Raw genomic sequence first — 72089 nt, forward strand, 5'->3', positions numbered from 1 at the left:
GCTGGTTGCATCATAGAATGCCCGATATCCATATTTTGAGGAATAGGATGCCAATTGGGTGCCATCAGTCTTGCAAAATATCATTTTTGTAAAACCATTGCTTGTAAAAGAGTTCAAGCATTGAAATTGTGCTTAATGTTAGTGCTTTAAGGACGTGTTACCTAGTTTGTATATATATGTGCGTGTGTGTGTTTAAGTTTATTTTTATGTCTATATATTTGTATGAAATTTTATAAATCTATATAAAACCAATCGCTCTTCTCCCAAAATAGTGACAACTTATCTAAAATCTCTCTTTGAACAAACCACCTCAAGCCTTCTTCAATGGCATCTTCTTTTCAATGCTTCTCTAACTCCATGAGACGCTAGCTACAACATGAGCTTTAAGCCAATTGGATCTAACATCTTATTTAGCAATGAACAGTTAAATACAAAAACAATTTTTAGGTGGAAACACCCACCAAACCATCTATGCTAAAAAGGTTGTATTAATGTCTTCAAATCTTTTAAAAGTCATCCCTCCTTGAATCATTGGCTTCCATAAAGCAACCCATGCCTTTTTGAGAATAATAAATATAGTTTGCATGTATTTTTCACCCTGCCAATGTGTGTAAAAAAAAAATATAATAACTATTCTAACCCTCACTTCGAAGTTTACAAAAACTCTAAGGTGCTACAATCCCGAGGTGCATCTACTAGTTTTCCTCAAACATCAGGCTTGCATTATGGGCAGACTTAGTATGCAGGCACCTGAAATTTTATTGGGAGAGCGTTGATCAAAATAGGTATTGGACTTCCAGTCAAGACCTCCCAAAATTTGATGCTTTAATGAGAGAGTGGGAACTCTAATGTAATATGATTCAGTGCGGAAATGGAGGGAGGGAGGGAGAGAGAGATTTGTGAATAAAAATGATAAAAATAAATAAAAGATCATCTTACTACAATGTCTCACATAACGAGGGAGAGACACTCTATATTTCACAATCTTTACTAAAGCATATGAAGTTTGGTGCAAGGGTTTTGTGGTTGAATTTAGTAAAAAATTGATTGAAAATTTGAGATATCATGCCTAATGCTATTGCTCTAAGGGTGTTTATCTTTTTATTTTTTATTTTTATGGGAAGATGTTTACCTACTTTATACATACATACATACATGTGTGTGTTTTGTGATACATTATATATATGTTTATGTATGTATTTTTGTGTGGCATTTCATAAACCTATATTAAACCCATCTTTCTTCTCCCAAAATGGTGGCAGTTCACCCAAAGTCTCTCCCTGAACAAATTACTCACAACCTTATTACAGAGGGTAATACTTGTTGCATATAAGCTTTTACACATACTCCATTTTTTAACTAAAATCGTGACCTTTTTTATTTTTTGGAGAAGTGCTGAAATCATAACTTCCAAGTACAAATTTGTGACTTCCAAGTTACAGTTTTAGTTCAAAAATAGGGTATGTGTAAGACCGTATGTAATAAACACAGCCCTATTTTGATGCACAAAAAAAATTATGATTTGATGACATCCTTAGGCCGTTAGGTAGCTCCAATGCTTACACATATAAACATTTTTACATTCTCAAACACTAATGGTATCATATAATTTAGGTAAAATCAAAATTGTCCTTAAACTAATTTCTTTGAATTCTTTGTCCAAAATTGTTAGTGTAGTAGTTAATTCAATTAAAAAGGGGAGGGGGTGTCAATTTTAATTTTTAAGTGGTCTAGAAACAACAAATATCTTGCTAGTATCTTTTGCATGTAATGATGTAATAGTACTAAGAAATTTCATTTGGAGGACTTAGAAGTTAATATATCCTATATGAGTGCATGCAACTTCAATGTAACACCCTAGCTAGCAGTAAGATATATAGCCTGAAATTTTCTTTTCGCCGTTGATGAGATTAATAATTATCTCTACATGTTAAAAAAAAATCACTCATAAAATATATAAGAGAACAAATAATCAGAATGCATTGATCATAATCCTTATCCTTTTGCCAGAGTAATATTGTAATTTATTCAAGCAATCATGGACACTCTGTTTTCCACTTCTTTTCCTCCATGTTTCTCGAAAGTTTCCACATCTCTTACCGTGTGAAAGTTTCACCAAGAGAAAAAGTTTGGTTTGTAATTCTTATGAGAAATAAAAGTGTATTCATAGGTGCTATTATAATTAGTTTGTGACAGATTGAGGCTCACACAGTCACACAAGTAACCTTTTGTATTGGGTATTAGTGAAATTGTGTGGAAAAGGCAAAGCCATGAAAACGAAAGAAGTTTCTTTTAAAGGCATTTTCCATGGTTCATTCTTGTACTTTTTCCCTTTCCATCACAGCAAGGTAAATAAAGTTTGGTTGATTACAAGACAGTTTGAACTCCCATGGCAGCTCAAGTATGTTGTAAATTCCCATGTGCAATGACCCCATGCTATCCTTAATGTCCACATTCCAGCAATATTTTATGTTTTTTCAAGATAGGAGAACTAGAATTATGTGACTTGTCCAAGAGAAACACAGGCAGAGCCCAGGCCCATTCCTTCATTAACATCCCCGTAAACACATGCAAAGCCTAGGCCCATTTTATCCTATTTTAAGATAGGAGAAATAGAATTATGATATCAAAATAGAAGATGTGAGTGTAAAGCAGAAGTGAGAATTATAATTACCAGCTAGATTAGCCAACTACCTCTATTAGCATTTTTGTTGCATATCAAATTTAAAATTCTAAAGACATGCTCCTGTATCCATTTTCTTCTTTGCAAGAAAACAAAAATTTCTATAACAAAACATTTGTAAAGCTATCTTCTATATATAATACCAAGAGGAAAAATGCAGGAACCTTTTTTATTAACTTGGCCGGGATGTACTATCATCATCATCATCCAAAATAAGTTTGACTCCATTGTTCCTAAGAGAATTGACAATGGCCCAGATCTTAGTGCGGTTTTTAAAGCCCTTCTTCTCTATTTCCTTGTTTAAATCAACATGAATCCCTCTGCCCTGCCCCTGTTCAAGACCCTCCACCCTGAGTCGCATAGCCAACACCTCTCCAACAACAGCAGCTGCTTTTGCATTGCAAGACCGACCACACTCAAGTGAGTCCTTGATAGAATGTTCAACTGTTGATGCTGTTACAACAATTCGTCCATTATTTCTGTCCACCACATTTGCCGTGATGTACTTTATAGATATGAACAACCGGAGCACATACCGCTTTAAAACCGTCATCCTTTGACAGTCCTGATGTTATTGTTAACAATAAATCAATTTGATGTCAAATTACATCTCAGTCAAGATTTGTCCACAAAGAAATGAATTTTATAATTAAAAGGTTGGCATAGCAAGATAGAAGTTCTGTTTAGATCCACCAAAGTAACAGTTATGGTCTGATGAAGAACTACAAGAAAAAAAGAAACAAGGAAGAACAAAGTTTTCCCTTTCAAAACCAAAATAAAAATCATGGTGTTCCCCCCACCCCCTGCGGGGGCGGACGGGAGAGACAGAGAACAAATGATGGAATTTCCACTGAGAAATGAAGCAGAAATAATACAGATGGTTCACACAAGGTTTATATATTGCTGAATATGCCAAAGATTACATCTCTTCTCTAAAGAATCTCTGTATCTAACAAGGTACGAACAACTTACAAATTGTGTTGATGTAATCCTAGTACGATATTTTGAAGAAAAAAAAAAAAAACAAAACAAACAACAAACAAAATTACCCACAAAAAGGGTAGATGTTATTAGGGAAGACTACAGCACAATAATTTTGGTAACCAAGGCATTAATCGATTGGATGGTTGATATATGAATGGAATCACAAAAACATATCCTGAAATCACTCGCGCTCCAAAAACTCAGCCCTTGCCCCACCTCACGCTTAGGTTACAACTAACTTGCTCCCTCCACTCATTGGGGCAGGAAAACCTACTCCGTTTGGCACCAGGGGGTTGGTAAATTGCCACTACTACACAGGCATTGCGATTAAGCAGCTCATATTCACCAAGAACAAAGAGGCATTTTATATAAACCTGATTGCACTAAAATAATGAAAAATTTTCAGACTATGTTCCAATAATATAGGAGAAAGAGATCCTTAAATATTCCAGGCATACCAAGATCTAAAAGGAGGCAGTAAATCTAAAGGCATGAGATTAAATAACAAAACCATATTGTAGGTGGACCCATATAAGATCCTGAAGGCTCTAATAATGCTACCTCAAAAAATGAGTCAATATATCTATCAGGGTGGCATTTAGCTATATATTAAAGTTCGGTTTAGATCCTACAAAGGAATAATTGTGGCTGTATATACAAGACCTTTGAGGGAGAGGCCCAGCTTATCTTGCATTAGGCCTTAGGTTTGCTATACGTCTTCCTAAAGATAAACATTATGGAATCACCTCCCAACCAACTAGATCAAGCAAGATTAATTCAGATCAAATACCAAAACCATGTTATAGGTATACTGAAAATAGCACTTGAGACCACCATGTCAACAAATCAAATTTATAATGCAAGTAAAAAATATAGAATAAGGAAGCTCTACTTATCCTGCAAACATCTAAGGAAAAATAAAAGAAAGCAAAACAAACAGAATGATGCCTTCCTAATGAAGCCATCCCAAAACTTTGAAGAAATAACAAGAAACAAAATCTATGAAGAATGAGAAAATGTACCTTAAATGTAATCTAATTCCTACGTGGAGCTTAGCCTTTTCCTTTACTCACAAAGCAACTCAAGCTATCACAAACAGCAGGAAGTTCTTTCACCAGAACTCTGTAAGTAATACAAATTGAACCAAAATAACTGATCGTTCATATAAAAATTTAATTAATTAAGTAAATAAATAAAAAATTTAATTATGTAATTAAATAAATAAAATAAGAGAGGATAGCACTACCAAATATGAACAAAGGATGCAGATCAAGATGACACTGTAGATGCAAATTCCTAATGCTTTCAATTGAAAGAATAAGAGAACAGCAGGTATAAACATATATATACTTCTGTGTACAGAAAAAAATATAACCTTTCTTAGCATCAAAATTCCAATTTTGAGAAAATGGGCTAAAAAATGTTGTTATTATTATTATGAAAGCTTAACCACCCTTTTACACATTCTTGAAGTCATTGAAGGAGGCAACTAAAACTCTTAGATGCAAAATCAATGCTCACATAGTCAGAAATCAAATCAAAATCACGTCATTTGACACCCATGAAAGTGATGAAACCATAAAGAAGAACAGAAAATAGAAATGATACATCCAAATTCCAGGACTTAGATAATCCATATTAAATTTCTTTCCTCAAACTTTCCCAACGTGCAGAATCTTAATTCAAAATATAAAGGAAGGGAACATAGTACATTCCATTGTGTCATAGTACATATGAGTCTTATGATCAAAGAGAATGACACTTTTAGTACTTGCACTCATGAATCTAGGGGATAATAAATCTAAAAGAGAAATTAAAAACATAAGTAAAAGCCAAAACTCAACCACATAGACAATTTGCAAAGGAAGTTTCATGTCCAAAATATGGTGATACACCGGAGTTAAACTTATAATGATTCCCAAAATAAATTATCATCAATAATTCCAAGCTGCACATTTTTAATCACACCCAGATAACTTAAGTAACTGAACTGCAAAACTTAAGCATCTATCGCATAGACAGAAAAATCTAAGTCAAACCCAATCAACAATACCACATGCTTAGGAAAATAGATTGAGAACAAGAGAATCATAATAAAACTAGTGGTAACATATATATATATATATATATGTGTGTGTGTGTGTGCGCACGTGCGTGCGTATACACAAAGAAAAGAATGAATTTTTTATTGCTTTTTTATGGTTGTTGAACCTACAATATTATGTTTCAATATATAGAAAGGAACACAGTTTATAGCACACCAATAAGACTAAATCAAATGAGTCAATGAATGAAGAAGGAAGCATATAAATCTTAAACAAACTTTATAGTTTTGATTGCAACTATTGTCTATTTGCATCCATTCTAAGAATAAGGCTGCGTTTCAAAATCTAGTTCAATTCAAAATGATTAGCTTCCCTATGATAACTACTACAAACCAAAGTAATTGGCACCCACGTTCTTAAAGAATCACTTTCCCATATATATTGCATGAAAAAAGCTACCACAAACTAGGAAGCAAAAAACATAAACAGTTCCCAAAAATTTAGACCATCCTCCCCTCCCTACCAAAAAAAAAATCATATTAGCAGCTTTAAAGGAACAGAAGACCTAATTGGGGCTATTATACAATTGAGTTTTAACAACTTATCCAAAAAAAAAAAAAATCTGGGTTTTAACTTTTAAGGGATCTCCACACAAGTGTTGGTATTTTACTTTATATACATCAAAGTAAAGTGGGTGACATAATGGAAGCCACTATTACTTAAAGTAGCTTGCAAGAAGCACACCCCAAAACAAGATTTGGTTTTGTTTTTTGAGAAGTGAAGTAATAAAGACTAAAGAGAAAAAGGTTTGATAAAAAAAACAGAAAGACAGTAATGCAAGTGTTAAAGAAAGACAATACAGAGGAAGATATTGAAGTGAAAAGCAGTAGAGTTAAATTTTAATTGTAATGGTGAAAAATTAAAATAATGTGAAAACAATGCCAGGGAAGAACACTAGCTGCAGATACACTTAATGAGGAAATACACAAAGTCAATTGATGAAGAAGGCAGACCATGACGAGTCCAAAACTCCTAAAACATGTCTTTAAAGCATTAGATTGGAATTTTCCATTTTCAAAGTTGAAATAAAACCTGGGTTTCAAAAAGACAAGTTCACTAAATTCCTGGAAAACGTGAATCTGGGTCTTTGACACTGCCAAAAAATACTACCACCCAAGAATCTAGAGATTTCCAGCTTCACCCACTTAAAATTTTTAACCCTTTTCACTTTCTCTTCCCCATACCCAAAAATCAACTTCACCCAACATTCAAATCTCCCTCTGTATTAGCTAACCTATACATTGAAGAAACTCTCTTCATATATCAAGATAAATAACCAATATTTATAAATGAACCTGAGAGACCCATTTTCGAGAGAGAGAGAGAGAGGAGGAAAGAAAGGGCATTTTAGAATACTCTCTCCGTATCACGACACATCTGCAACAAGTTGAAGAAAATACCTAGTATTTCATTTGTTAATCAGATTCTCATCATCCAGACAAAAGAAATAAAGAAAGTGCCATTTTTCTGAGCAAACTACAGCAAGTTACAAAAAGAAAATTTTTCGTTACTTTGTCCATTATTTTCTCAGCACCCAAACAAAATATATTGCAGAGAGGGAGAGAGATCCAGTATCAAAAAAAAAAACTTACAATATCATTGAACCAAGCAGTGGATTTGGTTTGGGTTGCAAGCGGGTCCAACTCCGAGCATCATTTTATTGATTTCTGAAGATAGAGGGAGAAACCGATTATTGAGAGAGGAGAGAGAGAGTGAACAGTGAAACCAAAAATGAAAAGGCTGAAATGTAAACAGTGGCAGGATTGAAAATTTTTGAGATCTTTAGGGGTTTTAATAAGTGATATCAGGGGTTTTAGAAATGAATTGCTGATGATAAGTAACACGTCGTCGTATCAAAACCCCTAAACAAAAAAAAAATATCAGACCGACCTATACAGTAGACTACTACAATCACATCAAAATCACTGTAGTTGTTTGCCAGATATACCCTTTTCCAAAGGCTGCCTATAATTTAGGAAAGGGTATATCAGTCAGTCAAGTCTCATACGCAACCCACACAGGTGTTGTGTTTTTATAGAGAGAGTTGTTGTTGTGGTGTCGGACTTTTTTTTTTTTTTATACAAGTCTTTCAAAAAGAGACACTCCTCAGGTTTTGAGCCACGTGGAAGTATCGCACTCTTATATATATACATCATCATTCCCTAACCCCATACCCTTCTCTCTTCCTTATATAACCTAATAAACACCACCACCAACAAGTCTCTTTACCTCCACTTTTGGCTTCTATTTCATCCAAACCCTAGATCTCAATTCCGAGCCCACCTCTCTCTCTCGCTCTTCGCCTCCTCCGATCTCCGCCACAAAAGGTTCGTCTCTCTAATCCCTATGCTATATTGCTTTATTCATCGAAGTGATTTGATTTGATTTTTTTCGTTAGCGTTGTTGATGATTTGGTTTTTTTGTTGTTGTGTTTAGGTTGAAGATGGTGTCGGACGCGAGCAAGAAGAAGGCGGCGCAGAAGAAGGCGGCGGCGGCGGCCAAGAGAGGAGGAAAGGCAGCCGCGACTTCGTCGAAATCGGCTGCGGCGGCGTCGGATTCGCAGAACGGAGCGGAGAAGTTGGCGAACGGGGTTGAGGCGCTTCTGATTTCGGATCGGACTTGCACTGGTGTGCTCTGCTCGCATCCTCTCTCCCGAGATATCCGCGTAAGTCTCTCTCTCGCCGATTCCGATCGATGAGCTCTTACATGTTGATTGATGGAATTGCATCTGAAATACTTTGCTCGTGTGTGTTGAAATTCTAGGGCTTTGTTGATACTGTTTTCTGTGATTTAATGTGTGAACGAAATTTTGTGTGATGTTATGCTTGGAAAGTAGTAGTTATTGAAATGCATTCGTGGGAGGAAAAAAAAATCGGATTTTGGGAGGTGGGTTTTTGCATTGATAAGTAAAAAGATTGCATTAGTTGTTCATATCTGATTGATTATGGGAAAATTTTCTCTTCATCACTAAAGAGTGTTGTTTTAAGCTAGAAAAAATGGGTTGTCTTTAAACAAACTTTGGCCTTTTACTTTGGCGTCTGTTCTACACTGCTTGTATCCTTTGTATGAAGTTGAGTCTGGTAGGATTTAGGGAATTTAAGCTTTTCCATAGTTGGTGAAGGTTCAGCATGAAAGAGTTGTTCTCTTTTAGTTTTGATAGTTCTTTGCTTTTTGTTTGTTTGTTTGTTTTTATTTATTTATTTATTTATAGAAATTGTCATAAAGCCTATTCTTAGATTAATCTATAGAGCCTCCAACTTGTTTGGAAAATTCATTCTGTGCCTAATAAGCATTAGATACATGTGATTTGAGTTCATGATATGTATAAATTCAGAGTTCGTGTTTTTATTTTCTTCAAGTTTATTATTAGGTTTGAATGGTCTTATTTTTAGGGTTATATTTGATAATGGTTTTAGAAGGATATGATTAACCTGTGTTGGTGAATAGTTTTGTAATACATAGATTATGTCAGTGCAAAAGAATTCTGGTATTCCTATTAAAGAATGCTACTCTTTGGGAATATTACACTACATACGAACCAAAATGTTTGACATCAATCACCTATTATAATTTTTTAGTAAAAGACCAATATTTCCAAATGATGCAAAGCCTAAGATAATAAATTAGCTGTATATTTAATATCATTCTAAGTATTTAAAGTTGACATTAATAAAGTAATTTCAGTATCGCATGTTGTACTTTGTGAACTTTCTCAATTAACTTGGGAAACAATTAAAAAATATATATAAAAAAAAGAACTTGTTGAGCTCGCTGATTGTTGGAGGGAGAAATGTTTCCAAGGGATTTTTATGGTTCAAAAAGTTCCATTAAGGTTTTCTAGGCAGTATAAGTTATTGGGTCTGTAGATGACTATACAGAACTAAAAATATAATGGATGTCCTTGCTATAGCGAGTCTCACTTTTAGCTTATTGTTGCTAGCTTGGTGCACCTAGACAAACATCTAGTTGAGCAGCTGGGTCTGTCACCAGGACCTCTATGTTTCCAGGGTCAGTTGCTTGAAAATCCCATTGTGAATATAATCCACTATTCATCCTTGTTGGAACTCCTTGGAGGAGGTAATATTGTACGGGAAGAAAATTTCTGCATTCCTGTTATAGTCGTGTGTGTCATTAGAATAAGCAATGTTGATGACTAACTGACTTGTTTATTCATTGCAGATAGAGTCTTTATCTGTTACTTTTCATGGACATGATCTAATAGTTGATTCTGAGCTGGAGCTTAACTATGGCAGGTTCGTAATTTTTTGCTACTTTATTATTTGTCTTGTAAGGGGCCATTTATGGATGCATGTAGCTAATGTTCATAAAATTTTATGTCCTCAGACGTTATGGTTTGCTTGGGTTAAATGGGTGTGGAAAATCTACACTTCTTACTGCAATAGGACGTCGAGAGCTTCCAATTCCTGACCACATGGATATTTATCATCTCTCGAGGGAGATTGAAGCTTCTGACTTGTCTTCACTTGAGGCTGTCATGGAATGTGATGAGGAGAGGTTGAAATTGGAAAGAGAAGCTGAAGCTTTGGCTGCACAGGTGTGTAATGTGTTAAAGTTACATAGTTTTTTAGTGCCTGTTAATTGTTGAGAATTTCTTGTGACTTCAATATACTTCTGGCTCTAGGATGATGGGGGTGGTGAAGCTCTTGAACGCATTTATGAACGTCTAGAAGCCATGGATGCAGCAACCGCAGAGAAACGTGCAGCTGAAATCTTGTTTGGTCTTGGATTCAATAAGCAGATGCAGGCAAAGAAAACTCGGGATTTTTCAGGAGGATGGAGAATGAGGATTGCTTTAGCGCGGGCTCTCTTTATGAATCCAACCATCCTGTTGCTTGATGAACCTACCAATCATCTTGGTAAGTCTTTTTGATGCAAGTATTGGGTACAGTGTTAATTTTTTTTTCCCATAACTGCATGTTTTTCTTCTTTGTTCAATTGCTAGGCATGTTTGTAGGGGTAACTTTTTCTTCTTTGTTGCTGTTTTTTTTTTTTTTGCCTCTTCTTTGGTAAGTTTTGAAGAACCTCTGTTGGTTCTTTCATTGTAACTCTAGTTTAAACAAAATCCATAATTGTTTGAGCCTGGAGGTGGGCCTATTCATTGTGTTTGTAGGATTCTAGTATGATGAGCCAAATCATATGCTTCTAGAGTATTGTTATCTTCACTAACTAGCAATTAATGGACTGTTGCATCAGGAAAAATTAATAAATTATAGCTGGCATGATTTAAAAGTGAATATTGGAAGGTATCTAAGTGAATATTGAATGCCATTTTTAGTTGGTCCATACTGGCATTATGTCAAAAGCAATATTTGTTGTTTGCACATCTGTTGCTGGTCTGCAGCTTCCCCTATTCAGTCTGTTTGTTGCCTATTAGGCCCTTTGGTGCACAAAGGGAGTTATTTTCTTCTTTTCCTTTGGCAATCCTCGTGTATGAGAACACAGATGTCTCCAACTTGAATAGATTCACAGCTCTTTAATTTTTTTTATAGCTTTTCTCCTTTTGTTTTATTCTGTGGTTGGAAAAAATGGATAAGTTGGGTCATAATAATTAATTGTTTTTGTCTGGGATACAGATCTAGAGGCTTGTGTCTGGTTGGAGGAAACTTTGAAGAAGTTTGATCGCATCCTGGTTGTGGTATCACACTCCCAGGACTTCCTGAACGGTGTCTGCACAAACATTATCCACATGCAAAACAAGGCATTGAAGATTTACACTGGTAACTATGATCAATATGTTCAGACCCGTTCTGAACTGGAAGAGAACCAGATGAAACAGTACAAGTGGGAGCAGGAGCAGATCGCGTCAATGAAGGAATATATTGCTCGATTTGGGCATGGGTCAGCAAAACTAGCTCGACAAGCACAGAGCAAAGAGAAAACATTGGCAAAAATGGAGCGAGGTGGACTTACTGAGAAGGTTGCGAGAGACAAGGTATTGGTCTTCCGCTTCGTTGATGTTGGGAAGCTTCCTCCTCCTGTGCTTCAATTTGTGGAAGTAGCATTCGGTTATACACCTGATAATCTCATCTACAAGAACCTCGACTTTGGGGTAGATTTGGACTCAAGGGTTGCTCTGGTTGGTCCCAATGGAGCTGGTAAGAGTACACTGCTGAAGCTGATGACAGGTGACGTGGTTCCTACTGATGGCATGGTTCGGCGGCATAATCACCTTAGAATTGCACAGTTCCATCAACATTTGGCTGAGAAACTAGACTTGGAGGTGTCTGCCCTTCAGTACATGATTAGAGAGTACCCAGGAAATGAGGAAGAGAAAATGAGAGCAGCAATTGGGAAATTTGGACTGACTGGTAAAGCCCAGGTGATGCCTATGAAGAATTTATCAGATGGGCAAAGGAGCCGGGTGATCTTTGCATGGTTGGCGTACAGGCAACCTCAGTTGCTGCTGCTGGATGAGCCAACTAACCACTTGGATATTGAGACCATTGACTCCCTGGCTGAGGCATTGAATGAGTGGGATGGGGGTTTAGTTCTTGTTAGCCATGATTTTAGGCTTATTAACCAGGTTGCCCATGAGATATGGGTGTGTGAGAATCAAGCTGTTACCCGGTGGGAGGGTGATATTATGGACTTCAAGGCGCATCTCAAGCAAAGGGCTGGTTTATCTGATTGAAGCCTTTAGGGGGGTGGATCCATCACTTGAGAGAGTATTATTAGTAAACCCTAGCTTTTACATAATATTACGGTTTAAGACAGGGATTAGCGCATCTGATTGAGTTCTTCTCAGAGTGGCTTTTGCTGAAAGCCAACGAGCAGAATGGGTCATGAAGGCTTCGTTATTCTGATTATTGTTTCATGCTAACAGGTTCCATGACCCCCTGCTCGGCTAGGTGATATTTTTGTATTTCGTCATTTATCTTTGTGCTTCTATTTTTACTTGGTTGTTGACCCAAGTATTTTAACAATATTTATTTGTGATGGTCATAACGCATATTTGAACCATCTTGTACCTGTGGTTTCCTCGAGAATGATATGTACTGGAGAGCGTATTTGCTATATTATTTTAGCCCTATATTCCTACTGTCCTTGCACTAAAATTTTATGGGGAAATTTGATGTTGAAAAAGGTACTATAGTGGAACCAAGTGTTTTTCTTTTTTGAATACATGTCCTTCCCTCATTCTCCATCTGTTACTGGAAATAGAGTTTTTTTCATAATTAAGATTTTATGTTATGGACCTAATTGTGTAGTGTCATGTGAGGTTCTACGCCTTTTTTAGAACTGTAAAAATGGATAGCAATCAATGGAAGAGTAATAGTAGTCGTTCTATTACGCTATCAGATAAATTCGTTCATTTTATTAATGTGAGGAGCAAAACGAAATATAAACATAAGTTACATAATGTGGGAAAATATATATTAAGAGATTGTCTCATGAAATAACCTCTCATAATCTAGGGGTTGTTTGTAGCAGCGCAATACGTTCCTTTCTGTGCACTTATATTCCCCATCATTCACTTATAGATCAAGCACTTATCTCTCTTTTTGATATAATGTATTCATTTCATGTCTATTCGAACCAAGCCTTTCTCTCTTTACAAATCTTTGACGTGGTTGCACATTTTATACTCCAAAACCAGATAGGACAAGGTAGCATTCTATGACTCACACAAGTTCTTAAATCCAAAAAGAGAGAATATCTTAAGGTAACAACCAATCCAAAAGGCAAGAGTTGTAAATTGAGTCGAACTCTACAATAATGCTCCAATCTAGAAAACAAGAGTTATTATTTGAGCTAAACTCTACACCACAAGCAACATTTACAAACCTCAAAAGTACAATCAGATTGAAACGGTTCATAAACACAAATGGTCTTAAACATCTCACAAACATAAACTATCATAACTTGCCTAACACAAAAATAAATAAATAATAATAATAAAAAAAAAAAAAAAAAAAATCTCAATACCCAATAACAAACTAAAAAAATGAGACTTTACCATCCAGTCCATCCTTAAACCCCAATACACCCCATGATACTTTTATACTTTAGTGTCTGATTAATTTTGCCAATTACTATTCATGAATTTCATTATACTTTTTGATACTATTCATGGGTCTCATTATACTATTTTAGTTAACTTTTACTTTTATTTATAGTACTTTCAGTAAAAAAATTTTAATTTCAGCAAAATAAACGGATTCTAAATATACCCTTAAAAAAAAAAAGACTTTTACCATACACAAACCCCAATATACCCAATAGTGCTTTTGTACTCAAAAAATAAGCAAGCCATTAACTCGTACACAAACTAATATTCAAAAAAACCTCCACCATGTATTTTTTTTTTTTTTTTAATGAGTCTTTTTCTCATTATATGGGATTGGGACGACTCTAAAGTCACCAAACTCTTTACTAGGATTGCATATATATATATATATATATATATATAAAGACACCAACTCCTATTCCTTGTTAGATAAGAAATACTAATTTACTTCTTTGATAAGAAATCAACATTCTTTCCCCACCAATAATACTTAAATAAGTTATTAGGTCTATATTTGAGTAAGCTATAAGCTCACCAATCATCTATTCTTAGAAGAAAAAATGATAACGAAAGGAGTATCATTTGAGTTAGAGTTCATTGATAAGTTACATATATATATATATATATTTTTGTACCTAGATACACTTGCCCAAACATCATGTCAACCAATAAGGTATCAATGACTTTTATTCTTTTTAGTGATGCAAAGGTTTTTTTTTTTTTTTTTTTTTTTTTTTTTTTTTGAGAAGAATGCAAAGGGTACTCGGAGTGAATTTTTAATGTATTGCCGTATCCATACATTAGTCACGAAGACACATCTACAATATATCATAACTTAAAAGCTTTGGTTAAAAAGCCAATCCAAATGCTTTAAGTATTCATCCCGCAATCCTATGAGGAGTTCAACAAGAACAAATTAACATTTGGTGTACTGGATGATGATAACATGTCAATCCAAATGCTTCACAAATGCTGCTAAACTACTAAACACAAATGCGTAAGATATTTTCTCATTCATATTCGACATGTGAGCACATGACAAAAGAAAATTCTTATTCAGATGTTCCAGTATTACATTTACACCGACAACCACGTTTTTGGATTATACTCAATGTTATTGCAAAGAAGGCATGACTACTGTACAGATATTTTAATATATAAAAAGCACATGTCAATAGAAAATAAAAGGTGCAAAATAGAACAACACATGTTATCCTATTTAGTTTCACGCGGTGTCTGCATTTTGTCCTGAAATAGTGTGTTTCAGATAATCACATGTTCTTACTTCTTAGAGGCTCTCAATAGAAAAATGTAAAATCTAGACCCTCAGCTGCCGTAATTTCTGTCTACATATTTTGATCTGAAATATATAGTGCAACCCTTAAAACAACTATTCATAAAAAAATATCCTTGACACATAAATATCTGCATTCAGATAACTGTTAACTGTTAACTGTTAGATCCTTAAATACCAACTTAACTGGGTTAGCTTTAAAAATGGAGGAAAAAGTTGACTGGCTTGGTTAAAGTGGTACGAAGAAACAATACGGCTCACAATGGAGATGTCATCTCAGAAGAGAAATTGATAGGGTGTCAAGACTAGGCTTGGGAAGATTGCTATTTCGGGGAACTTTGTTTTGCTTCTGCTACCAAGTGTGAGTTTTTGGCATTGGTTTTTTGGTAGTTGCCAATTATAGATTAGTTCTTTCATTGTTGCAATTTGCTTTCTGCTGTAACTTTGGCTAATTGTGTAGTTCTTTTTTCAGAACTCGGTTTGAGGGGTTGTTTGAGTGATTGTTTTTAGAGTTAGTACATCAAAGCTGATTCTTTGCTGATTTGTACTTGATATCTTCTTGATGGAATTACCGACTTATCAATAAAATAATAATAATAATAAAACGTGGTACCAACCCGCCATTCATGAGTACTTGAACTATAGCTATCATAGTAAATGTTTTGACCAGGAGCCCCATTGCATGTTTTGCAATCAGGTTGACGAAAATAGAGAAACAAAAAGTACATTTTACTTTAATCAGCATTCTAGACTTTTGCTGTGAAATTCAAGGGATGGGACCAGAACTTCAAGTTTGGTCTTGTCTTTGAAGTTGACGGCCATTTAATTATTCAAGGCTTTCAAGCATCCGTGAACTTTTTCATTGCCTTCTAGTGTTGCACACACAGGATGAGAGATGTTTTGCTTTCAGGGAAAACCGAAGTCTTTAGAACATGCTTTTAAACTAGTGTTTTACAACAAATAAATCTCTTCTATTCATTATTTGGTGACTAGTCAAATTTAAATAGATTACACTTGATCAGTGCCGGAATCAGGAATTGATCGTTGGAGGGTCATATGGAATATGTTGTCCACATTGTGGTAACAAACATATTTGTATTCTACTTTTTTGTAAATTTTCATTGCATAGTAACACTATTGAGCTAACAAGTAACAACACGTGTATTATGTTATCTATTCATATAATTATAAAACTTTTCATTACACATAGGCATAGGATTCCTTAATCTAACCCTAAGGCAGTAAAAGTTACACTGGAAAAAATGATCAATATAATTTCACTGAAACTTGAGAAATATTCAATGTTAAAAAATAAATAAAAATCACCTTTTCAATTTTACTCCTCAACTTTCTCAACTCCCAGCCTTTGAACTCTATTCAATACTCTTTTGAAATGTTGCGGTATCTCATGCCTTTGATGGCATATGTAAATCGAGATGGTTAAAATCTCATCCTAACTCAATATAATTATCTAGAATAAGAAAATTTCAATATTTTATACCATAATATACACAAAAAGAAATTTTCAATACTTTTTCAAGCAAATTTGGATATGAAAAATCAAATAACAATTGAATTTTTTTCCCTTTCAACACTGACAAATTTTGTTTGGCTTAGCTCATTCATCTTGTCTCTCCCTATTATGCTGCAGTACTACTTCTTCTCTTTGGGTTCAAATTATGAGTTCAAATTTAGTAATGATGGGGTGTAAAACTCATGTTTTACACCGTCTAATAAAATATTACCACATCAGTTTTTTATTTAAAATTTAATGCAATCTATCACACATAATAACATTTCAATAAACTTATAGTTAAATTGGATTTTCAAATGAGTATTAGAATTGATTAAATATGATTGTACCTATTTTTTAATATGTAATATAATGATGTGATATATATTTTACGAGATGGTATCTCATATGAGGCCATATGTCAATATGACGCATGTCTAATGCAGACATGCACGCGGCGCATACGAAAGTTTTTCATATTTTGCCGACAATCAGGACCAACTTTAGCACAAGCAAACATTGAGAGAGAAAATTTTGTTTGGCAAGTAAAGTCAACCACTTTTCCTTCAAATAAAAAATTGGGAAAATATTATACCAAATGCTTTTTGTGTTGTGGTTGTGGTGGTAGTGAAAAGTACCAAATGCGCTTTTTGCGGGTGAAGCCCTTCAACAGAGGTTTTTTTTTTTTTGATAAAAAAAGTGGGGGCCATCTTGTTTTTGATGAAGCAATCTAATGTATGTTTATATGGAATATCCCACATAAGTGTATATATATATATATATATATACACACACACACACACACACAAAGGTTCTTGGACTCCATATGGCTCGGCAACTACACGTACTTGATCAATTAATTGTATTTAAGTTAATCCTACTTGATGGGAATAAATATAAATTAGTCAGCAACATGTGCAATGCACATGAAAGTTTAATAAGATATGATTTTATATTTTATTTTAAAAAAAAACTATCTTTTTTCTTTTATTTTGTATATAAATATGAAATTTAAAAATTATGATAGTTATTAATACACTTTTTTTTTATTATGTTTGTGTATGAAATATTAAATATAAATTTAATAATAATGGTAGTTACTAATAGATATTTATTATGATTATGTTTTTAAATGGAACTATTAAATATATATTTATGTTAATTATTAATATATATTTATTATGATTGCATTTGTATATAAAACTATTTATTCTATCATTTAAAGAAAATATGATGTGACAAGATTCTAATTGAGAGTTTAAATGTAGAATAGAGTTTAATCTCTCAATTATATACATCATACAAAATTGTTAAGTCTCAAAAAATTTTGTGACAAAACATTAATTATGAGCTCAATTAAAAGTTAAACATTTTCGATTATTTATTGTAGCTATTTATCTCAATTCCTATGCAAATAACTTAATAAAAATCACAATATTGCAAACTCTATGCTCTAATATAATCTAGAAGGGTAGAAAAAATGTTTATCTGAACTTGCACATATCATTCCTCCCCCCTAAAATCATCCCACGTTTTCAAAAGATTTTTCTTCATTTTCATTAGGTCAACATCCTTCAATGAGAAAAACTTTCTTGCACATATGAACCGACCCAAACATTTCATCACAATTAAATAATAAACTTATAAACACTTGTCTATTTAGTAAAATTTCTATTATCCCTAACATCTTTTTTATATATGAGATAGCAAAGTGTGTAATCATAGTAGAATGCAAGGACTCACGATATCCTCGCATCTTAATTCTTACCTAAGTGAGCATATATATCAATTTGAAATTCAGCTTAGAATAACCACAATTTTTTGTATTGTGTTTAAAAGTTGACATATTGGTTTGGAAAGTCTATAGATAATAAAATTTTATAGTACTTCTGATATCGCTCTTATATTTGAGTTAATAAATATCATATATTGCAGGAATCATGACTTCCTCATTTCAATTTCTACCCAAGTGAGTATATTAATTCAAATCCCAACTTAAAAATGATTGTATTGCTAGAAGTCTTATAGCCCAACTATTCCTGTATTTTTAACAGAGAAGTCTGGAATTCAAATCTCTCTACTCCTAATTATTAATTTTATAAGAAAAAATGACTGCAACATGGTAAAACAATGTATGATAGAGATTGAACTACAAATTTTATTGCATTGCAGTTTCTGCAATACACATGAAAATAAATAAATGCATACATAAACAAAGATTAAGCTATGAAAGTAGCTTGTTATGCTCTTTCTTCAATAGCTTTGCACCATGTTACTTTTACAAGAACCCCAATTAACCCCAGCATGATCTGAGTCTCCCTCCTGTTGCCATTGCTCAGCCAATATTCTCTCAAGCTCACTTGGGCGGCAAAGTATTTTTAGTGCACCCTCATGATCAAAACCATACTCCTCAGCTGCCTGCTCCAACAGCCTTAGAAACGTAGGGTGTGTCAAATAGCTTAAGGGAACCACAAATCTTTTAGGTTCGTCTCCATTCACAGCAATCACAGAAAAATGTCCTTCCTTTACGTCTTCTGGCACAGAAGATGTGTCACTAACATCTTCATACTCGTCACGATAGGAATTCGATTTCCTACCCAATAAAAGACTCTTTTGGAGTTTTTCAAGCACAATCTTGAGCTTGACAATGCCATTCTTTTTCTTATTGCTACTACTGGTTCTGAGCTTAGCCATGACTTTTTTATGCTTTTTTTGGTATCAATGTTTGTTGCTCTTTTTAGCACGTCAGGTTGTAGAATATATAGTGCTTAGTAGGGTCAGAGATAAGACTCAGAGATGCGGTTGCTATGCTTGCTAACATTTAAAACCAAGAAAGTTAGAAAACGATATGGTCGGACTGAACTTCAGGTTAAATTTGGCCGACCAGTGCACGTGAGTGAGTGTTACAACTTACCATGAAACGTCCCTTTTGGCTAGTCACGCCTGCCTCCAAATTATTAACACTGCCACATTCAGTAGCCAAACCATATGACACTGTTATCTATTTAACTTTACTTATTACTAGTAGAATATTCACTATTTATACTTTTGTTAATTAGTGCATTCACGCAACCGAGAAATTTTATAAATCTAACTGAATTGGAAAGCAATAAAGACAATTACTTTTTTAGCGTCATGTGCAACTACCCAAAAAAAATATTGATCGATTATAATAAAAAACTTAATTTCAACATTGTCTTCAAGTACTCTTAACCCTAACCATAAGCACAACATCTATTTCAAAAAAAAAAAGTTTGTAAAGTGTAACATATCTTTTGTACCCTTTAATTAAGTACTGTTACAAAATGAGTACATGAAAGCATTTGAATAATAGATCCTTAGTCACAAGGGGTGTGTTTATTATGCACGAAAACTTAAACACGTGTGTTATAAATTGAAATTGTGACTTTACGATTTTCAGTTTAAAAAACGCATATGTGTAAGTTTGTTTGTATTAGTATGTGTATAGGGGTCATTTTCCTAATCACAAACTCCAACTACCTATTTTAATTAAGGATCATTCTATATATATATATATATATATATATATATTAATTGTTCATCTATTATCATAAAATATATATTAAATAAGATAAAAATTAGTACAGCATGTTATATAAAAAATGTGTACTGTAGAATTCTTCCCTAATTAAATAATGCTTTCTCAAGTTCTATTTTTAATTTTTTTTTATTCGATAATTACAATAATGTAAGAGTGGGGATTTGAACTTAGCTCCACTCATAAATAAGCAATATCATTGAACTATAAAGTTATTGACAATTTCTAATACTCTTTTGCGCAAACGTGATGGATAGAAAATTGTAATTTACTTTTATCTTTTTGATTCACCTCTATCAATGATCATGGAAGATTTGGGATTAATTTAGAAATTTCGAGAGACACGAACGGGTGGCATCAATTTTTGTATTCTTTTGGTGCATTAATTCAAAGTATGCCCCAAAATTTTGTGATCTTAATTACATTCTTACCCCACTTGGAAGCATGAGGACTCCTTTGTATGGACGACCAAGCCAGTCCAAAGCATTGAGCTTTTGAAACGTGGTAGCATCGAGATGCCTCTACAATCTACTCCATAGGGCCAACGTATAATACTAGTGCATGTGGATCGATAAGTGCACCACTGTTAAGTAAACTTAACCTAGCTATTTAGAGTGTTACTAAAACTTACTGGTTTAAAAGTTGTTGCATATTGCGCAGAAAAACTAAGTCAATTGAGGTAGGTTGAAAGCAGGCCGACGACAGTGGTTGTGATCAGGGATGGACTCTGGATTTTAAGTTAAGGGGCGGAGTAATAAATATTTATATATTATTAATAAACTATTAACTAAGATAAAATAAAAAACACAAAATACTATTGTTTCTCAATACATTACAATACAATCATCTATGAAAAGATCAACAAAGACAAAAGACACAAAATATTATTGTTTCTTAATACATTATATTGCAATGCAATCATCTACTTTTTTTTCTTTTCTTTTTTAGTTTAGTTTGTAACTATTAGGCTGACAGGTTTTTTTTTTTTTTAATTCTTTTTAAAGTTTTGTTTTTGTTAAGTTTTTGGGTTGAGCAATTGCCAGTTGTGCTAGGCTGGTTGGTGGGGGTCTAAGGTTTTGAAAGAGGAGGGCTCAATAACAAAATTGGAAATATATATTCACTTGAAAAAAATTCTTAGGACGAGGGGGGCCTGGGGCCCCCTTGGGATCGTCCCTGGTTGTGACCAACGGGGTTGATGGTGCCAAGCCACCAATGGTGGTGGACCGGTGGTTGCGGGTTTTATTTATTTGTTTGTTTTATAAGATAATTGCATAAAATTAAAAATTAATTAGATAGTTGAATATGTGGTAAGTTTTTATTTGTGGAGTATAGAGCAGATATGGAAAAAAAATGGAAGAAAAAAAAATACATTTGGACTATCATTTCAAATGAGCGTAATAAATGCATCTTGATTATTTAATAAGATGCATCTATATAATTGTATCTTTTCTTTTATTATATTATTGAAATATATAATAAATGCATCATTAGGGTTTTGATGAATGATAAAAACCTATATACACTGAAGCCTCTGCCCTGGCCCAATATCCTGCAAAGATTACATTTTTTGGCTTAAATGTTTCAAAATATACCTTATATCACACCATCTCAAGCGGCCCAAATTGGAGACGATTACAAAACAACATATAGTTATGTTTTAACTTCTTTTTTTTTTAGAGAGTTTCAACCTATGGCGTTTGCTCCTGATGATAACTCTTTATCATTGGACCAAGACACCAATCAGTTTTTGGTGTAGGCGGGGATTGAATCTCAAATCTCTTATACAACTATCAGAGACTTTACCAGTTGAGCTAACTGGAATCCACAGTTATGTTTTAACTTAGAAGGTATAAATAATTGGGAAATACTATTTTCATAACATTTTTACAATAAATTTAAGGTAACAAATTATTACTAGTTATTATGAGTAAGCAAAAAAGTAATTTAAATAGTGAATTTAAATTAGAACTGGTAAGATCTTATCACCTAAGATATTTAAACGATATTAACTTCTTTAGTTCACTACTGTCTCTATGTTCTTTATACTTTGACATGAAGGTCGGTGATAGATATCCTAAAGCCTCAAGATGGAACATGGTTTAAATCACGCACCCCACCCAAGTTGTTATCAATGGTTTTTTTTTTTTTAATTATTATTTTATAATTGTAGCTTTATTACGTCATTCAAAGTAATAATTTCACATTTTTGAAAAATTTTCCATATTGCTATATATTTCTTGAAACTTTATGCTTCAATACCATAAAATAAAGTTGAAATTAAACAGAATTATGTTTAATACTAAACAGAAAGACATAGATGTTATATATTTCATAAGATGTACTTCCAATATTTTCTCTCTCCTCTGAATGACTTTTCTCATACAATAATATGTCTCGTTACCATCTTTCCGACCAAAGATGGTAACGTCCATGAGATCTTTTGAGTTTTAACGGCTTAAAATTTAGCAATAAATGTCTTCAGTAGACTTTCAAGCTTCAATCTCATCTCACATCTTATCCATGAGGCCTACACAGCATCATTTTTGGGTGCTCCTGCTTCGGCCCCTACCTATTTCAAGTTCAGTCTCATCTCACATCTCATCCATGAGGCCTACAGCATCAATTTTTTATATTTTTGGGTGCTCCTGCTCCGGCCCCTACCTATGTCTTTTCCAACAACCATGAAGGTAATAAAAAGGTTGGTATCTTGGGAAAACTTTAAAAGTGTACGTTCTGCCATGTCTTTCCAAGACACGGACCTTATTTTTATAAGAGTTGAAATGAAGAGGATCATGTTTCAAAGTGCATTGTTAGTGCGCATTTCACATGAATTTTTCTCATATATATATCTAGCCTTTGATGAAAGCTTTCAATTAAGCTCCAAGTGTACTGATGAGAAGGAAAGTGCACAAATCAATTGACTTGGAAAGGTATATTTTGTGGGCATCACATGCATCTAGCTGTGAAAAGATATTTGTTTTTGATGAACATGTTTTCGCCATCCATTTTTCTAAGAGCAATCAGAGTTGTGATATTGGACCACAAAGGGACATTATGTTCTACTAGAGAAGCACTTTTGGCAGGGTCTGCACAAGACCGATCGAGAAAATTAGGTTAGTTGAGGTTTCTTGTTCTTATTAGTATGAAATGTATGATTCAAACAATCATGTAAATTTCCACAATGTTATTGGAGAAAATAATGCATGGAAAACCAATTATTGCCCCCCAAACTATAGCTGTGTACAAGTCCTTCTGCAGATAAATGCAGGCAGATGACCTTCCAAATACTAACTATTCTTTCATAAGAAATGGCATAATGAAAATTGAAATTTGTTAAAAGTTCTCGTAGATTAGATTAAGATTAATGTTTTTGAAAACCCTCATGTTAAGGCCGATACGAAAAAAATGCGTCATTTTCTTTTTGGAATCAGCAATATATACAGATTTTGTTTGTGATTCCAATCTGCTAATTAAAGCTCATATTTCTAATATTGCAAATCAACATCTGCCACACACAATGTTACTCAGTCATGTGCGTACACTGAAAAGCAAGGACTATACATACAGAATTAGGGGTCCCACAATTGCATTGTATGAAGAGTTCGATTAGTCAAGCCTCAATGACCCATTATCTAATCGTATAAATCCGTAGTACTGACTCTTTTGTCATGCACAGCAATTCATGTCACCATTGTGGGACTTATCGATTGAGAAGAATTGTCCAGCCACTTTTATATTGATCAATTGTTAATACAATATATATGGACCAATATTACAAATGGTGATCGTTGCTTATTTTGAACCTCGTGAATTGCATGAAAGATAAGAATATAATCTGAAGTTTTCGCTTCAATCTATCAATTTATTTCTGTGATGCCATTTTCACTGGATCAGAAGCATATTCTTAACCTTTGATAGACACACATAAGTATGAATCCATGCATGGAACGTATTTACATGGCTTTATATATTGATTATTATTTCATGGGTTCATATATACAAGCATGATTTTATTTTCCTTCTTTTATGCATAACTACTGTCTTAATATCTTTTCACGTATAAAAGATACTAGCCTCTGAACACGTGCTCAGAGACTCTTTTATTTTTTAGGTAAAGATTAATAATTTGCATTTATTATAATTTGAGATTTTTAGCTTTTCCAATCAAAAAAAAAAAAAAAAAAAAAAAAAAAAAAAAAAAACCCTAAGGGTGTAATGAAATTTTTTTTTTTTAATTGAAAAAAAAAAGGAGGACAAAATAAAAAAATACATCGTGATGAAGTAAAAAAAAATAAAAAGAATACGTGGGGTGAGTTTTGTAGATTAGAGGAGTTTTAAAACTAATAAAAGAGTAATCCTATTTTGTAGGAAGTTAGTAAGTAGAAGTAGAAATTTAAATTAACGTAAAAGTAAGAATTTATTAGAAGCAGGAAGATATTTCAATGTAAAAGTAGGAATTTATTATTTTTGTCAATTTACTATTTTAACCTCATTTTTAAGTTGTTGATTAATTAATTTAGAGGTGTTTTTTATAGGGGGGAAAAAAAACAATAACTAACTTTCTGAATCCTCTTAATATATACAAATAATGTATATGTTGCCGTCAAGACTTTCCTATCTTAGTCTTTGAGTACGCATTGAGGTGCATTACTTGACTAGACAGAAGATTAAGTTTTTAGGACAATCTAATTGGCGTTGTAGGGCTTAGGGGACACAAAAAATTTTACTGTCCAATATATGTACACAAATGCAAATCATATTCAGAATCAGAACCCAGGAAACTTTCCGCGTGAGAAAAAATAGGAAAATAACGTGGATGCTGAAAATCGGTACAAGCACACATCACAAATGATGTTAACTTTTCCAACATGTGGAGTCATGGGGGCATTTCTTAACAATAAATGTATAGCTAGTACCTTACGTGCTATCATGTCACCAGGTCACAAAATTAGTCAAGCATATCCACCTTAACATGCACACAAATGCAAATTATATTTAAAATTAGAACCAAGGAATCTTTCCATGTATGGAAAAAGGGCAATACAACACGGACGCTAAGGGTTAGTACAAAGTACACATCACGGATGATGTTAACTTTTCCAACATGTGGGTTTATGTGTGTGTGTGTGTGTGTGTGTGTGTGTGTGTGTGTGTGTTGGGGGGGGGGGGGGGCGCATTTCTTAACTTAAAATTTATAAGCTAGTAGCTTGTGTGCTATCATGTCACTATGCCACAAAATTAGTCAAGCATATGCACCTTAACTATAAAACAATTATAGCATTAGCATTCAGATTTCTAAAAAAACTTTATTTTGCAACTCAAAAAATTACTTTATCTATTTTAATACCTCATTTAACAATACACCCTACATCTCATTTTCTATTTTAACATATAACCCATATTAAAATAATCAAAACTAGTGAAACAACCACCAACTACCACTACCACTAAAACACCAAAACCAACCACACCAAAAAATGAAACACTAAAACCAACTAACCACTGAAACACCAAACCAACTAACCACCACAACTAACACCCAACCAAAATTGAAACACCAAAAAACAACCCCCAACCACCACCAATAAAACATCAAAATCATCCACACCAAAAACTAAAACACCAAAACTCAAACACCACCACCAAAACCCAAATCGCAACCCCCACTGCCACCCAAATCATAACCCACCAATCTAATCATTGATTCACAGCCACCCGCGCGTGCACACGCGCACGAGAGAGAGAGAGAGAGAGAGGTGAATAAAATAAGGATTTTTAAGTTTAACACCTAGCTACAGTAAGTTCTAAAAGTAAAAAATTATTGTAGTGAAGTTCTAAAGTTTTTACTACCCAATATATATATATATATATATATATATATATATGTACGCAAATGCAAATCATACTCAGAATTAGAACCCATGAAAACACAGGAATCTTTCCACATGAGAAAAAAGGGCAATATAACGTGGATACTAAGGGTCGGTACAAGGTACACGTCACAGATGATGTTAACTTTTCCAACATGTGAAGTTGTGGGGGCATTTCTTTACTAAAAATATAGCTAGGAGCTTATGTGCTATCATGTCACCAAGTCACAAAATTAGTCGAGTATATCCAGCTTAATATGTACGTGAATGCAAATCATATTCAAATCCAGAACCAAGAATCCTTCCACATATGAAAAAAGAGCAATACAATGTGGACACTAAGGGTCTATACAAGATACACATCACTGATGATGTTAACTTTTCCAACATGACAAGTTATGGGGGGGAATTTCTTAACTTAAAATGTAGCTAGTAGCTTATGTGCTATCATGTTCACCTTAACTATAAAACAATTATAGCATTAACATTTAGATTTCTAAAAAAATTTCATTTTACAACTCAAAAAGTTACTTTACCTATTTTGACACCTCATTTAACAATACACCCTAGATTTCATTTCCTATTTTAACATATAACCCATTAAAATAATAAAAACTACTCAATCAAATAATATAAACAACCTCTCTCAATAATAAAAACTACTCAATCAAATAATATAAACAACCTCTCTCTCTCTCTCTCTCTCTCTCTCTCTCCAGCAAACCGCCAACAACCACCTACTAGCGAAACTTAGCTACAACCACCAACCGCCACCACCATTGAAACACCGAAACCAACCAAATAAAAAATAAAATGAAACACCAAAACCAACTAACCACTGAAACACCAAACCAACCAACCACCACCATTGAAACACCAAGTCAAGATTGAAACACCAAAAACCAACCACCACCACCACTAAAACAATGAAACCAACCACACCAAAAACTAAAGCACCAAAACTCAACCACTGCCACCGACACCCAAATCAACCCAAATTGAAACTCACTGCCACTCAAATCACAACCCACCAACCCAACCGCAGATCCACAGTCACCCAAAATCGAGAGAGAAAGAGAAATAAAATGAGGATTTTTAAGTTTAACACCTAACATAAAGTGATTTTGAGTGATTTTGTTGAAAAGACCAGAAAGTATCAATTAAATTATAAGTTTAGAGTAGATTTTTTTAGTGTAATAGTAATGTGTTATACTTAGGATTCAATACTTCCCCTCTCTTTTGGTTACACATGCAATCATATGAATTCATTTATAACATACATGTTCACGTAGGATATAAACACTTTTTGTGCAAGTTTAGAACATAGTGAAATGGTCATAATATGTTTAGTTATTTGTAGTACTTTAGATCATTTTATCTGCAATTATATGATTTGTTTGCATACCAAGAAGAAATTTCATTTTCAGTCTCGGATGATGGCGCTCTTGTCTGTCCAACTTTTTCTGCACTCCACTCCGTCGTTATCTCCAGAAGTCTACAAGGATAATTGGATAAAGCAGCAAATGATCAGAGCAACTGGCAATGAAAAAAAATAGAGAGGAAAAGATAAGGAAAAGGGGAGGATGAGGAAGCTTTTCAAACTGTGTTTTGTTTTATTTTATCAATGTATCAAAAGTATCTAGGGAGGGATCTCCCTTTTTGGCTTCATTTCAATAAATTATTAAAATTTCTCTCTAAAGCAAAATGTCCCAATCTAGCTTATCCATAACATCGTAGAAGAAAAGACGTAAAAAACAGCACCTGCATTTTCTCCTTGGTGAGTCCAAGTCCCATTCTTGCTTGTGGTGCCCAAGTTTGCATGATCCTTATAAGTTGGTTCGCACTCATGACACAATTGTTCAATGTAGGCTTTACTCATCTTCTTAATTAATTATTATCTCATTTATTGGATATATTTGTATATATCTTCCTTCTCACAATTAATTATTACCTCATTTATTAGATATTTGTGTATCTTCCTTCTCACAAGTACACGAGTCCTACGTTAAAGTCATCACCGACTGACATGTTGCATGTGTTTTTTCTTGTGTGTTTTGCGTGTCTTTTGGATGAGAAAGAAACATTTCTTCCTTCTTCTTTTTTTTTTTTTTTTTTTTTTTTTTTTTTTTTGAATGGAAGATATAGAATAAAGAAACATTTCTTTCTTTTGGAAGATAAGTTGTGCTATCTTTGACTATCAAGAGTAAAACGTTTATATTATAAAAGATTCATGCTTCATAACAACCTTCTTCAAGTAGGAATTCCTAAAAAACTTGGTAAAGTGTCAAGTGCATATCAATATATATCGGCGCATAAATTCTAAACCCTTTTAATAATAATGTGTTATTACTAAAAGTAAAAGTGCTTTAAGCCAGAGAAATACAATGTTCACAACATTTTCAAAACAATTTCATAACAAATCTTAAGTGCTAGATTGTTATTAGCTGTTACTAATGAGCAAAAAATTGATTTCAATTGTGAGTTCAAATTAAAACTAATAACAACTTACCACCTATAATTTGTTGTGAAAGTATTGTGAAAATATTAGTTACTATCTGTATTGTATCTTTCTTTCTTATTTGTCTTGTGGCCCTATTTCTCCAAATCTTTTGGCAATAAATTGGATTTTCAAAAAACATATCCTGAAAATAGTCAACATACCATATTTATACTTCAGTCTTTGATTTCATGTTAATCATGATTTAAGATCACGATTTTAAGCTGAGGTGCTAGCTTAATCCCTCTGATGCTGAGTTAAAAGCTCATTGTGCTGTCAGCAAAATAAAATTATGAGTTTAACACTTCAACTCAAGATTTCAAACCATAAAGTCACCAGACTTTCACCTCCAACTTCAATATATGCCAACAACAACAAAAAAAACCATTAGTTCAACTCTTAATTTCAACCCTCGATGTCACTGAGTTTCCACCTCCAACTATGTTAGCTTCATCTGCAAGAGCAAGAGTTTTCATACCAGCAATCGTTCATCATCACCCAACAGAGCCAACACACCTTACAAGTTACAGTCATTTACCAATATGTAATAATAATAATAATAATAATAATAAAATATAGTATTTTTAAAAGAATAAAGGTCTTCTCCACGTTCATCTCCATTAATTTCAATTGTTTCTAGCGTAGATTATAATAATGTTTGGTAGGAACTTCTTTTCATTACAATAAAGTCGGGTTGTCCTGTGCTGTACCAATAAAGCTTGGAGTGTCCTGTGCTGCAACACAATAATGAGAAAATGGTGGGGTGTATAATCCAAAATTTTTACAGAAGTTTTGCAGCCAATCCTTGAGGAGATCCAGACTGTTTCTTACTAGAGACCTAGGTTGTGTATTCATTTGTTACTATTTTAGATTTATTTCTTACAAAAGCAGCAAAATTATCTAAGATCTCAAACACGGTTGCCCCTTCGTGAATGTAAGAAATAAAACTTAACAGTCTGAATAATAATGTGCCAAAGATAATGAAAATATATAACATGAATTTTTTTTTATTATTATCATCAAAGAATTTCAATAATTCCAACATGTCTCTAAGATGTATTATTCTCTCCCTCAACAATGAAACGAAAAATAGGGGAAAAAATGTGACTTATTTTCAGTTGGGATAAACAATGGTGTCATTCTCGTATGCTCAGTAAATACATGGGGCCTCACCCAATAAATAAACGCTCACAAAACCTACCATTAAAGTAGTGAAACTTGATCAATCCTAAACCTACTCCGGAGACCAACCTATCTAAGAAGAGTATGCCACACAACAGGCTGTATGAAATCTACTGGTACTTGTGGATTTGTTATATCTACAAAAACGTGCTCAAAGGCAATTGATCCATAATCATGGAGAACTGAGGCAGTATTTGTCATAACCATTCATGTATATATATATATATACTTTTAGGAGGTTGGAGCTGCATTTACAGACAGAGAAGGCTATAGAAAACGAGTGGTATGAAAGCATTGTCAAGTTGTGCTGTGTATGCCTCCAACAAACCACAGACTGTCACGGCTAGGAGAAGAGACAACCAATGCTGCAAAAAGTTGACATGGACACATCGACAAATGCATCAATAACCCAAACAAAACAGATCCATCAAGTTATATTAACAAAATTAATCCAACTATTTTAATTTATGTTTCTGGCTTTGTTTCATCTTTTTTTTGGTTTGGGAGGGGGGAGAAAGGTGAAGGGGAAAGAAGAGGGCAAAGGGATTTTAAAAATGGTACAACAGGAGCATGAATAAGTCGACGAGTCTTAATTTTGAACCCAAAACCCTTAAGACATAAAAAAAAATCATCCAAGCATCTTGGCATGAAACCTCTTAAGTAACAGTATTCTTGTAATATGGGCACATAAAAAGGGTATGCAGCACATTCTCCAATTAGTAAAAACCAGACGAACCTGGATTGGATACATGAGAATGGTGCATCTTGGTCAAAGACTAACCTAGTTGCCTTGACTTTAAATTTATTAAGCCAATTTAAACATTTGATGCTTTTTATAGAAGAAAAAATCAATTGATTCAGGCAGTTCAGTTATTTAAGCAAATTAAGTCCAATAAAGCCACAAGCAAGAGAGTGTGAGGGAGAGAGGACCTGGGTAAAAATATATCCAGTAGATGCTAGAAGTGGAAGCAGAATTGAGCAAGCAGCCAGCATAGACGTTATACCAGCTGCAGTCCCTTCAATAGTTTTCTCTAGTGATCAGAAAGAGTGCCACATATGTCAGCAAATTAGCCCTATTAAGCAAAATAAGTAAATTAAAAGAAATTAAAGGATGGAATAGACAGGGTCAAAGGGTGAGGGGACTTACTGCCAGTTTTACTCCACCTGAGGACACCATACTTGTGGCCAACCATTGACGCCTGGAGCATAACCATAGTTATGTTTTCATAATGAGATACAACTAAAAGAATAGTATGATGGTAGTCATACAGAATGCATGGTAGATCTTATCATTAAATAGTTTTCTTATAGCATACTTCTGCCAAATACATGTTCACAATTCTTCTCATCAATGTTATTTCGCTTGTCATTTCTTGGATTAGCAAATCACTTAGCAATACCATAGTGTAATAATAAATTGGGTTTGCAATTGTCTTTTACAAAGAAGAATCATTCTGCTCTAGATCTATATGCCAAACCGCAAGATCAAAAGATCTACATGCCAAATTGACCACAGGCATTGCACCAGGAGTAAGATTGTTGTCATAAAAAGTCAACTGTTAGAAGTTTTATTTATAGCAATGACAACCAAAAATGAGGAATGCCTTGACTCCTTTCAAAGGGACTTTGGTTATAAGGAAGAAAGAAGATCTATGGCTTCTGGACAAGTACATAAAGGTGTACAGCAAGAAAACTGCTCTAGATCTTTTTGAGGTACCTTTTCTATAACGTCTCTTCAATAAAAAAATTCATTATACTTCTATTGGACGAAACAATTTTAACGACGACAGTGACAGTGAATGCTTTCAGGGAATGTACTGATAACATCATTTCCCTCATTACAACAACATCATCATTTAAAAACCTGTACTTCAACGTGTTCCACAAGTAAATTCCACTTCCCTACTAACAGAAGTAAACCTGAAGTCAAAGTTAAAAATGATAATAATAATACTACAAATAAACAATAAAAGTAACTGAAAAATGCAGTATAGCTTGCAAATCTCCCTCCAAAATTTAACCTTACACATGATGACTCATTTTTTAAAGTCATAAAAGGCCAACAACTTAAGAATCTAACTTATTTTGCATTGACTACCTTCTTCAGTCAAAAAAAAAAAAAAAAAAACTTATTTTGCATTGTTTAATTCTCACCATATATCATATATGCATAATAGATAATGCACCTTGAATCCTATTATGCATAAATCAAAGATGATGATGATAATACAAATAAACAATAAAAGTAATTGAAAAATGCAGTATAGCTTGCAAATCTCCCTCCAAAATTTAACCTTACACATGATGACTCATTTTTTAAATTTATGAAAGGCCAACAACTTAAGAATCTAACTTATTTTGCACTGTTTAATTCGCACCGTATTTCATATATTCATAATAGATAAGGCACCTTGAATCCTATTAAGCAAGCTTTCTAGTAAATATATTGGACCTTGACATGTTATTTGATAAATTTAATGGTCTGAAATATTAAAGCATTTATAGAAATCAACATAATAATACATGGCAACAAGCAGACTCACCATTGTATCTCCAATTCCAAGACTCAAAATTCCGGCAAAAGGGGCAAGTGGTCGATCATTGAATCCAGAAGACATCCAAATTGGAAGTGCGCAACCCAATAAGAGAGAGAAATGGCTAAAAAAGCAGATAACATAAAGAAAGAAGAATTAAAAACTGTATGTATCAAACATATGCTTCACAGGTTTCAGCTACATGGAAAATAACATGCCATACCTTACAATAAGAAGATCAGAATCACGATGGTCTGTGAAAGCATTCATAAATTGATGTACAAGTTGTCCCAAAGGCCAAATTCTCCACACCTGGCTAAAAAAATATAGTTATGGAAGATCAACCAAAGCTATAACAAAAAATTAAACCAGTTTCACTGTTTGCAAGAAACACTAATACCCATCTTATAAGTTGTCAAAAACATGGTCATAGCAAGTTTACATCACTTTGGAGAGATACAGGCCAGAAAGGACTAACTGGCCCAAATGAAACAATTAGTAAAGTCATTTTTGTTTATGGAATAAGAAAAATAACAAAATTTTCCACATCAATTACTGTGGCTGGATGGTGAACTTACTCGAATAATTTCTATCACCAAGAAAACTGCCAGAGCTGCACCAAATGCTAGATCAAGAAACTTTGGCTGAAAAGCAAATGCCAGTCAGCAGTATTATTAAACAAACCATTACTAGAATGGGCTAGCACAAAAGATGATCCTCCATAGTCCTAATCACCTGGAAGATAAGAGCAGGCAGAAACATTGAAACAGCCATCAGATGGTAGTATTTTCGGAGAAGAATCCTTTCAATCTTACTATTCTTCGAAATGTTGTAGAACCGCAAAACGGACACATATATCACACACACCCAGTACATACATAAAGATAGTCTTTTCAGTGGCTCTGAAAAAACAAACGAGATTACCCTGTCAAAAAAGATATGGTGCAAACATAAGAAGACAATCTGAGGAATGGCCAGATAATGGTGATGTAAACTGATTTACAGACATAGCATAGGATAAAAAATTAAAGACTTGGAGTCATTTCACCAAGCAAATCATCCAAATGTCTCAGGAAACTTAGCATGAGGAAAAGCATTCAAGTAATCATTGTGACATATACAGTCAATAGCATGGATTACTAGTAAAATTTCAATGTAAATTATGATTCTCACCCCCATAATAAGGAGTTTCCAATGAGGGATTAAAGACAAGAGGGGGACATAATGCCATCCAATGAGAATTTTACAACATAAAAAGAAAGCTAGATGCCATGGAGAATGTTCCACACAGCACATGAGCTTCTAAATAGAAAGCTGCTGGCAATTCTCCCTTGTCTAGGTCTGTTAACAGTAGGAGAACTACCCCATCAAAGTTAGTGGCCAAAGATGCTTCATTCTCCCTTTTCCAATGGTCTGAAGCTGGCTTTAGCCAACCCTAAGTGCCGACTCCTAGAAATTCTCTCTTGCCTCGTGTTGAATCCTAGGTTATCTCACCTTTAATTTTCTATTTTTTCAATTTATTGTAGCATTGTTTTGGTTTTGTCCTACATCACCTAGAGCTTCAATCAATCAAGTTGTACCAGAAAATCATGATAGGGTGAGTGACCACATAGTTCCAGTTGATGATAAAGAAATATGAGATGATGCTTCTCTTGATGCTGAATAGTTGAAACTGGAACATACCAAGATTCTAAGATCAAGTTGATTAGCTTGTTGATGCAAATAAAGCACTCAAAATTTATATGGATGGAACTAACAACCTTTTGTTTTTTTTATCAGCATAGAAAGAAATTATTTTATTGGGATAACGAGACAATCTCATTTGTAATGGCGAAGTTATTAATTGTGAAAACAATTTGCAAATTTAATAAGTGAACATTCAAGTTGAAAAACTTATGGAAAAGGAAAAAAAGTTTCCAAAAAACTGAGGGAAATGAATAGTTCTTTAATATCTTATATTAGCCAAGAGAAGCTTCAATCTTTACACACAACATTCTTTTGTTTTGGCAAGTTACACATGCACCTCTTAAACGCATGACCTCACCCTCATCCCACTACTCGGAAAGTGTCAATTAAGTTATAGGTCATTGGCTCTCCACACAACAATCATAGCACACACAACCTTATCATGATATGACTATTTATTCAATATCGTTGTGCAACAGTCCATGACAAGAAATTGACATTCAAGAAGACCAATCTATTCAATTAATTAAAATTTAAAACACTGCAGCACAAACTGACTTGAATCCCTAAGGCCTAGTGCTGTAAATATCTTTATAATTTAAGTACTAGCAGTCTAGCACCATAATGACACTAAGGGAGCAGCTTATATTTTCTGCTGGAATACAATAGCAAAGCATGCTAATCCATGCATCATCAAATACCAGCACATGATACTCTATCTCCTCATGGTTCATGAAAACAACGCTAACTACTCAATTACCCCATTACCACCAAATCAATTTGATGATATGTTGATAACACAACGTGTAGAAGAAAAACAAGCATCATATTCAGTTATGTGTTGATAGAAGTAATACCATAAAAATGGATGCACGCTAAAATCCTGAGCAAACTGCATCCATGATGGGATTATCACAATCAAGATAAATCCAAGGGATGCAAAGAATATAAGAGATTTCCCTATCTCATATGTTCTTGATTCAGAGTGAGCACTACTTGAAGAGCATTCCCATATTCGAAGAACAAATTTAAAGACCATTGGAAAAAGAAGAAGGCCTAGTAGCACCCCCTGCATCAAAAGAAGAACCTTAGCTATCGAATTACATCAATTATAATCATTTTCGTCGCTTTAAAAGAATCATACCTGAATAATTATGCCTATTTCACTTCTCTTGACTCCATACTGTACAGAAACCAACTCCAATGAAATCAAGTATCCCGTAACCTGCTAAGAAAATCACCAATAAAACGTGTGTACATCCAATTTGTCCAGGGAGAATAATTACTGAAGGTATAATTCCACTAACCTTTGCAATCGTACATGCCAACATGTCACCAAAATAAAGAACAATGCCTGCAGTCACCAAAAGTGCTTCCCCTAAAAAGAAGATGACCAGTGATAAATAATGAGTGACAAGAAATAGCCCAGTTAAACTGATCAGATAATAAGAATATTTCTCCAAAATAAGTGAAATTTGATCTATGCCAAAGCCACAGGGATTCAACTAATTGAATTTAGGCACTAAAAATTTACATAGTTTCTATGAATTGCAATTAAAATTTATTAAAAATTGATCCACTAAATAAATTTTACAAACTGATCTGCTAGTCGATACAAGTGTAGCTTGCATATTGTTAAATAAAAATTAACAATATGCAAGAAGCAATATACTACTAAATTGCAGGGAGCTGGTCAACACTTCTTAATGCTCCAAATTTAGAATAGGCAAAATCATTACATGCAATAAGAGAGGAAAACAAGGCCCCCAAAAAAAGGTAATAAGACACATACCAATAGAAGCACAAGAGGGAAAAGTACTAAGAACATGCTGAATTAATTTCACCGCTGCCAATCCATGCAAAAGCACCCACAATAACCTCAATACTGCATGAAAGCCTGTAAAAAAAAATTATATATATATATAACATTCATAATAGAAAAGGTGGTAATTGTTTATCTGAAAGAGTTCTCTTTTTCTTATTTTTTCCCCCCTGAACTAAATTAAAAGAAATGTTAAATGTAATTCATTTTCTCATATTTATCTTCCTATCTTAAACACTGCAAGACATCACAGAAAATTATTAGAGAGAGAAACAGTCAAAAAGGATGCAGAATTACAAACTCACGAGTATGGGATGTTGCAGCAATAGACACGCAGCACACCACTGCAAATAAGACAGTTCCACTTAAACTCAACTTTGCATCCATAATACTACGCGAATAAGGCGGGCGTGTATGGTCGGGTGAACGCCATATAACCATGCAGAGGAACACAAGTACACTCAAGCTGCTGGCAGATGTGGCCCAGTATTGCATTGTCAGATATTCAAGCTCTATACAGAGAAAATTGAACACATTGTCATATACTGGGTGGCATTGTAATAAAACACATTCAACAAAAGGAGGAAGAAAATTGGGAAGCGAAAATCAGAAAGCCAAGAATTTGTATTACAAGATAAAAGAAAAACAATTTAGATGACAGAGGATGGTCTGTTAAATGCAGAAAACCTAACAAGTTACAACCTTTTCTCCATTAAGAAAATGGAATAGGGGAAATTTTGGCGATGGAGACAGACGGTTAGAAAATGGACCCTGCAAGTTAGCATCACGCATACCATTCCCATCCAAAATAAAGACAATGGTTCCTATAACATCATAGGTGCTATTATAAGGAGTCAAAAACCCAAGCTGCAAATGATTACTGGCTCTTATATCAACAAGTCACGACTCCCTATCACAGAGTTAAATTTTAGAAAATATTATTACAACGTAGAAACATCATAGGTGCTATTCTATCGAATCTAGCTCTTTGGTTATTACATTACTGCCAAATGTGGATTACAAAGTAGAAACATCATAGGTGCTATTCTATCAAATCTAGCTCTTTAGTTATTACATTGCAACTGCCAAATGCGGATTACAAAGTAAAGACATCATAGGTGCTATTCTATCGAATCTAGCTCTTTAGTTATTACATTGCAACTGCCAAATGCGGATTACAAAGTAAAGACATCATAGGTGCTATTCTATCGAATCTAGCTCTTTAGTTATTACATTGCAACTGCCAAATGCGGATTACAAAGTAGAAACATCATAGGTGCTATTCTATCGAATCTAGCTCTTTAGTTACTACATAGCAACTGCCAAATGCGGATGATACATTCCTTTTACTATCCAACATTTCTCCAACAATAACAACAACCAAACCTTGGTCCCAAAACTTTGGAGACAACTACAGATCCTTTACAAACTAATCAGGGTCAGTCAAATTTATCTTTTTTTCGCCATTCTATCCTACCCAAAATCATTCTCTCTATCACCTCATTAAATGAAATTTCTTTTTTTACTACTTTTACTATGTTATTTTAGATCTTACTCTACCTTTTTTTTTTGTTCCCTTTTATTTAAATCAACTCACTATTCCGCCATGACCAAACCGTCTCAAGCAACTCTCCCTCATAGAAGCCAATTCCACAATTCCCTCCCATTATGCCATGTGGCATACCAAACGTCTCTGTTCAAGCCCAACTAACATAAGTATTTGTACACGCTTAAAACAAATACCACACGACACCACTTAACCCATTTGATCATATTTAAATCAAAAGAGAGGGTACCTGTACTTATAATAAAATCGTCTCATTTCAAAATCCTATCTTTCCAGGTATTTCCAGTTATCGATCTTAACATTCACATTTCAGCTGCACTCATTTTTATGAAATACATAAGTTCATGTTGTGATTAACTTAAAAAGGGATCAATGTGTGGTGGTAGAACCTTCAAGTGGAACTTGACGCAACGACAATGCTCGCGAAAGCTGTATCAACTTTGAAAGCATAACCACAGGAAGTGTTACTGCCCCAAGAAATATTCCAGATGAAGCACCAGGCCTACATGAAATCCAAAACACTCATAATTCAATTTCACAAAAACCCTAAAAAAAACTATATCCAAGGTCATTTACTTATAAAAGAAAACGACCAACACAAAATTCAAAATTTTTTTTATACAATTGAAAATTTGAAATACGTAAATGGAATTTTCCTACGGTTTCTCAGGAACCAAACAGGAGAGCAACAAAATTCGAAAATTGTGAAAGGTGTTAGTAGTATACCTGGTTTTGAAGAGAGAAAGGGAAGAGGAAGAGGAGGCATCATCCTCGGCGCGGATCTCGATGAAGAGGGCGGAGAGGGCGAGGAGAGAGAGAGCGACGCCCTGAAGGAGGAGAGAGAGAGGGAGAGAGAAGAGAACGAGACCGATGAACAGAACCACCACCACTCTCTCCCCGTTCAATATCGCCGCCGCCGCCATTGCTCGCCAAAAAAAAAAAAAAAAATTCAATCTCTAAATTTCAAAACTTTTTCAGTTTTTTTTGGTTAATTCAGAGATAGGAATTGGAGGGATAATATGGTTTTCATTGTTAATTGTTAGGGAAGAGAAGAAAGAGTGTTTTTGGGTTTGCTTAATTGAGGTTTGGTTGATACGGTTGTTTCCGTTAGGTTGATGATAAATAGAGTGGGCCCTACATGCAGACTTTACCCGCGGCTTTGATTTTATAACCCGTTGAGCGATTCTATGTGCCAGGAGTCCCGGACGCTTGCCTGGACCCTCTTTGATTAAAAAAAATACCATCAATATATAAAAATAGCCAAAATAAACTTAGAAGGAAAATTATAAGATTATATGTCATATGAGAGTAATAGATGGATAAAGTTTTACAATAAATTTAGTTGTAGTTAAAGATTATAATGATGGGGATCAATCTATGGTCAACTCGTCCATAGTGGTTGTCCATAATTAGATCATGTCCAAAAAGCTTTGTGGAGAAAATGGAACTCAGGATGAGCATTAGGTGGAAATACAAACCATTCATAGGTAATAAATTCAATTTCAAGAAGGTCATCCATGACCCAAGTGCATGGATGACCAAAGGACACTTAGTGAATTCTAGAAGAAAACTTCTCAAAATGCATCATATAACCAGACCAAGATGCACTACTCCTAAAACGCAAAGAGAATTCCCTGTAATCCGCTTCATGTATGATGGTGGTGGATCCTAACAAGTTGACCCGCTTCTAACTCTCTATAAAAGGAGCAAGTCTCATTTACTCGAGATAAGTCCCACCATTCACTATTTTCCCTTCCTTGTGTTCTAAAGAGAAAACTGATTTAACCGTCAGAGAGTCCTTAACCGAGTTATACCGATCACTCTTAATAGTTCTTTATTTTCTTTTCAGGACCAAAAAACCATCACAATAATCCGAAGTATTCCAGCCTACTGATTTTCATGCATCATCAATAACTTTATTTCAATTTTTTTTTATTAGATGTAAATTTTGAAAAATCTACCATTGAATTACATTTTCTTCTTATATTCTTTAAGTTTGTAAAATTTTCAAAAAATAAAGATCAATAACTGTGTCATTAATCAAATATTTATATTCTAAATTTTTGTAGTATAAAAGTATCCATCAAAAATAAGTTTATAGATGAAATAGTAAATAAAATTCAATTGATACAAAATTTTACATGTATTTTAAAAATAAATAAAAAAAATGCAATTTAACTATTAAAATTTTAAAATATTTTGTTATGTTCAATTATATAACTTGATGCTTACCTTGATTTTTTTTTCCTTTAAAGTTTAAACGATAGCTAATTAGCTTGATATTACTATACCTTGTAAAGGTTTTTTTTATATATATATAAGAAAAATTTTTTTTTTTTAACGAACTTTTTATAAGAAAACTATACATCATAAAGAGTAACTTTTATGAGATAAAATTTCATACTTGTTAGTGTGATTTATTATGATAAATAAATTATAAAAATAATATGATTAATTAATTTATGTGAAAGTAATGTTGTTCTAAAAAAATTACTATTTTAATAAATTGTAAAAAAAAAAATTGAAAAAAACCGTAATGCTTACTGTAAGGACGCGATTCGTGGCGGACCGTAACAGTGTCGGGTTCGCACGTGAAAAGGCCCCTAACAATATCATTTGTAGAGCGTGGGTTTGGAAGGCTAGGCCTTGATCGATAGGCGGTGGGTTTTTCGCGGTGTTCGTACAAGTTTGAGTTTTCCTACACCCCTGGAGTCTTTCTCATGGAGGTGGGCTGGGAGGCTCTGGTTTTTAGCCATTTTTCCCAACCCCCTCTTTTAGGTTACTTCTTTTTCCTTTTATATTCGCCTGCGTTCATTGTCCTTCGTCCACATATAGGGTTAACCTTTCCAAAATTGATACTTGTCACATCAGCCCATATTCAAAGTCGTTGGGGGTGGTTGTAAAAGCCAAAGACTGCGGCTTTGTCAGGTTCAGAGCATTGAATGGCAGTAAGAGCAGCTTTCCCTGGATATTTTAGATCTTTCGTCCTGGTTTCGGTCCTATACCGTTTTTACCCTTCCTTCAAGGGGGGGACTTTGGGTCTGCCGAGGACTGAGCCGTCCTCGGCGATATCCACAGGCTATTTTGTCGAGCTTGGGCCATAACCCTCCTCGGCTTGGGCCTTCGGATTTTCCCCAGGTAGATGGGCCTGGCCCGTAAATCATTTGGGCCCCACAATAGCCCCTCAAAACCCAGCTGTCCAACCTCTTGGTTGGAAAGGGGGGTTTTGGTGATGCCAAACCTCTTTTTACGGCCCAATCAATTTGGCCTTTTAATAATGCTGGCGGCTCCTCATCTGTCCAAGAAACGCGCCGGTCTATGAGGCAGCTTTTTGATTTCGCGCTTGATGCGCTCTTATCGTTTGGGTATCCCAAAACGTGCTTTTAATGACCACTATTTACGAGGCTGCTTTAATTCGGCGGTTTGTTTTGATGGGGTGGAGAAACGGAATCGGCATTTTTGTATTGGCAGATTCCTTTAGATATCCGAACCTATTAAATGTCTCCCGCTCCACCCTCAGTATAAGAAGGAAAAGTGGAGGTTATTGTTTTTGTAAAGAATTCCCTCTCATCTTTCTGAGATTTTGAAATATTTGGCCTCCCCTAGGGTTCATTTTACCCACTGGTTCACAAACTAAATCGTGATACACTTTATCATAACAACGAGTGATGCAGGAGCCAAACCCCTCCCACAAACGCCATGTTCCAATAAAGCTTATTATGGCTCGATCAGGACAGGGATGGCGAAGGCTCAAAATCAACCTCACCCTTCTTTCAGTCAAAATCCGAAGCAGGGACTCGTCACGTCAAACTTTCGGCGTGACTGAGTCGAGAACACCCATCATCAGTACCAACCGCTCTCCTATGAGCATACCTAGTATGGCTCCAGTGTGTTGGGAGTCAGGATCGAGGCAGGGACTAAGTGTCTCTACTTCTTCCTCTCTTCCTTCACTGGGGCTATTCTCCGTCTCCCTTTCTTAGTCTTCCCAGCACCAGTTCCATCCTGGTGCTTTCACTTCTCCCTCTGTTGCTCCTTTTTCTTTCTTTTCATCTCTTCTCTCTTCTTCTCCTCCTTCTTTACTCATGTCCTCCATCTTCTTCATTCATCTCCTCCATCTTCTTCATTGATTTCTTCCTTACTATTTCCTTCTCCGCCATATCTTCCTAAAGAAGGTTCTTATCATGATATGAGCAGTATTGAGGCAAAGATTGGAGAGACTTTGAAGACGAGTTTAAAAGACGCCTGGCAGTTTACTTATCTGTACTACGGATGTAATTGTCGCTTAGGCAGTTCACATTTTGTATAGGCTCGTTCGAGCCCCTCTTTGTACATTGTAATAATTTTTCGTATTAATAAAAATCGTTGTTATTTTATTTCGCATGTTTTGTCTCTATGCCCTCTCTTTTTTTTTTTTGAATCTACAAACGCTGCTCGGCACAATAATATAGCCTCTAAATCAATGACGACTAAGACCAAAAGACTTGATAATAAAAAGACAGCGCCATAACTTTAATAGAAATGCTTGGCACAATAAGGCCGATCAGTGAAGAGTAATACTTACCCTATGCTTAGCCGAGGAGAAAAATGAAGGCTTGATGTCATGTAAGGAATAACCATTTGAAGATATATCACCCACCAAATGAGCGGCCCTCTTATGTGACTAAGTGCTGGGGCGTTCCACCCCCTTCCTTGCACCTTTATTGGCCTTAACCTTTTATGGTGTTTAAGCCGTGAATGAAGTGACCTGACATTTTTATCAAGTAACCCATCTTACGAGATTCGAACCTTTTCTTATCCAAGTATTTGGTTTCCCCATTGGCTTGGGTCCGAGGACCATACAAGGCCTTGGTTCTGTCCAAAACTGGTAATTTTTATAATTTTTTGGTACTTGGTTTTCCCATAGGCTTGAGTCCGAGGACCATACAAGGCCTTGGTTCTGTCCAAAACTTGTAATTTCTATAATTTTTTGTACTTGGTTTCCCCATAGGCTTGAGTCCGAGGACCATACAAGGCCTTGGTTCTGTCCCTGGGCCTATATGCTGAACGGGCCTGGGCCGCGAATTTACTGGGCCCACAAATTAAGAAGTATTTCCATAACCTTTGATCACGCGGTACCTTTTGGCGTCCCAGTGTTCGAGGTGCACCTTCTCGAGACTCCTTTAACCTCAGGGTTGCAGACGACGTTGGAAATCGAGCCAGAGACGTTTTGTCTGTAGCGTTCCTTGGGACGCTGCGTGAATTAAATGCCACCGGTTTACTTCTGGGTATAAACGGGATAGGGGGTCACTTCACTTGCACATGAATTCTCCTGTTCCCTTCAGAACGATATTTCTTCCATACCCGCGATCTCTCTTTCTAGCGCCACTGCCTCAAAGTAAGGCGTTTGAGGCTTGGATGGGGATGAACTGTCTCCGCACGCTTCAGAGGCACCGAATCATCAAGGTGATATGGTATGGACAAAGATGGCATAGATTCAAGCCAGTCCTCCGTCTTGACAGGGAGAAGATGGTATTCCTCCCTCTTTTAGTTAAAATCCGAAGCAGGTTCTGGTCATGCCAGATTTTTGGTATGTCAGAAAATGGAATTTCCGCCATCAGCGCCGTCTGCCTTGTAGCAGGCGAATTTTTGCGGGGGCTCCCCAACTTCCGGCTCCCTGCACCTTTTCGGTAGATGGTGTTAGCCTGAGGTCAGGTTCCCTGCACCTTTTCTGTACCGGTGCAGGCCCCCAGTTGGGTTCTTTTGCTGCCTGAGTTATGGGCGTGCAAAAGCATGGAGGAGGAATAAGGTCTCGAGGCAGTAGCCAACCTCTCCTCTGAACTGCCTCCTCGGCCTTATCTTCACTCTCTTGTATTCTTCGTTACTTACGTAGTTGGCTTCGATGTAGGCTTTGTTTCAGCTTTCCATTGTACACTGTACCGTTTCTTTGTCTTAATAAAATATGTGTCTATTTCTCTATACATATCTTTCTTCTCCGTAACCACTACTTTATGCATGAATATTAAATATGAGCTTGCCCTTAATGATATTATAGGCAGAGAAACGCCTTAACACAGATTCCTACTAGTTTAGACTTACAAATATTATCAAGCATAACAAGATTAATCATCAATAAATTAAACTCCTGGAACTAACCGAGATAACGGCTGAGTGCTGCGCGATGCGTGCTAGAGCGATGTCCGAGTACGATAAACTCTAAGTAATTCGTCCGAGAGGGTAGCCGAGTAGCGAGGGGCTTTGGTTGTGCTTTTGGATAATGTGTTGCGCCGTATCGCATCAACCCCTTTGATATTGGGGGATCAGAGGGTAGACCGAGAAATCCGCGCAATCAAGGTATTAACCCATCTGTTAACGCGGAGCTCTCTTCGGATGGATTTTGAGGTTTATGTGCCATAGTTTTTTTTTAAAATAGTTGGTTCCCCATCCAGGTAGTTGGTTTCCCCAGAGGCTTGAGTCCGAGGACTATGCAATGCCTTGGTTCTGTCCAAAACCTAGTTTTCCTCATCCAGGTAGTCGGTTTCCCCAGAGGCTTGAGTCCGAGGACTATGCAATGCCTTGGTTCTGTCCAAAACCTAGTTTTCCACATCCAGGTAGTTGGTTTCCCCAGAGGCTTGAGTCCGAGGACAATGCCTTGGTTCTGTCCAAAAGGGTACTAGTTTGCTGCCAAAACCAGTTTTCCACATCCAGGTAGTTGGTTTCCCCAGAGGCTTGACATCCAGGTAGTTGGTTTCCCCAGAGGCTTGAGTCCGAGGACTATGCAATGCCTTGGTTCTGTCCAAAACCTAGTTTTCCACATCCAGGTAGTTGGTTTCCCCAGAGGCCTGAGTCCGTAGACCATGCAATGCCTTCGTTCTGTCCAAAACCTAGTTTTCCACATCTAGGTAATTGGTTTCCCCAGAGGCTTGAGTCCGAGGACTATGCAATGCCTTGGTTCTGTCTAAAACCTAGTTTTCCACATCCAGGTAGTTGGTTTCCCCAGAGGCTTGAGTCCGTAGACCATGAAATGCCTTGGTTCCTGTCCAAAACCTAGTTTTCCACATCCAGGTAGTTGGTTTTCCCAGAGGTTTGAGTCCGAGGACTATGCAATGCCTTGGTTCTGTCCAAAACCTAGTTTTCCACATCCAGGTAGTTGGTTTTCCCATAGGCTTGAGTCCGAGACTATGCATGCCTTGGTTCTGTCCAAAACCTAGTTTTCCACATCCAGGTAGTTGGTTTTCCCAGAGGCTTGAGTCCGTGGACCATGCAATGCCTTGGTTCTGTCCAAAACCTAGTTTTCCACATCCAGGTAGTTGGTTTTCCCAGAGGCTTGAGTCCGTGGACTATGCAATGCCTTGGTTCTGTCCAAAACCTAGTTTTCCACATCCAGATAGTTGGTTTCCCCAGAGGCTTGAGTCCGTAGGACCATGCAATGCCTTGGTTCTGTCCAAAACCTAGTTTTCCACATCCAGGTAGTTGGTTTCCCCAGAGGCTTGAGTCCGAGGACTATGCAATGCCTTGGTTCTGTCCAAAACCTAGTTTTCCACATCCAGGTAGTTGGTTTCCCCAGAGACTTGAGTCCGTGGACTATGCAAGGCCTTGGTTCTGTCCAAAACCTAGTTTTCTCTTTGTGCGGGGTCTTGGCTTTAGGTGAGTTAGCTCCTCAGCCAAGCCCCTAGAGTTTATCCATACGGTTAACGTTACCACGTGCCTAGTTTGCTCTTTACGGGGGACCTTGGCTTTAAGGGAGTTAGCTCCTCAACCAAGCCCCTAGTCAAGAAACGTAGTCCCTAACAGAACTTTGTACTAGAACTCTATAGCCAACGGTTAGATATAACGAAGAAACTCTATCGACCCACTTCCTATACCAACACACAAGCCTTTCCCACAGACGGCGCCAATTGTAAGGACGCGATTCGTGGCGGACCGTAGCAGTGTCGGGTTCGCACGTGAAAAGGCCCCTAACAATATCATTTGTAGAGCGTGGGTTTGGAAGGCTAGGCCTTGATCGATAGGCGGTGGGTTTTTCGCGGTGTTCGTACAAGTTTGAGTTTTCCTACACCCCTGGAGTCTTTCTCCTGGAGGTGGGCTGGGATGCTCTGATTTTTGGCCATTTTTCCCAACCCCCTCTTTTAGGTTACTTCTTTTTCCTTTTATATTCGCCTGCGTTCATTGTCCTTCGTCCACGTATAGGGTTAACCTTTCCAAAATTGATACTTGTCCCATCAGCCCATATTCAAAGTCGTTGGGGGTGGTTGTAAAAGCCAAAGACTGCGGCTCTGTCAGGTTCAGAACATTGAATGGCAGTAAGAGCAGCTTTCCCTGGATATTTTAGATCTTTCGTCCTGGTTTCGGTCCTATACCGTTTTTACCCTTCCTTCAAGGTGGGGGGACTTTGGGTCTGCCGAGGACTGAGCCGTCCTCGGCGATATCCACAGGCTATTTTGTCGAGCTTGGGCCATAGCCCTCCTCGGCTTGGGCTTTCGGATTTTCCCCAAGTAGATGGGCCTGACCCATAAATCATTTGGGCCCCACACTTACATTGCTCTAGTTAAATTTGGTAAACTAAAAAAAAAATTACACACGATGCCTCTCTACTCTCTATCCAGCTGTGTTGCAGTAACAACTATCAAGTATCAACAACACATCTGATTACCACCATAACGTGAACCTTTCAAACGTAGTGGGTGGTGATCTTCGCGTGGGTGCAAGTGCAACGGCAAAACGCGGAATATGCTTTTGTGTCGTGTAGTGTGTGTGAGACGACTTTTGGAACCAATGGGAGACTGGGCCAAAGTCCAAACACAATAACGCGCGCTAAGCTATGACTTGTACTGTGTTCCATTTTGGTAGGTTTTATTTTATTCTCTCTTTTTTTTCTTTTTTCTTTTTTCTTTTTTCTGAATTGATCCTTGTAGGTGTTACTTTACTCACTGTTCATGCTCATATTTGTAGAACCCAATTCATGGCAAGCCCAACACATGATTTTTTTTTTCCCCATAAGTTCCCTGCAACTGCAAGAGCTTATGGGCGAAGTCACAACTCTTTAATTCTTGATCTTGCTCAATGTCACACTACTCTTAATCTTAAACAAACAAAACTACTCTCACTTAGAACTGACATATTATCATTGTGATCTTATCACAATTTTAACTCTACTCATCAAATGTGTTTAATTTTTTAAATTCAATGTGATCTGACTAAGTCACGTCACAATAACGTAACGAACATTCGTGTAATCACAAAGAAGTTTAATCATGTAATCTGTGAAGTAAATACCCTCCACATGGAATGCAAGGCTCCGGGCCAAGACAAGGTATCTATTCACATTACAATAAACTTAACAAAAGGATCGTTTTGAATCCAACACTTTCACTTGTTATTTGGGTTTTTCTTTGGATTATTGTCAACAATAATCTTTAAAAAAAAAAACCCAAATAAAGTTAGTGGAGTTCAAAAGCACTCTTACAATCCACAAGGATCCTTATGAGTTATGATTTAAAAGACAAATTTCAGCTTCTGAGATTTTCATCACTATATTAGTTACAGATTTTGCCTTTACTTCAAGTAGACCCCCCCCCCTTTTTTTTTTTGGCTAAGTTATTTCCTACATACTCTCTATAGAAAATCTCTAGGGGTGTAATTAGAAAATTATTTCATCCAAAAACGTAAAATGCTCAACACACCCCTAGACGAAGTAGTAATATCAAATTATAATTTATTCAAGTTATTAACATTTACCAAAAAAAAAAAAGCGCCTCTGAACACGTGCGTGATGATTTTAGTTTTATAGTTAGCAGATGAGTTTGAGTTTGTTGAAAGATGGCTCTCCTAGCTTTCACCATCAAAAAGAATGAAAAACAAAGTGGAAAGATACTCAGCAATATCTGAAAATGAGAATTGAGAAATGTAGTAGCAGCATCTAAATGGGAAACAAGATTTGGATCATGGCGCATTGATAGTGTGAACTTTGTTTGTAAATGTAACTGATGGGAGTGACGAGAATGCATTACCTTGACGAAGCCAACACTAATGACAAGGTCATCCCTAGCGACGAGGAAATCAGCCATCACTGACGAGGTAAGGAAAGTCATTCAATGATGCCAGCCGGTAGCCTGGGCAGTTACGAAACCAGCAAAACAAACCGTTGGAAGCCTAATAAAAGCCCCATAATTGGGCTGGAGGCATTACTAAGAGAGGCATTAACACTCCAACGGCTAGCAACCAAAATCACATATATAAAGCCCTTGCATTGGCAGCACAAGGTACACATACTGATATTATAAGAAAATACCTATTACTTTTCTATATTGGCAAATTACTTTTCTGTTCTAACTTTGGCATCGGAGGCGTTGTGGCAGACACCACACCAGTGACCCTTTTTAAATGATACATTGGTGCTGACGGGGAGTTCCATCTGCCCATTTCGACTGACGAATTCACACCTCATCAGTAACTTTAGCAAATTTTACTACTTTTGAGTCTTAGGTCTTCTATTACAGAAAGTTTGGCTTCAAAACTCACCTCCTATAGTAGGAGATGGTGTATACATATGTATTGAAAGTTTAAAATATTATAACAAAATTTATGATATTCTACTTTGAAAAAAAAAAACATTTATTGTTTTTAAATTTCCCTCACAATCTTTTACCAATGTTCTGCAATAGTTCTTTTCAAGGGTTTGAAGATCCCAAAAATAATATACATATGCTAATAATATTATTAGTGTAAGGACACGATTCCTGCGCGGCCCAGTGACATTTTCGGGTTCACGCGGGAGAGATCCCTCACAATACGATTTGTAGAGAGTGGGCTTGAAAAGCTTGGGCTTGGTCACGGGGGGATGGTCCGGTCTGGATTTCAGAAAGGTCCCTGTGGAAAATGGACTGGGCCTAAACGTTTAAAGCCCCGCCATACTGCCACCTCTGAGAATGGGATCCTCGGACTTGATCCGAGGACCCTTGTGGTCCTTTCCGGCTGTCCAACGGAGGACTTTCTCTGTTCTGTGCATGGATCGTTCCGGCGATCTTCCTCATGAAGTCTCCTTTTTTCCCTTCTTTTTTTTCCAGCTAGATTCACTTACTTCTCTTTTTATACTAGCGTGCGTTCGATGTCCTTCGTCCACGTGTAGGGTCAGTCTTTACAAATACTGACATTGGTCCCATCAGTCTAATCCCGGAATTGTTGGGGATGACTTGATAAAGCTGTAGAGTACGGTTCTGCCAGGCATTGGGCCTTATCCAGAAGGGTATTTGGGGTAATCGCCCCAAGGTATTTTGGATTTCCTTACGAATTTATCCCTTTATTCTGGGCGGATTATGGGCCTGCCGAGGACTAGACTGTCCTCGGCTGCCTCCCAAAAATTGATCCGTGCTCGGCGTCATGGAGCTTGGGCCACAGTTCTCCTCGGATTGGGCCCTCGGACTTTCTAAGGGCAAATGGGCCTGGTCCACGAATTGCTGGGCCCCACAGTCTTCATACAGTTTTTTCCGTCCCCTTCTTTGGGGGACTGTATTACATTATATAGCTCTCCTTCTTTCATCTAAACCTTACACCTGTTGATCATCTAAGCATCCACTTGAGCGCCTGTCCCATCAGCCGCCCTCACCACTCCCTTTGTGAGTTGCAGAGGCCAAGGCGGTACTGTTCAGGGGTCTTTTCCTCATTAATGCGGCCAAGAGGTTGGTTGGGGCGCAATTAATGTGGTGGTAGCTTTTTGAGGGATATTTTGGATTTTATTCATTTTATATGTCTGGAGGGTGAACTGAATTGGTTGGGGATGGCTCTTGGTCTGGGCTTCGTGGTATCCGAGGAGGAGTTTCTCCTCGGATAGGCTTCTTGGGCGTTGTTGGGATTGAGTAACGCTTCATGTGTGGCCTCTCCTCGGAAAGGAAGCTCCTCGGAGGGGCCTGGATTTGGAGTGGCCCATTATTTTTGGGCCGGGCCCCACAATTAGCATATGCATATTATTTCTTAAGTTTTGATTTCATCAATTTTGTTAAAGAATTTTAAAAAAAGTTGGAACTATATCCTAAGTTTTGATTTCATTAATTCTGTTAAAGAATTTTTTAAAAGTTAGAACTACTCTCTAAATTAAAAGAGGCTATCATCTGAGCACACTCAGAAACTCTTTTATTTTTTATGTAAAATTTAATAATTTGCATCCATTATAATTTGAGATTATTACATTTTCTAATCACAAAAAAAAATAAAAAAATAAAAAAATAATCTAGGGGTGTGATGAAAAAAATATTTCACCCACAAAATTAATTATTAAATTTTATCCAAAAAATAAAAGAGCCTCTGAACACATGCATGAGCGCGTGCTCAAAGGCTAGTATGTATATATATATATATATATATATAAATACTAAATATTATTAGTCATAAATTTATTATTTTTTAAAATGTAAAATTATAAAATAAATATTTACGACGTCACCCGTCAAACAATTGGTTCGACCCCAGTCGGACCAAAAAACCAATAATCAGTCCATTTATTTATTCTTTAACCATACCAGTTTTTAAAACCATGGTGTAGAACCTAAGACCTCAAGCCTCATTTAAGAACCAAGGCAAGTATCATAACCAATGCACCATTTAGTTCTTTGAGAACAAGTATGAAGTATTAGAACAACTATGAAGTATTAATATATTTATTTTAGATTTATGTGATTTATAATTTTTCACCTCTATCTCAATTTATTAAATATTACTAATTTTTTTTCTTTGATAAATTTACTTGTGATTTAAGAATAATGCCTTCGCATGGGAATTTACTAAAATAATTAAAAGTAATTGTTTTATTTAATCAAAATGATTTAGACTTGAAGGATTATTACACAATATTTTTTCATGCCTATTTATATTGTACTATAAATGTCCTTTCTATTAACCTTATTTATTAAACATATAAAGGTCCTTTCTATTAACCTTATAATATCATGAAATTTTATTAGAAATTTTGTTTCAATTATTTTTAGGTATTTTTAGTCAGTTTTGGTAATATTTAGAAATTTATTATACTTTTATTTAAATTTTAATTACTTATTAAATTAATTATGACATCATTATGGTTCAACCTTAAAAACTTTAAACCTTTCATTTTTCTAGTTCTTTGAATAGTCTAGGTTTGAAAGCCATGATTTTGGCTATGTGGATTTGCCCTTTTTTGGAAAGAGTATGGAAATTAATCATCAATCAAAAGAAGTACAAGAGTTATATTAAAGCTATTTACTACTCATCTCCATCTATTTTCCAGACCATTTAGATTGGGTGAATCAAGAGAAAGCAATCAAGAAAGAATGGTGGATCATTCGGATGTGTTTAGGAGTGAATGGAACGATTTATATATTTCTTACCTCTTAATTTCGGTCTCATTTAAAAATAGATGGAGATTTTTTTTTTTTTTCTTTTTTTTCTTCTTGGGAGAAACAGGACACTGCCATTTATTCAAGTAACTAGAAAATCAAAAGAAACAAAAACAGAGATGTTTGGAGGAACATTCTCCATCCAAACCAATAAAGAATAGGAGCTTCTTTCTCTCCTAGCTAAAGTATAAGATAAAGAATTGCCCTGACGCCTAACATGAGAGAAAGAATGAGTCCTTAAAGAACCCGTTAACATAATGTCTTTTACAATATGAAGAGAAAGAATTGAAACGCCCCTGGAAGGAGCCTTCATCACCACTTCGGAATCCCCTTTAAAGATTGATTGATGCAGTCCCAGCTCAACAACAAATTGGCAAGCTCTTCTGGCAACCAAAGTCTCCAGTAGGTCCACCGTGGCTAGAAGAGCTATTTTTACTGATAAAGCCGCTAGCACCTCACCCTTGTCGTTACATACCACCACCTCAATTCCAGCTTCATTGGTCTCGACAAACACCGCCACCATCAAAGTTTGTTTTCAATTCATCAGCACCCGAATGTCTCCATTTCACCGTGGCTTTGCACTTCTTTCCCGATGGAACAGTAGGCCTTTGATGAAACTCTGAGAGATAACGGGTAGCAAACACTGGGCTAACACAGTGCACGAACATAGTGAGATCTTTGATGCCTTTTTTGGAGAAGACCATTAATGAGCATGTCCAATCCAAGGATGAAATAAGACCAAGGACTTTGTTGATGTCATGTTGGGCTTCATGGATTCGAAAAATCTGAGAGTATTGAACAGCCCAATATCAAAGCCATAATCTTTGTAATGATCATTATAAGTTTATAACAATCACTTTAATTATCCGAAAACATGACCATTATGATAAAGAATAGATGTCATAGACTGAAATACTAGTATCATGCTCGTGGTCATGGGATGCACGGCTTAATCAAAAATCATGCATAAACTAAAAAAATAAGAAAATATTTTTTTAATTTAATTAAAATTAAATAATAAAATATATTTAAGTGGTAATCTCAATTTAATAGTTAAGAATTATAAACAACCCAAATTACTAAACATTAAGAATTTACATAAGAATTGAATTTTTGTATTTGAAAGCAACGGAGGAGGCACCGAATTTCAACCTATCAAAACAAAATGTGTAAATATAAACTTCAAGAATTTTTTTTTTTTTTTTGGAGAAAAACTAATAGTTAAGACCCTGAAAATAAGTTTGCATCAATAATTGAAAATAGCTTCATTAGCGTTGAGATGTGATGAAAATTAAAAAGTAATACATTTTGCGAGGTCCTGCATATCCCTCCTAGGCTGGTTTTGTGAACAACAATCTATATTATGAGTAAATGACGCATTTGGAATATAGATTATAACTTCAAGGTGTCTAAAACTTCAATGGATCATGCCATATTTTGACCAATATCCTTTTTTTAACCCTACACCTTCAATAAATCTCATTTTAGCAATTATTTTCTTATTTTATTCCAGTGTGTATTTCAATTGACCCAAACTTCCTAAGCCAACTAGATATTTATTCCTCTTGAGAATCCTTTGTTGTGATCATATCCCAATAAATTATAGTGATGAAGATCTAATTAATTAAGTTCCGACAATTCAAGCTTATAGTAACTAAGCTTTTCAAAGTTTCCTTCAAACTCTATAGCTTCAAAGAGTTCGAATATAGTTACTTGTAGTATAAAAAATATGATGTATTTATGAACATAATGAAACAAAAAAGGAAAAAAAGAAAACAAAAAAAGAATAAAGGATAGAGTTAAGTAACCTTGGAGAGGGAAATAGAACTTGGAGCTTTCATTGTAGGCATCCTTAAAGTATCCACACAATCTAGCCTGGTACAGTACACTCTAGTGCTTCCATTATAGCTTCCATTGCTAACCCATTTCCTATCGGATTAGGACGTTAATACACCTAGAAACTTAAAAATCAATAAACCCATTATAGAACAAAGCCATCCAACTAAAAATATACACAAAAAAAAACTAAGAACACAAAAAATATAACCTTCATCACAGATTCACAGAGAAAGCATAGTCCGAATGAGAAGTTTGAGGGATGTGGAACAAAAATATTTATAATTTAATTATTATTTTTTTCCTGATTTTATTCCCTATGATCTAATTGCAAGTTTTAGATATACTTGAAGGTAAGCAAAAATTGCAACAATTTTTTTAGATAGACACAAAAATTGTTCTTATCAACTTTTCCTCTATTAATCCTTGGATAAATACAAAAATTTAATTTTTCTTGTCAATTTTTCTCTATTTATCTTTGGATAGACACAAAAGCTTAATGTTGATATTAACACTTTTTTTCCTTCACTTTATGAATAATTGTAACTGTTGGAAAAACTGGTTTTGCGTCTCATACAAAACCCACAGCGAAAGCAACACAAGAATCTACTTTATTCATAAGAGATAACATGTAATCTTGAATTCTAGAACAAAGAAGAGAAAACATACCTTGGTGCAATGAAATTCAAAAACAAGACTTGAGAATACCTTCCATCTTCATCCCAATTCCACATGGTGTCCAAGATGAGTGGTCTCTCAATCAGTTCTTGTGTACGTTGATTTTCCTTTGGAAAAGTGAATTCCAAAAAACTTGTAGAGAAAAACTTTTTTCTCTTCTTTTAATCATACGTACGTTTAACTGCCTTGGCAGTTACTTTTGATGAAGTGCAAATTCGTCAGTCGAAGTGAATGTGTCCAGATGGAGCCAAGCCCTCATCTATGTAATTGTAGAAATGGTATGGTGGCTCCCTCAATGTGGTCACCGTTGTGGTGCCTGCCACAATGCCTCCAATGCCAATGTTAGTAAAAGGGAGCTCTAGAAAATAAAGTAATGTAGTGGAACAACAATAAGTATTTCTGAGTGTATCTATGTATCTTATGTTGGTGTTGAGAGGATTGTATATATACATCCCCGTAGCTCCTAGCCGTTGTGGCTGTTATGGTGGCTTTAATGCCTCTTTTGGTAACACCTCATGGTCAATTATTTGAGCTTTGATGGCTTCTAATGGTCTGTACAGTTGTCCTTGTAACCATCCGAGACATTTATTCAACTGCATTGAACGGCTTCTCTATCTTCGTCAGTAATGTGGTCACTTCGTCGGAGGGACCTAGTTGATTTGTCTGTCAATGCTGCCTCTTTGGTTCAGATGAGACCGTCCAGGTAAGTTGTGTTTGTCAATCCCATCAACTTTATTTAATAAATCTTATTAAATAAAAACTGATTATCTAATTGGGCTTAAGTGTGTGGCTTAGGATGGGACCAAAGGGACTAATAAGGCTTTAACTCCAATGGGCCTCAGACTTATCTATCACAAGCCCAAATTTACCATTAATTATATAACAAGTATCACTATGGAAATATAATTGCACTCTAGGCCTTATTAATAAATTATATCCCAAGACTCTAATATGGTATCATTTGACTCCTCCATGAAATATTTATAGTGAACAAAATCATAATGAACTGTCACTTTGTAAACAATTATTTTATTCCTTGAGTACCCGGTTTAATCTTTTAGTTATTCATATTTATGAAACCTAATTTCATAAAATATAAACTTTAGTAACTCTTACTAAATGGCCAACCCTGAATAACTAGTTGCCATTAAACTTATTTCAATGGGATATTTCGTGTCTCTATAGAAAGAAATTATGGATTCCATCTTGAGAATATGTGTTCTCTCAACACTACGTGTGGTTACCCAATATACTGAGGTTTTAACCGTTAAACTAGATCTCACTCCTGATATATCAAAATAACCTACATTTCATAATCTAATTCACTATCTTCTCAGGATTGAGAGTCTATGAAATTATAAGTCGTAAGATTAATTATTTATGTGACAATTGTTAATTGAATAATTAATCTCACAATGATCCAATTCAATATGTCTTACACAATTAAGACACATCAACAAATCAACTAGAAGTCTCCACTTCCATGATCAAGACAAACCATCTTAGTTGATGTGTTATAGTCTTCACAGATGAAACGCCCAATTTCACCACCGACTACGAACTATATTTTGAGTTTACAAGGAACTTGTGATTTATATCTTCTATGACTAAATTACATAAATCACATACAATGCATCTCAATGACTATAATGTCCTATTAGTTCATTTATAAATAGTCTCATATAATTAAATGGTTTAATTATTTATAACATGCCAATAAATTGAATTTTAGGACATAAACCCTAACAATCTCCCACTTGCCTTCAAAGACATATATCTAACACTTATTTCCCTTTAAAGTAACTCATTGTCACTCTAAGGCAAGGTTTGGAAAAAAGTTTCAACCAGATTTATTGCATAAATTATCTTTTCTACTACTACATCCCAAGCTCTAATAGCTATTGAGATGATACTTATGCTTAATGTGTATCTTCACCACCTAGGGTGAACATATATCTTGAAGTCAAACTTCATGAATCACTTTCGAACTACAAGTCAGTATTTGTACAACCAGTAACCATCAAATTCTCACTTTGGTGGATCAGCATATAATCTCTCATTCTCTTAAGATATTTGAGTATATGCTTTACTCCCACTAAATTAAGTGATTCTAGATTTAATTGATATTTGCTTACCATGTCCACTGCAAAATAGATATTTGGCCTAGTATATAGCATAGCATAACTGAGACTTCCTATTAACAGAGTATAAGGAACCGTCTTTATATGCTCTTTCTTTTATAAGTCTTAGGACTATAGTCCTTTACAAAAGAACTTCAAACTTAAAAGGAAGGAATCCTTTCTTGAATTATCACATGTTATACTTGGCTAGAATCTAATCTATTTAAGCAGTTTGAGATAGACCCAACATCCAAATTTCTGAGTCTTACCAAAGTTTAACTCTTAGGATGTTACCAATCTCACCCAAGTACTTTATATCAAACTGGTCTTGACAACAAAAATTCTATTGATGACAATATCTATATATCATTCTAAATGATTAGAATGTCATCAATATACATTAAGAGATTTATTACTCTATATAGCTTTTACACATATAATGTAACACCCCGACCCAATTTTATAATTAAACTATGTGTTTGAGTGGTTAATTATTATTTTTAAACCACTTACTTTCTAAAATTAATATAAGAGTATTTAATAAACATATTATTTTAAAATGCCATTAAATAAGAATTGTAAAGATTATAAATAATTGAATGGCTATTTGTATTATGTATATATACTAAATATGTACAAAACTATATTAAGTGGGTTAAGTTATTACATACATAGTTGGTGTTTTAATTAAGCATGATGCATGAGATAGTATAGTAGAAATTTCCCCCACATGCAACCAATGGGAATTCAACACATAATGCCAAAGTTTCATGCATGTTGACAAACCCAAAGACCAAGATTTGGCTGGCCATGCAATCACTAAGCTCCACTTCACTTCTTCCTTGACTTTTCTCAAGACAAACATCCAAGAAGCCTCTCCATTTCCCACGGGTCCATGCAAAATCAAAATTCTCACCTCTAATTTTACTCTCTTTTCTCTTAAGGAAAGAGCTAGGATGCTCTCTTAAGTCCCCTTTGTCAAACCCAACGGTCCACACATTAAAAGAAAGACAAGGCTCATCTCATTTCTTATTCACACTTTCTCAAAGAAACTAGAACAATCAAGAAACTCCCTCCCTCTCATGGCTATGGGTCCAACACCAAAAAGAAAGAAAACTCTCTCAAGCTCTCTACCTCTCATACTTTTGGGTCCAGCCACTAGGGAAGGTAAATCCTTTCATGCAAGAGTGATTTATTTCTATTTTCCCCTCAAGAACCATAAATTTGGTAAGGATTCTAACTACTCTCACCTTAGAATTCATGATTTCTTCAAGGGATTTTGAGTAATGGTTTTTGTGGTTTGTGAAATTAGGAAATTATGAACTTGCAAATCTATATATTTATAGTGTTTTAAGAAGCTTTGAAGCTGTGTTAGTTATTTTTTGAAGATAAATTAGGTTTTTTACTAATTAATGATTGTATATGATTAAGGAAGTAAGAAAAAGTTAGGGTGAGTACTTCTGATGTTACTACTGGGATTTTTGTTGTATTTAATTTTGTTATAAATGGTTAAATGACTGTATATAAGTGTTTTATAACATGTCTAATGAGTGTATAAAAATCCCCATATGAAAATACCATCATTTGATAATTGTTTGTGAATTTACAAGAAAACGTTGCAAAGCTGTCATTGTGACAGATTTTGTGTTCATGCATGGTAAATTATGTATTAAATTGTATACAATGAATTTGGCTGCTAAGAATATTTCCTATGGAATCTAAGACACATGTGGTTGTTATGGAAGTGGTCTTACAGCATTTGAATCAATATAAAAATAATGGTTTAATTTCTAAGTTGCATGAAACTCTATCAGAACAGATTTGAGCACGTTGTCTTGTATGATTTTTAATAAATTATGGTTTTATACTTTGACTCCAAAAATTCATGATATATACTGGACATACAGAGAAGTGGTTTTGTAAAATTTCATGACATTTGGATGTGTATGGACAGCCCATTTGTATTTTACAAATGAGACATATGCTGCTGAAATGAGCATTAAACAGTAAAGGATAACTCTAACTTTGAGGATTTAATTCTAAAGTTAGGGTGAATGTTTTGAGCTATAAATTAATATTCTTATCTTTTGGTATGTCTAGATCATAGATTAATTTTTTGTAACTTAGTTTGAGGTTTAGTACTCAAAAGGGGGGTTCTAAACCATGCGACGGTTGTATTTATGAAGCTGTTTTTTCCGACGTGTTGTGTGTTACCATATGAATGTATATAGTTACATGACCATGCTTAAAGGATTTTATATTTATGCATGCATTATTGCCCTAACCTCAAAGCACCTTCTGAAATAAAGTTGGCTCTTCTAGATATGAGATTAGTGTGAGAATGTTAGTTTCTCTATGATTTAGTACATCATGTTGTCTGATGAATGTATTTTGTGTTTATGGGAACCTCATTGAGGTGGGATTAAGACTTCCTTGATTTTAAGAGAAAGGCTTTGAGATGAATGTGTAAGTTTATGATAAAGAATAATTGATAGTAAGTAATAAGTTTTGATATTTGGTTTAGGTGTTACCAGTTCCCTAGGTCTAAGCTCCTTCGACTCTAGGCTCTCGGTTCCTCTGTTTTTAGGTAAGTAGGTAAGGGATAAGTTATATGAGCATTTGGTAAGTCATGAGGTTATTTTAAAGTAAATTATGCATTAAAAGGTTTTTTATTAGAGATATGGCATATAAGCATGTTTCAAACAAAGATATGTTCGTGAGCTTTCGAAACTTTATGTATATGATTTAAGCATATTGTTGTCATTACTAATTTCCACGAACATGATGTTTAAAGAAAAGAATGGAAATGCTTTTATTATGAAATGTTATGCAAAATAAAAAATTTCAGTATGATGTAAAAGTATGAAATGTTTTAGGGTTATGTCCTCTGGTGATATAAACTCTGCCATTAGGGGTTAATTAATTTCAGTATGATGTAAAAGTATGAAATGTTTTAGGGTTATATCCTCTGGTGATCTAAACTCGGCCAATAGGGGTTAATTACTGGATTTCCATGAAAAATGTTATCTGTTTGGCCATTTAAAGTAAAGAAAATGGGGCTGCCCATAACTCTAGGCTATTTGAAGTAGAGGAAATAGGGCTGCCCGTAACTCTAATCTGAACAAGGTCTTCTCCCCAATGTGTATGGACAGTAAGGAGGAATAAAATCTTGAGAAGATGTGCCATCAGGCCTCCCAAAGAGGACAATATCATGCACACTAGGGCACCCAAATTTGATGAGGCCTTCTCTGTACAGACTTATCAGATATGGACTAACCAATATGTTATGAACAGCTATATTATTTTATTGATCATGAGAGAATGATTATGTTTAAATGCATGACGAAAAGTTAAAAGCTCTCATGAAAAGAAGAAGTTTCTAAGGAAAAGGAAAGCTGTTCTTTAAAGATAAGAGTTCCTGAAGTTCTTTTGTGCTATAAAGATAAAACTTCTGATGAAAGTACAAGTTTATGTTTAAAAGTTATCAGATATCTGTTCTTATGAAACATTAAGTTTTATGACTATGAAAGTTATAATATTTTATGAGAAGAAGTTTATAAAGAAAAGTTTTCTTATTCGGCAAGATGTTTCTAGTTTAAGACAAAGTTACCAATTATCTGATTTAAGCTAAAATGATTACTGAGCTGTGTAGCTCACCCCTTCCACTCTTTCAGTTAACAGGTTTTATTTTGGAGCAGAGGAAGCCTTAGTCGAGTTTTGGAAGGAGCTAGTTTTAGTTTAAATGTATAGATCCCAAATTTGTATCTGATGTTTAGTTTTGTGGTATTGTGTATTTTAGGATCTAATGAAAGTTATGTATCTTAAAGTATTAAGAGATGTATTATGTGAAATTCTAAATTTGAATAACTAGTGAATTATGTCAATCTTTGAGTACAATGTAGATGCTTTGAATGTCAAGTGATAGGTTATATCAGAAAGAGGGAAGCTCTTGTAAAAGTTAAGTTAGTTCTTGTTAATATCCGGTTTAAGCTTGATATTAGCATGCCGGTCATAGTCACAAATCCGGATATTGAGTTTAGGGCATGACACATAAGGCTTATCACTACTTGATCAAATCAAACAATTTGATTGCTTGATTAAAAATGATATTGTATGATCTAGATGCTTGCTTTAGTCCATAAATAGATTTTAAGCAACTTGCATACTAAATATATAACTAGTTCTTTGCTATGAACTAGTCTAGCTACATCATATAGACGTCTTCATCAAGATTGTTACTAAGAGAAGCTTTCTTGATATCCATTACCATATTTCATCTAAATGAAATATAATGGATAAGAGAATCTAGATAGAGTCAAGCATGACTATTAGTGAAAAAATCTTTTTATAATCGATCCATTTCTTTTTGAATAAATCTTTTCACCACTAGTCTTGACTCTGAAGATTTACACATTCCAATCTATCAATCTCAATTTCTTGTAGACCTATTTGAAAACAATAAACTTAATGCCATTAGGCGCCTCTACAAGTTCTAGACTTTAAATAGAATCTAATTCTATTTACATAACCTTGATCCAATAATCTATATTAATATCATCTATTGCCTCTACATAGGACCAAGGATCAAATTCATATCCTTATGGGATGACTTTACAAGTTTATCCCAAAAGTATGAATTTATCAAGTAATCTGATAATCTTCCCACTATGATATTGTACTAGTGTACTAGCTATATATAGAATAATGTATTGTGGTGTATTTAATACAACCAACTCATTTCTAAATGTATTTTATAGTTATACTACAACAAATTCTGACATTTTTCTTCTAGAACAATTCTACATTTACCTTGAAGATTATTCACATAGTCATTATCTAGAAACTTTGTATTTATACTTTACAAACACCTTTTTTTCTTTATGACTACTAAAATAATCTTCCGCAATTCCTTTTGGATATCCAACATAAACATACATTTTTCTACCTTTTGACTCCAATTTGTCAGACTTCCTTTCTATCACAAGTGTTGTACATCTCCAAAAGTAGAAGTATCATATATACTAGGTTTTCACCCAATCCACAATTTGTCAAATGTCTAAGGAGCAATCTTTTGGAATCAATTTTAGAAAATGTATAGTAATAATAAGAGTATATCTCCAAAAGAAATAAATAAACAGAAATACTTATCATGTACTTTAACATATCTAAAAGAGTCATATTCCTCCTTCATGTATGCATTGACTTAAAGAAGTCATTGGAACTATATTCCTTTACAATAAAGGAACTCTAGGTCATATTATCCTCTAAATAGAATTCATAGACTAGGAACATAACAAAAATAATGGTTCTAAAAGCTCATCTTTCACCAATCTAGAATAACATATAGATTAATAAGACTTAGACATAAGTGCCAAAACATATAATACTAAAGGATGGAAACTTTCTCTTTAAAAGTAAAACATATAAATTTTCATCTAGATTACAATTGTGGACAATGCTTAGCTTTATCACAATGGAGACACTTTCCTTTTGCTCATGCTTTTGAGTCTAATTTCCTTTTTGGCAACTCCTAGGACAACTAGCTTGCCCAATTTTTTGGTATTATTATTTTTCTTCTTACCCTTACCTTTCGGTTAAGGCTTAGAATTTGAATTAAGTCATATTGATCCTAGCCTTGGCTTTAGGATGTCTTCTGTTGTGTAGAACTCACTTATCAACTCAGATAATAATAAAAAATTATTTATTTTCAAAATAATCTGAATTGATCAAATAATTTTAACAAGGATTTGTGGATCATATCCATATGAGATTAACAATTAATCTCTACATCCAAGAATTCTAATCCATTTAAAAATGAAAATATTTTCATAAAATGATATAGAATTTGAACTCTTTAAGCCTTTCTTAACACTCAATATGATTCATACCAAACATCTCACTTAGACTTAATATAAAGTCTAAACCTAGTGCTAACTTTTACATCTCATGTTGTAGCACAATTGAGATAGAAGCCAATGTAACATTTTAGCATCTCAATAAGTCTATGATCACATCATAAGCTACCTTCCAAAAATGCATCATGTATAGGAAATTATGATAATGCTAAATCAAAATATTATGTATTTCAACTCTTTTAAGCACAATGTCCAAAATTGTTTCTTAGTCAATGTGATTCTATTAAAATAGTAGTTAAAGAACAAAATTTATGACAACTTTAATTTGAGACTATGAACATAATTACAAGGACATTATAATTTTGCATCCACAACCATATAATATGGAACCCATAAAAACATATTATATTAGGTGCAACGACAACCCAATCCCACAATTAATATTCCTCGGTAGCGAGGTCATACCAATCACTATGATCAAGCGAGAACTATTCTCATTATTAATGCTATCATGGTAACTCTTAACAAACAAAAATAATTTGTCGCTTTTCCTTTAACCTCTAAGTAATAATAACATAGTTCCCTTGGGAGGTTAACATTACCCTTAGTCTAAGGTATACCATTGCCTAGACTCTATGTGAATCACAAGTAACTTCACAGTAGCGTGGTCGTTCTCAATGTAAAAACACACTTCATCCATCATTAAGAAGTTTAACCTGTAGTACCATGAATTAAACACCCTCCGTAGGGAGCAAGGCATATACGCGAAGGTGAGGTGTCTAATCACACTACTATAAACCGACAATGGAGGCCGTGAGAATCAACCCTTGAATCTCTCTCCCACTAGAAATTTTAAAACAAGTGGATTGTCTTGAAATCATTGTGATCTTATCACAATTTTAACTCTACACATCAAATGTGTTTAATTGTTTAAATTCAATGTGATCTAACTAAGTTGCGTCACAATAGTGTAACGAACATTCATGTAATCACAAAGAAGTTTAACCATGTAATCCGTGAAGTAAATACCCTCCACATGGAATGCAATGCTCCAGGCCAAGACAAGGTATCTATTCACATTACAATAAACTTAACAAAAGGGTCGTTATGAATCCAAAACTTTCACTTGTTATTTGGGTTTTTCTTTAGATTATTGTGATCTCATCACAATTTATAACCTTGCACTTGTTAAAGACTCTACTCTCCTTAGAATCACTAACTAAAATGGAAATCCTAAACTATTTAGGATTCCATGTACTCTAATGGATCAAAAATTAGCAATATAGAACTCTATCCTTAACTTACTTGATAAAGAATTCTAATCTTATTAGAAACTATATAACTTTTAATTAGAGCTTTAATCTCATTAAAACTTTTAATTAAAATAAATTAAGGACTTTGCATCTCATACAAAACCTACAGCGGAAGCAACACAAGGATCTACTTCATTCATGAGAGATAACATGTAACCTTAAATTCTAGAACAAAGAAGAGAAAGCGTATCTTCGTGCAGTGAAATTCAAAAACAAGACTTGAGAATACCTTCCATCTTCATTCCAATTCTACATGGTACCCAAGATGAGTAGTCTCTCAATCAGTTCTTGTATACGTTGATTTTCCTCTGGAAAAGAGAATTCCAAAAAACTTGTAGAGAAAATTTTTTTTTCTCTTCTTTTAATCAAACGTACGTTTAACTACTTTGGCAGTTACTTTATATAATAACTCTTATTAAATAAAAACCGATTATCTAATTGGATTAGCCTTTTGGGCTAGCCAAATTAGGCTTAAGTGTGTGGCTTGGGATGGGACTAAAGGGACTAATAAGGCTCTAGCTCCAATGAGCCTCGGACTTATCTGTCAACTCTTTACAAGCCCAAATTTACCATTAATTATATAACAAGTACCACTATGGAAATATAATTGCACTCTAGGCCTTATTAATAAATTATATCCCAAAACTCTAATATGATATCATTTGACCCCTCCATGAAATATTCATAGTGAACAAAATCATAATAAACTGTTACTTTGTAATAAATTATTTTATTCATTGAGTACTCAGTTTAATCTTTTAGTTATTCATATTTATGAAATCTAATTTCATAAAATATAAATTTTAGTAACTCTTACTAAAGTGGTCAGCCCTGAATAACCAGTTCCTATTAAACTTATCTCAAGGAGATTTTTCATGTCTCTATAGAAAAAGATTATAGATTTCATCTTAAGAATATGTGTTCCCTCGACACTACGTGTGGTTACCCAACATACTGAGATTTTGACCAGTAAACTAGATCTCACTCTTGATATATCAAAGTAACCTACATTCCATGATCGGGTTCACTATCCTCTTAAGATTGAGAGTCTATGAAATTAGAAGTCGTGAAATTAATTATTTATGTAACAGTTGTTAATTGAATAATTAATTTCATAGCGGTTTAGTTCAGTATGTCTTACACACTTAAGACACATCAACACATCAACTAGAAATCTCCACTTTCATGATTAAGACAAACCATCTTAATTGATGTGTTATAGTCCTCGCAAATGAAATGCCCAATTTCATCACCAACTACGAACTATATTTTGAGTTTACAAGGAACTTGTAATTTATATTTTCTGTGACTAAATTACATAAATCACATACAATGCATCTTAAGAACTATGATAATGTCTCATTAGTTCATTTATAAATAGTCTCATATAATTAAATAGTTTAATTATTTATAACATGCCAATAAATTGAATTTTAGGGCATAAATCCTAACAGTAACATGGTGGGAAAGTTTAATTAATAAGAGTTGGAGTTTGAGACAAAGAGTTTAATTAGAATTTATTTTACTTTTTTTGGATAGACCCAAGAGAACAATTTTTTTTTAATATAAAAAAGAATGGTTGTACATTTAAATAAAGAAATTTTATTCAAAATTACACTCTTAAATTATATTAAAGATAATTTGCTTGAAAAATAAACTTTATTAGCCATACGTTGGTTGGTTTTTTTTTTTTTTTTTGGTCATGTAGTAATTAAAAAATAAGGATTAGATGGACCTAAACCTCTACTTTTAAGATAAGGATTAGATGAAATTAAGTTAGATGGTAATCAAATTAAGATTTTTATTAACTTAAAAATTATAGGAGAAGAAGAAGATAAGAACAAAAAAAATTATATATATTTTTTATAGATCTAAAAAAATTGCAATTTTTTACGTGTAGTAATATAATTTTTTTAAAAAAAATATATGGATTACATGGACATTTTTTACGTAGGATTAGATGAAGAGTTTGTATTGTAATCAAATTAATATTTTTATCAACTTAAAAATTATAGGAGAAGAAAAATTATATATATATATATATATATTTAAATCTAGAAAAAAATTACGTAATTTGGTGAAGCCACTTGACACAATCACGATTTCTAAATCTAACTTTTATTATATAGTTTATGATATAAATATATATATATATATATATATATATATATCTTATATATAAAAGCGGCTATGCTGCTATAGTGCTTCGACACTATTCATTCAGTGTGTTTCCACTGTTCATCTACAATGGAAATTTTGTGAGGCACTTTGCCCCTTTTTTTTTTTTTTTTAAGTTGCAAATAGTAGCTACAGTACCAGGAGGCACTGTAGCTACAGTAGTTACAGTTTTTTTTTTCTTCCGTTTGTACTTTTTTTTTCTTTTATATATATTGTTTGACTTACACAAAAACTTTCACAGTATTTTTATAATTATTGAGGTGTTAATTTCTTATAAGTCAAAATAAAATAATAAAATATGAAACTGTGACTAACTACAACTGAAAATAAATGTTTTGTGAAAATGTCGTGACATTTGTTAGATGAATGTGTAAAAACTACAGTACTTTTAGTTTGTTCAAGTGGCACTATAGCTATAGTAGCTACAGTGTTTTTTTTTTTTTTTTCTTTAGTCTTCCGTTTGTACTTTTTTTTTTCTTTTAAATATTTATAAGAACTTGCATATATATTGTTATACTGACATAATAAATTTCACAATTGAGGTGTTAATTTCTTATAAGTCAAAATAAAATAATAAAATATGAAACTCTGACCAACTACAACTGAAAAATAAATGTTTTGTGAATATGTTGTGACACTTGTTGGGTGAATGTGTAAAAGTTACAGTACTTTTGGTTTGTTCAATATGAACTGTTCATCGCTTTTTTTTTTTCCCGGTCATCGATTTGTGCTCTTTTTCTATAGTATTTTTGCATTGTTCATACAGTGTTTTTCACTATTCATCTACAATTCCATTTTGGTTAACCACTTTGTCTTTTTTTTTTTTTTTTTTAAGTTTTGAACAGTAGTTACAGTACCATGCAGCATTGTAGCTACAATAGCTACATTTTTTTTTTAGTCTTCCGTTTGTACTTTTTTTCCCTTTTATATATATCACTGTACATCCAGTGTATTTGCCCTGTACATCTACAGTGTCATTTTGTTAAGCCACTTTGTCTTTTTTTTTTCTTTTCTTTTTTTAAGTTTTTAACAGTAGCTACAGTACCAAGTTGGTTTACTCAACTTTGTTGAGCCAAAATTCACTATTCCACATACAATTTTTTTGGGTTGCCTTTTTGTATATTTTTTTTCTTTACAGACTATTTTAAGTAAAAACACATAGTTTTACACACAAAAACTTAGGAAAAAAACATTTTTCATCCTTTATGTTTGGGATAGTATACAATTCTTCCTTAAACTTTAAAATCATCCAAGCCCTAATGAAAGCTTATGATTCTTAAAATATTTTTTTGTGTAATGTCTAAATTACTCCTGCTAAATTTTAACATCCTAAAAATTTTCTTTACGTATTTTGAGTTTTAAATGATAAAAATTCTTAAAAATATAGAATGATGATATTCAATGACACAAGCCTTTTGTTATCTTTTTTATTTTTTTATTTTTTTTATTTTAAATTCATTAGCACAACTCAGTTGTTTATTGTTGGAAGATGATGATATTCGTTATCATTCTTAGAAATTTTTAAAGAATAGATATATTGTCTTTAGCAAGTAGGTACTAAAAAACTATTATAGTTAAATAAATATTTATATGTTAAATAACTACCCTAACTTTATGGTTGATTAAAATTCTTAAACGAATGAGATTAACTTTTTTCGACATAATTATCAAAATTCTTAAAATTAATGTCTCTTTTGATTAATGTAAATCTTTATATACTTTAAAAATTAAATGATTCATATCTTTGTTTTATAATACAAATAAAATCTAGAATTAACCTTAATTACTACAGTACTTTTTTTCCACGGCAAGCACGTGCCTTGCAGTGCTGCCTTAACTAGTATATATATATATATATATATATATATATATGAGCATAAGCTCTCATTGTAATGCACTAAGACATCAAGAGACAGAGAAAACATAGAGATATAGATGTATTAGTATCAGTATCATTATCAAAAATAAAATGAGGTTGTGGTTGACCCCTAGAATAGAAGAAACTCAGGTATAATCTCAGTCTCATATTTCTTTATCTTTTCTTTATATTTCCTTAATTTACAATAAGAACCCTTTTATTCTCACTCTTTTTTTCTTATTTTTCTTTTGGATGTTTTATATTGGGGTGATTATAGAAATTAAAAGCCAAGGCATTTGAATCGAAACAATGAATTGATTATAATTTTTAATCACTCTGTACTGTATCCTCCTTGGTCAAGGGAAGGTACGTATATAGTTTATTAATGCTAGGTTTAACCTTTACTTCAAAAAAATTCCAAAAACAAGACAAAATACTCCAAAAAAGGCCTGCAAAATTTTGTGTACATATTCAAAAAGACAAATGCATCTTTGTTAGGCTGAAAACTAATGAATCAAAATTATCAAATTATAAGAGTCAATGCATTTAGACATCCTAAAAAAGCTAGCATTAGAGTCTACGACTACGACGCTATGTAACTCAACATTGACATGCATTTAAGAAAAGTAACTTCGACAAAAACTATACAAACACGGCTATAAAAACGCAACTATAGCCTATAGCTGCGTTTTTATGGGCTATAGCTGCGTTTTTCAAATGCCGCTATAGCCCTCTTTTTTTGTAGTGTATGTTTGGTTAGCTGATTCACAAAATTAAAAAGTTTGATGAACTGAAAACTTATGCAATCAAATTAGAGTAATTGTATTTAGATCACGTGTGCGGACACACACACACACATATAGTTAATGGAGCGAAATTAAAAATGACATGATGTAAAGGAAACAAACTTCCGCAAAATTAACACACACATTTACAATTTTCACATGGCCTCCAATCTCACACTCTATCAAGTATATCTCTCAATAGAAAAGTTAACAAATGCCCTAAGGTGTCATTTGGGAACTTATATTTGGATTTTAAATTAATAGATTTTAAATCCATTAATTTTAGGAGTTATTTCAAATCCAAGCATTTTAAAGGTTTATAATCTTTGGTGGATTTTTCAAATCCAAATCCTTTACCTTTTTAAACTTTCCAAACAAGTTATTTGAATTTAAATCACTCAAATCCAAATCCAAATACCCAAATCATGCCATTCAAACACACCATAAGGGTATTGGTAAAAAAAATGATTTTAGAAACTTTTTATAGAAAAAGAAAAAAGAAACATTAACAAGACTTTTTATAGAAACTTTTTTTAAAATATTTTTCATAAAAATGGTAGTATTAAAATTTTCCTAAAATGATCCATTAACAAATGCAGTAAGACTATAAGAGCATCCGTTAACCGAACTCTTTCTTAAATTACCAAGAGCCTTGTAACTTAACTGATTAACACTTCCTGGCATTTCTAAAAAAAATATTCAGGTTTAAATCCCTCCTCCAATTATCGAATTTTATATGTATATATATATATATATATATATAAAGATTTAATGATAATTGCATCAAATAAACGTGAGGTATCATAATGCGGTTCCTAGTTCCCACCGCAACAATGGCAAGGTCCCAACTAATGAACTTATTATCACCGTCAATGTCCAAGAGTAATTGAATGAGTACCTGATTCAACGGAAAAAAAAAAAGGAGTACCTGTCCATCTACGACAAAGACAATATATACAGGAAGCCAAACATTATTGAACGAACAATCAACAACCAGAGCCGCCCTAGACATTTTGGGGTTTAAGGCGAGAACTAAAATTGAGTTTTTGTTTTTTTTATACTTATGTATTAATTAAATTAATATTTATTTAATATTTTTATATTATAATATATTTCATTTAAAATCTATTTTTTTTACCTTTTGAGATGCAAATTGACTAATTAAATCTTTGTATTCAAGTTCTTCTAACATCTTCTTGTCAATCAATAATATAGCTAATCCACTTAATCTTTCTTGAAACATTATCGATCTTAGATATGATTTTATTAATTTTAATTTTGAAAAACTTTTTTCTGCAGAAGTTACTGTAACAAGTATTGTTAGTAAAATCTTATAAGCAATGCATGTATTTAGAAATGAATCTAATCTTTTTATATAATTTAGTATGTCAATTGGAGTATAATCTTTTATTTGTAAAATTTCTTTTAAAACTTTTAATTCTGAAAATAAATCTAAACCATCAATATCATAATAAACATCATGTTTGAGAAAATATTCAAATTTAAGATAGTTTTTTTTTTGTAAACTATTATAATCTAGTATATATATAATGTCATTAACCCTTCCATTCTTTCACGATTTTTTTTTTCCTTTTATCCTTTTCCAATAGTGTACGTGATAGGGACACCATGAACGGTTAGAAACGAAAAAGACAAACAAAAAATTATTAGAAAATTAACTTGGTAAAATTTGCCAGCTATCGATGTCGGTGCAACCATGGCAGCAATGAAGTAATGACAGACAATGCATGAGCCAATAATTGAAAAAAAATATAAATAAATAAATCTAGGACCGACTTTTATATGACAAGTTCCTGCAATAAATCTTGGTCCCATGCATAAATATGCCACAAACGTGTTACACCTGCAATACAAAGAAAATGAAAGAAACAAATCAGGAAAAAGAAAGAAAGGACAGCATGATGTGCATGACATGCATATTTATATTCTTTTAAACAGGGGCGGCACTACAGCCCCATGACATGCATATTTATATTCTTTTAAACAGGGGCGGCTCTACAGCCAGGGTTCGAACCCCTTTGGCTTTGCCCCAAAAAAAAATTATATATAAAATTTTTATTTATTTTTTTTGTTTTGACCCTTAAAATAAAATTTTGAACACCTAAAACTAAATTTTGTTTAAATCCAATTGAAATAAATTTGAAATATGATCATAATAGTGCTATTTTCACAATATTTTTACAATAAAAATTAAGTGACAAGTTGTAATTGACTTTTTATCTAAACTCATTACTGACATCATTTTTTTACATACCTTTAACAACTTGTCATCTAGATTTTATTGCATAAATGTTTTGTCAATAGAACTACTCTTAAAATTGCTCATTTGTTAAAAAAATAAATAAATCTTCTCTTTGGGCTCTGGTTTACTTTACTGTTGAGGGCAGAATAAAATTGTTTTTTTATTGTATTTTTCTTCTTTATCAACAAAAAATTACACTACTTGTACAACCAACTGATCTGTATTTACATCCATGATTCTTTTCTTATTCTCTCTTTCTCCCTTCTATATTTTCTTTCTATCTAATCAAGTAGTTTGATAAGTGTTCTACAATTTTTCGAGTCCAAAAAGTCTTTTAGTGCATGCTCCAATTCCAAGAGAATGTCCACATGTGTGGTTAAAAATTCATACACTTCAAAAGCAAAATCTTATATAAGTTACTATTTATTTTCCTTAGTTTAACGTTTACTCTCTGACCTACTCTTAGGTGTATTTCTATTCTTCTTTATCATATATTTTTATTTAATTGATATTACATATGATTATAATAAATTTTTATTAATTTGACAAATATTATGATTAGTTATTTATTTTTATTTATTTATATGCATTCTATCGTTGTTTTCTTACCGATTTTTAAACTATTAATAATTTTTTTAGACTATTTTACAATATAGTTGTATTGTATACTATTTAAAATACGATGTTAGATTATTGCATGTAATATGACAATTGTATATACAAAAAAATAATAAAAAAAAATAATAATCATTTTATTTTTTACTCCCCACAACAAAATCTTAACTCAATACACTATTGACACCTCTAAAAGAAAATTTTGGAGCCGCCACTGCTTTCAAATAATCTGGCACAACCTAATTAAAGGTAACTAGCCATTGAGCACGCGCTCACGTGCGTGCTCAAAGGTTCTTCTATTTTTTAGTAAAGGTTAATAATTTACATCTATTATAAATTAAGATTACTATATTTTTCAATTACAAAAATACCTAGGAGTATGATGAGTTATGCATGGAGAAAGGTTACTAATTTTAATATTTGGTACAAACGCATAACACTCATCACACCCCTAGGTATTTTTGTGATTGAAAAATGTAGTAATCCCAATTTATAATGGGTGCAAATTATTAACATTTACCAAAAAAATAGAAAAGCCTTTCACACACATGCTCTGAGGCTAGTATTTTATAAGTTACGTAACATTTTTTATGAAGTAGTAAATTAACAAGGTTTTTGTTAAAGGAAATTCTCCTAAAATGATCCTAAAATTTAGTAATTATACATCCACTTTTTTTTTCCCCCTCCTTTTTGGTGTTGTTGATGTTGTTCTTTTTTTCAAATTTTATGTATGGCGGTTATCATTTTTTGTCTAATCCTAAAATGTAGTTTTTTAATCCTAAAATTTAGTCATTTACTACACATCCATAACATTAGTAAATAAAAGCTTAAATTTAAAATTTTATGGCAGGAGATACACGTTATTTTTTGTGTTGTTGTTCTTTTTTAAAAAAAAAATTAATAACATTTATCAATTTTTGTTTAATCCAAAATTTTAGTTTTTTAGTCCTAAAAGTTATCCACTTACTACACATCCGTAACAAAAGTTAAAAAGAGTTTAAATTTCAAATATATCAACAACCTTTAAAACTGAGAAAAAGGTACGTAACATTTTTTATAGAGTAGTAAATTAATACTTATAGAAAAAAATGTAAATTGAATTTCACATAGAATTATACAAATGATAAATATAGTTTCTGTTACAAAAGAATTTTTTTTATGTGAAGTTTGAGAACAAATGATAAATATAGTTTATATAGTCTTCCCATACTCGTCCTTGAGAACAAAACCGTGCGGGCTTGGCTCCCCAAAACGGACAAACAGCTTGTGCTGTGGGTGAAAAATCTCCCCACAAAAAGGCGCTTTTGAGGGCAATGCCCATCAAGAGTATTGTCCACTTTGGGGTGGGGTGGGATTGGCTTAGCCATATCCCAGACCTGACACCCACACGGTTTTGTTATCCCTGTGCAAGGCACTGCCCTCAAAAGCACCTTTTTGTGGGTTAATTTCCCGCACAAGCTGTTTGTCCGCTTTGGGGAGCCAAGCTCGAACGGTTTTGTTCTGCAAGCGCTTGGCGCAAGCATGAGTGTACCACTACTACATGTGTAAAATTTATATAAGTAAAATTTGTGAAAAATGATCATCTACATTTAGAATTGATTTACTTTATAATTTAGATTAAATATTATAAACTTAAAAGTGTGTAGATTACTAAATCATTTTAAATTACGTTTCAATTTGTAAACCTTTATATCAAAGAAATAAAGTTTTAGTAGTGAAAATCCTATTTCAAATTTGTAGTATAAGATCACTTTATAATTCTTTTTATCCTATACATTTACCATTCTTTTAATTAAACAACTAAAAAAAAATACTCAATCTGTAAAAGAGAAGAGAAAATGATAATTAAACAACTAAAAAAAAAACTCAATCTGTAAAAGAGAGAGAAATGAGAAGTAAATGATATTTCATCGTAATAAA

General features: G+C 33.9%; 4 protein-coding genes and 1 long non-coding RNA gene across 9 annotated transcripts; 2 read left to right on the forward strand and 3 right to left on the reverse strand.

Moving 5' to 3' along the window:
* Positions 1–2641: 2641 nt before the first annotated feature.
* Positions 2642–7550, reverse strand: LOC115980822. Of its 3 annotated transcripts, none has more exons than XM_031103035.1 (3): positions 7365–7550; positions 4690–4789; positions 2642–3248 (listed from the first exon to the last, which is right to left on the reverse strand). In XM_031103035.1, exon 3 carries the CDS (start codon positions 3234–3236, stop codon positions 2856–2858), a length of 381 nt encoding a protein of 126 aa, XP_030958895.1. In that variant the 5' UTR covers positions 3237–3248; positions 4690–4789; positions 7365–7550; the 3' UTR covers positions 2642–2855. The 3 variants fall into 3 exon arrangements, with proteins under 3 accessions (XP_030958895.1, XP_030958900.1, XP_030958905.1); XM_031103040.1 differs by lacking the exon at positions 7365–7550 and adding an exon at positions 4914–5840; XM_031103045.1 differs by lacking the exon at positions 4690–4789.
* Positions 7551–7935: 385 nt separating this feature from the next.
* LOC115980816 (ABC transporter F family member 1) lies at positions 7936–12909 on the forward strand. Its single transcript, XM_031103029.1, has 6 exons — positions 7936–8099; positions 8209–8437; positions 9952–10025; positions 10117–10327; positions 10415–10649; positions 11367–12909. The coding sequence occupies exons 2-6, from the start codon at positions 8216–8218 to the stop codon at positions 12422–12424; spliced, it is 1800 nt and encodes a 599-aa protein (XP_030958889.1). The 5' UTR covers positions 7936–8099; positions 8209–8215; the 3' UTR covers positions 12425–12909.
* A 5701-nt stretch (positions 12910–18610) lies between these two features.
* LOC115981845 (auxin-responsive protein SAUR50) lies at positions 18611–19323 on the reverse strand. The gene has a single exon (XM_031104282.1). It carries the CDS (start codon positions 19300–19302, stop codon positions 18862–18864), a length of 441 nt encoding a protein of 146 aa, XP_030960142.1. The 5' UTR covers positions 19303–19323; the 3' UTR covers positions 18611–18861.
* A 10198-nt stretch (positions 19324–29521) lies between these two features.
* On the reverse strand, positions 29522–38513 carry LOC115980838 (dolichol kinase EVAN). 2 transcript variants are annotated; one of them, XM_031103049.1, is made up of 14 exons: positions 38052–38511; positions 37715–37827; positions 36064–36270; positions 35729–35833; positions 35244–35314; positions 35081–35161; positions 34794–35005; positions 32986–33175; positions 32829–32894; positions 32474–32562; positions 32260–32374; positions 30864–30915; positions 30647–30747; positions 29522–30081 (listed from the first exon to the last, which is right to left on the reverse strand). In XM_031103049.1, exons 1-14 carry the CDS (start codon positions 38246–38248, stop codon positions 29968–29970), a joined length of 1713 nt encoding a protein of 570 aa, XP_030958909.1. In that variant the 5' UTR covers positions 38249–38511; the 3' UTR covers positions 29522–29967. The 2 variants fall into 2 exon arrangements, with proteins under 2 accessions (XP_030958909.1, XP_030958915.1); XM_031103055.1 differs by lacking the exon at positions 29522–30081 and having other exon boundaries at positions 30701–30789; positions 38052–38513.
* A 17753-nt stretch (positions 38514–56266) lies between these two features.
* Positions 56267–59186, forward strand: LOC115981922. 2 transcript variants are annotated; one of them, XR_004089484.1, is made up of 3 exons: positions 56267–56529; positions 57827–57889; positions 58977–59186. It is a non-coding gene; the product is annotated as an uncharacterized LOC115981922 (long non-coding RNA). The 2 variants fall into 2 exon arrangements; XR_004089494.1 differs by lacking the exon at positions 57827–57889.
* Positions 59187–72089: the final 12903 nt, after the last annotated feature.

This window comes from Quercus lobata, chromosome 1 (assembly GCF_001633185.2).
Source record: "Quercus lobata isolate SW786 chromosome 1, ValleyOak3.0 Primary Assembly, whole genome shotgun sequence".
NCBI classification, from domain to species: Eukaryota; Viridiplantae; Streptophyta; class Magnoliopsida; order Fagales; family Fagaceae; genus Quercus; species Quercus lobata.

Bases quoted from the DNA above. Each gene is read 5' to 3' on its own strand.
- LOC115981845 (XM_031104282.1), bottom strand. From the start codon at position 19,302: ATGGCTAAGCTCAGAACCAGTAGTAGCAATAAGAAAAAGAATGGCATT.
- LOC115980816 (XM_031103029.1), top strand. From the start codon at position 8,216: ATGGTGTCGGACGCGAGCAAGAAGAAGGCGGCGCAGAAGAAGGCGGCG. The intron at 10,328-10,414 runs GTGTGTAATGTG...TTCTGGCTCTAG, and splicing joins CTGAAGCTTTGGCTGCACAG to GATGATGGGGGTGGTGAAGC. The intron at 10,650-11,366 runs GTAAGTCTTTTT...TCTGGGATACAG, and splicing joins TGAACCTACCAATCATCTTG to ATCTAGAGGCTTGTGTCTGG.
- LOC115980838 (XM_031103049.1), bottom strand. From the start codon at position 38,248: ATGGCGGCGGCGGCGATATTGAACGGGGAGAGAGTGGTGGTGGTTCTG. The intron at 32,375-32,473 runs GTATGGCATGTT...CTGCTTTTTTAG, and splicing joins TCTGATCTTCTTATTGTAAG to CCATTTCTCTCTCTTATTGG. The intron at 30,916-32,259 runs GTGAGTCTGCTT...GTTATGCTCCAG, and splicing joins TTGGAATTGGAGATACAATG to GCGTCAATGGTTGGCCACAA.
- LOC115980822 (XM_031103045.1), bottom strand. From the start codon at position 3,236: ATGACGGTTTTAAAGCGGTATGTGCTCCGGTTGTTCATATCTATAAAG.